Here is a 69,419-nt window from a genome sequence, read left to right on the forward strand (position 1 = left end):
CTACCTGGGTTTTGGATCAGTGTTATGTTCGGGCTATAATGGTTTGAAGGACCTGATGGACGGAGTTGATTTCATCTACACCGTAGATCCACATCAGCGAATGGTCACGCCCTTCGAACCAACATGATTACCGCGCTAGGCGGACGTGGATTGCGTACTGACACTGCCAGTGGCTGGTCGCTATTGGTCGTTGCTCGGTCGATCCACCACGATGTATGTGTTTTGTCTGGGCTGTGCATCCATTTTGCCGCCTGATTTTATGATACGAGAAAAATGAGTCAGACGCAAATTCCAAAATATGGATTGATAAGCCGTTAAAAAAAAAAGAAAAAAGAAAAGAAAAGTACAGTACAATGGGCTTTAAGAAGTTTTTAATAATGAGCCTTCAATCACCGATGTTTTCCAATAGTGTAGCCTACTTTGAATCTTTTTAATTTTTTGGTTTATGCCCCAGTACTCACTTTCATAGTGAGATTATTTTATCTTTGAGTTAAAGACTTTTCTTTCAATAGAGATAGTATATCGAGTTTCTTAGTGAATTAATAATGAATATGTAAAATAAAAAATATGATTGATCACCAATTTTATTAATTTACATGTAAGAATAATACAATCAATGGGAAAAATTAAAAATAATAATAAAAAAAACTTAAGTAACATCCGTTTATACTGGTAAAACTATTATTCCTTTAATTTTGTCAATAACATGAATTAAGGTGTCTTGAGTTAGTTAAGCTTCAATAACAAGATTTTGAAAACTAAATATGTGAAGATTTAAAATATCAAAGTGGAAGATCAGATAAATTATAAGGTATCTTAGTAATCTTAGATCTAAACCCCTTTAGATTTAAAACGACCTATCTTATATGACTTGATCCATTTAAGAAAATTTTTAGTCATTAAATTTTTACCGGCTAGTTCATGTGTAAGGAAAGGTAAACTAAATTTATATCATCAATCAATCCTTCGATTGATTGAGTGAATCCTTGATTGATCGATGGTCGTTCACCGGATCATTTGAAGGTTGCCAAAATTGTCCATTAAGCCTTACTTGACCTGTTTTCAATTGAATGAAAGCCTAGGGTCCACCCTGACTATTAGTTTTTCTTACTCACGTTAGAACGAGAGCCTAAAAACGAAGATAGGCCACGAGAAAAATGTGGGGATGGAAATTTCCATCATTAAAATCATGCTATCAAATCCGATCATAAGGTGATTCTCACCAGATGCCTGATCCTAACTTCTTTGGACTCAATACATTTTCAGTGGTAGGCGTTCAGGCCCATTCATGTTTTGGATCTAATTCATTTTTTAAGCTATTAGTGTAACACGATATGGAGAAACTGATGGACGGAGTCGATTTTCACAAGGACAATGGAGTGGCCCCACAGGTCTCTGTGTAGCAGAGACTCGCTGGAAAAGATGGCCCACAGGTTTCAGTGCTACACTTTGTCTTTTGAATCTGCCTCATTTTTTATTGCATGCACTAAGACGAGCAAGTATGGATTTTTCGCAAACAACACAGTGCGCCCATGTGACATCCAAGCGCAGCAACTTCTTGGAAAAAGCTTAGCACGAAATCAGCATAGATCATCGAATTGGCGGCTCGCATGCGAAAGTTACCCGTGTGTAGCGGGTTTGTAATCGGACGCGGTTTAGCTACCGAAAGGTTTGAGTAGCGAAAGTGGCTACTGAAGTGACGTCACCAAGTTTTGCGGGCCACCATGATGTATGGTTTATGTTTTGTATCCATACCGTCCATCAATTTGGAGACCATTCTAGGGCATGAGCCAAAAAAATAAGTCAGATTCAAATCTCCAATGAACCCCACCACAGAAAAACATTAGAGAGTGACACGCCCACCATTCAAAACTTCTGACGGCAACAAAAGTTTACGATCAAGCTGATATACGTGTTTTTCCTATTTTTAATGTCTTTGTTAACTTATGAATAGGTTGGATCTCAAATAAACATTACAGTGGTGTGTCACTCTCTCCACTGTTTTCTACAGTAGGGTCCGCTACAGATTTGGATATTTTTCATTCTTTAGATCATGCCCTAAAATGATATCTCCAAATGGATGACGGTGGGGGTAAAACACATAACTCATGGTGGGACCCACATAACTCGGTAACCTGAATTGAGGAGCGGAGTCTCGCTACTCAACCTGTCAGTACCTAATCCGCGTCCTGTGTACTCTTGCGCGGAAGCAGGCGAATAAATGCTCTTTCCCCAACAAGCGAGACGGAACGAAATCAGTTCCAACGCCTCAAACTTCCAATCCCTCTTCGGAAATGTCGATGGCAATGATGACAATGAAAGCCGCAACGAACCTACAGTATCATAACAGCCCGACATTTCGGAGAAGAACCCGAAACGCTACCATTTATCCAACGGCAAAGATGCCAACACGCATCGAGCGGTTGATACAGGAGCAGGGCGTGGTCCTGATGCCCGGCTGCTACGATGCGCTCTCAGCTGCCATCGTCCAGAAGTCTGGTTTCAGCGCCGGTTTCATCTCTGGTTACGCCCTTTCCGCCTCTCTGCTTGGCAAACCCGACTTCGGCTTGCTAACGTAAGCCCCTATGCGCATGACACCCCCAAATCCCGGATTCCTTCTATTATCCTTCTTGCTGCATTTGTATATGACTTGTTTTTCTTTTCTTTTTTAATGTATGTGTTGATTTTCAGGCCTCCGGAGATGGCGGAAACTGCTCGCCTTGTCTGTGCCGCAGCTCCTCTCATCCCTATCATTGCCGATGCCGGTTTGTTTCTCTCTTCGAGGGTTTTCTTTTATTTATTTAGGGCCTGTTTGGATGCCTGTAAGTTGGGTAAGTAGGAAGTGACTTCCAGGGAAGTCACTTACGGGTGGTGTTTGGGGGAGAAAAATCACCTGTAAGTCACTTACAGGCAAATCTACCAAAAAACTGCAGGGAGATGGGGTTGAGAAGTCACTTCCCTGTAAGTCACTTATAGGCTCAACGGTCGGATTTTTAAAAAGAGGGGAAGAGGGAGAAACGCACCATTTCCTCGTCTTTCATCAACCAGTCGGGACAGCTCTCCCTCTCTGCAATCCCTCTCCCCCTCCCTCTCTGCAATCTCTCTCCCCCTCCCTCTCTGCAATTACCGCCTTCCGTCTCTTCTCCTCCAAAAACGGTAGGGTTTCATCTACCCTTTTTTTCTCCCCGAAAACGGGAGTGGTTTGACGTTACTCTGTAAGGCACGGCACGCTCACTTACGCACGTGCGCATTTTTTCACACGTGTGGTACATGTGATGCAGCATCCCATGAAACCGTTAGGGACCAATTTTTGCCCTGATTTAAAACTCTGGTGGGCCATAGAAAAGAAAGATGCAAATCAAGGTAGGAAAATGTTTTCTTTTGTCATGGCCTACCAATGTTTTAGATTAAAGTAAAAGTTAGGTCATGGGGGTTTTATGGGGTTCTGCATCACGTGGACCGTTCAGATTTTGGACTCAAATCACGTATGATGAGTTCTCAAAAAAGAACTCTTGCCAACGGCTGAGTATAATGCTGGAAGGGATTGCGTGCCAAGTAATGTGTAAACTCTGTGGATCACTATGATATATGTATTTGATCCACACTGTCCATCCATTTTAATAGTTAATTTTAAGTCCTGATCCCAAAAATTAGCTATATGCAAAGATCAAGTGGACCACACCGCAGGAAATAGTGTGAATTGAGTGTATTCCGTTGAAAATTTCTGGGAGGCCACAAAAGTTATGGATCAAGCTGATTTTATTTTTTTTTCCCTTCATCTATGTGTTTGTGATCTTATGAACATGTTGGATGACAAATAAAGATCACTATGGGCACTAGAAAGGTTTCAACGGTTGAAATCAGTATTCTCACTTTTTCCCGTGGTATGGTCTACTTTAGCTTTAGATATGCTTAAATATACGGTTCAACGTCTACATTTAAATGAAAAAATGTACTTTTAATTTTTAAAGAAGACATTGTTAATATACTTTAATTATTATATTTGCTATTAATGTTTTTAAATTTAATCCCAATGTTTAAATTGAGTTATTGCTTCATATTATATAAAAAATTAGCTCAAATATTCCTCTTGATGGGCTTAATAAAATGATATATTTGATATTATTCATTCTGATATGATCATAACACTTTGGAACAATTCCCTAATTGAAGCTCTGCTCAGTGTGAATATACAACTTTTCACCTGTAAGTAACTTATAGGTTACCCAACAGAAAAACTAACTTACCTGTAAGTGACTTACAACTTATATTCAAACAGGTTATCTGTAAGTGACTTTCACCTGTAAGTGACTTATAGGCATCCAAACAGGTGATCGTTTGATGCCTGTAAGTTTTTAAGTTGTAAGTGAACTTTCAAGTGAAAGTCACTTAGGGCCTATTTGGTTGCCTGTAAGTTGGGTTCGTGGGAAGTGACTTATAGGAAAGTCACTAACAGGTGCTATTTGGGGGAAGAAATTCATCTGTAACTCACTTACAACTTGTAAGTCACTTACAGGAAAAACTGCCAAGAAACTTCAAGGGGCTGGAGGTCACTTCCCTATAAGTGACTTACAGGCCAATGGTCTGATTTTTTAAACAAGGGGAAGAGAGGGAAAACGCACCTCCATTACCGAAAAGCTCTAGCCATTGAAGAAGCTCCACTAAGCTAGCTCTCTCTCTCTCTCTCTCTCTCTCTCTCTCTCTCTGCAATGGCCTTGTGCGCCTCCCTCTCTCCGTCTCTGCAATTAGTGTTGCTATGCGCCCATCTCTCTTCCCCTCTCTCCTTCTTTGCACGCAATTAGGGTTGCGGTTTTTTTTTTCTTTTGTTGGAATTGATGGATTCAATTAGGATGTGACAGTGGGGCCCACCGTAATTTGTGTTTTATTTTGGTATATCTATGCCATCCATCAGTTTTGCCAGCTCATTTTAGGGCCCAAGCCCAAACATGAAGTATATCCAAATCTTCGGTGGGTCACACCATAAGAAACAGTGGTGATTGAATGTCCACCATTAAAGCTCCCCACAGTCTGGTCTATTGACGTGGACCATTTTTATTTATTTTTAAATTTTTTATTTAATTATTTTAATGCACTACACCTTGTACAAGTAAAATATCAAAAATGGCCCACCATGGAATAGCATAAGAATTGGCTTAAATATTCCTCTTGGCAGGCTTAAGAGAATGATATATTTGGTGTCAGGATTTTTTATGTGATTATAACATCTTGAAATGATTCCCTACTCCAAGCTCTGCTTGGCTGTAAATATATAACTTCTTACTTGTAAGTAACTTACAGGCTACCCAAACACAAAAACCAATTTACCTGTAAGTGACTTACAGCTTACATCCAAACAAAATAACCTGTAAGTGACCTTCAACTGTGAGTCACGTACTTATAAGTCACTTACAACTTAAAAACTTACAGGCATCTAAACAGGCCCTTACATGCTGCTTGTTTGGATGTAAGCTGGTTAGTAGTTTTTGAGCAACCTGTAAGTCACATACAAGTAAGATGTTGTGTATTCATGTCAGGCAGAGCTTGGAGTATAGAATCATTACAAAATCTTATAATCACATAAGAAACCTTGGCAGAAAATACACCATTGGGTGGAACCCATTTAAATGAATCTTTGAGTTGATTCTTAGGCTAAACCAATCATCAGCTTGGTCACAAAAGTGAGCCCACATATTTGAGATGCCCGTAATGTGGAGTAGCAACTTAATATAAGCATTAAAGAAATTAAAAATACTAATAACAAATCCAAACATAATTCTTAATTACCACATTCCCTAGAGAACCAGGCTGCTAGCCCCTTGGTACCTCTATTTAGGAGGGCCACACTATGATAACCGTTTTTCACCACCATTTCATTCAACAATGAAAACAATTCGTAGTTTATACAACACTACCATAAGAAGCTTTAAATTCTCATTTCAACACCAACCTATTTCTGAATACATAGAAGCTAAGAGGAGATATCCATCAATAGCTTGTTTCTAGATCCAAATAATGATGAAAAATGCAACTGTACCTTCAGCTCTCTATGGATCTGGTTGTTTGTATGTGTGGTCATTCTATAAATTGTTACACGACAATGGAACGGATGAGGTCATCAAACCCACTATGCATGTTCAGACTTATGGAGATCCACCGAAAGTAGCAGCTTTTGCGTCGCTTGTTGGAAGGGAGAGGTTATTGACTACTGATAGTGGATAACCTTCAAAGACGAATGCTTCCAAATGGATGCATCATTTGCATGGCCAATCTAGAGACGATCAATCATGTATTTCTTCACTGCACATTCGCTAGTAGTTTATGGAACAGCTTGCTACTCAAGTAGTGCTGTAAATGGTCGGGTTGGGGGCAGGTTTAGCCAAAACCACACCCGCCCATTTACTAAACGGGTATGGATCTGGTAGAGGGAGATCCACCCAAACCCATTTATAAATGGGTCAGGTCTAACCAGTCTGGTTAAGGGATATCCAGACCCTGAACCAGACCTACTTATAACGGGTCTAAAGAGTTTGGTCAGGTCTTGATCACCTTGATTTTATATCAAAATTAATAAATGTCAATTAATAATAAAAAATTAAATTTAGCAACTTCTCATAATAAAAAAAATGCAAATAATGACGCAGGTAAAGATCGAAATGATTTGCCTCATTTTTGGTCTCATGTCCTAAACTGAGTTAGCAAAATGGATGGACGGGGCAGATTTCTTACAAGCATCATGGCGGGCCCCACTTAACATCCCAGTGCAGGAACTTCCTGCAAAAGCCTTTCACATGCAATCCACATACATCCTAATTCATTAATCCCACCATCTTCGGTGTGTTGATTTATATTCTATGGTGCCCCGTATTCTTAGCCGACCATGGGGTGGATTTCTCGTTTTCCCATGTTACTTGTCAAGGTATGCAAGTATTTATACCGGGTTTGGACAAGTCCGGGTTTGGATGGGTCCCTTGCAAGATAGACCAGGCCCGCCCATTTACTAAATGGGTTCAGGTCGGGCCTAACATAAAAGTAACCAAATCCAACCCCGTTTAGCAATTGGGCCTGTGTTCTTAGACCTAGATCCGTACCACTTAACAAATGGGTCATGTCTAGGTCGGGTCTAAATGGGTCGGGTTTGGGTACCCCAATGGGTTTGCTGACCCATTTAGAACCCTATACTGAAGTTCAACATGTCCTGGGCCACCTTGAATTCTATGGGTGGCTGGTTGGTTACACATCTTTTTTGTGGGCTAACGAGATTGAAGCTATTAGGAAAGGAAGAGGGGAAGGAGAAGCGACAAATTTACACGGGGAAGAGCTAAAAGGCACAAAAGAGGTCAAGGTAGGCTCATTGGTTATAAAAGAGATGCAAAAGAAGCTTGCTAGGAGTCTAGTGACAATGGTAGGCAGGCATAATGTCTCAATTGAAGAGGTCTTGGCATGGTTGGAGTTCATGTGGGGTGTCAATCTTTAGATTTCTCTATTAGGAGATCAAATACCTTAGAGATGTGTATAGAGTTGCTATTAGAGGAAGAAGAGGCATAACGCGCTAGGCCCCCCCCTTAATCCTATTCCTTTTTGTTACGGTTGTTAGAGCTCTATTTAAGATGTGTAAACACCCCACCCAGGTTAGCAACTTGATAAAGCATGGATGGTCCCTAAGAGCCATGACCCTAACCCTAGCTATACCTTAGCCATTCCCAAGCCAAAACCACACCACAAGCCATTTCTAAGCAAAAAGCCATTCTCAAGCCTTAGCCATACCCAAGACATTACTTAAGTCAAGCCATTTCTTAAGCCAAGTCATACCCAAGCCATTTCCAAGCCAAAGCCTTAAGTCCAAGCCTTAAGCCACTCTTGAGGCACAAACGAGTCAGTTGGCTAAATTATAGAGATGAACAGTAAACGGAGGTAATTCGATTACCGCCTCCTCTTGGAAAATGTGCCTTGAGCTACAGTTGTTGCTCCCCTGGAGAGACAACTGTGCTGGGACCCACTTTACCCCTGGACTTCCACCCATTTACTATTTTACCAACCTTATCAACCTATGGGAGTATGCCATGGGACACCTCCTACCCTTCAACCTACCATAAGCCTCCACCCAACTTTTACCCTTCATAGTCCTAACAATTACCTGAAAACCAGCAATGGGGCTATGAGTACCCCCATCCTCTCTTCATTCTACACCAAGCAACTCTCACCAAGAGAAGGAGAGTGAGAGAGGGAGAGAGAGTAAGTGAGTGAGAGTAAGAGAGAGTGCTTGAGTTCTCAAGCTCCCATTTTCTTCAATCCCCGTTAGCCTTCTCCAACCCTCTCTTAGCCTCCTACACCCACTTATGTCAACCATTCCAAACCATAACATACATACTTTATCCAAGCCACATTCAAGTGCAAGCCAAAGATCGTGCCATCATCACTTGCATTCATAATTCGTCAATCGCATCATTACTTTCCTTCTCAACCTCCTTGCTTCTCTAGGTTGTCATTGAATGTATGCTCCGTGACTTGCCAGAACTCTGGATCATGTTGCATCCGAAATTCATGGTAGCCTAGTCCTCCTACATAACATTCTATCATCATCGCATCTCTTCTTAAACCTCTTTCTAGACATTCTCTGAATATATGCTCTGTGGCTTGCTGGAATTCTGGACCCTACCACATCAGAAATTCAGGTTTGCCTAGTCTCATTTTAATACTTCGCATCTTATCATCTTATCTCTTGAAATTAGCTTACCACACGAAGTATAGACCGTACACCCATACGAGCAAAGAGGGTGCCTAACACCTTTCATCTCTGTAACCGAGGTCCCTTACTCAGAATCCCGAGTTGTAGATTAAGAGTCAACTTAAAGAAAATTCTCTGGCTTTTACAGATTCTGCATGTTCTCGCCGACTGTAGGATTTTGAGCTAATTGGCAATTGACGACTCTAAGTCTACTACATCTTCAATCCAAATCAGCCTATACACCTCAAAAACAATGATAAAAGCGTGGGCGCCGATTTCCAGTGATCTTGATAACTGAAGATTGACTGCGGGATATGTATTTTGTTTTGCAAATGGTCCTATAAGTTTGATGTCAAAGCTTTGAGGAAAGGTAGCATTGTCAACTACGGATGCCGAGTACATGGCAGCAACGAAAGCTTGTAAGGAGGCGGTTTGGCTTTAAGGATTTTTGGGAGAGAAATGTTTTGTTTATAAACCTATGGATTTGTTTTGTGACAATATGAGCATCATTTATTTGGCGAAGAACCTAGTTAATCACAAGAGAAGCAAGTATATTGCAATTCAACACCATTTCATTCGTCAAGTCATTAAAGATGACCAAATTCATTTGTTGAAGGTAGGAATGGAAGATAATGTAGCGGACATGCTTACAAAGATCGTTCAAATAGATGAGTTAGATTGGAGCTTGACTTCTCTAGGCTTCAAGCCAAGGTAATGATGGTGATTGGCAAGGCAAGGAAGTGATTTTGCTATCAAGTTGAAGAATCAGTGGACCATCTTCTATTACACTACTCCTCGTCCGATATCTGGTGGAGCGTCCTCAGACTAGCAAGGGTTTCTTGGGTTATGCCTAACTCGATAGATGATCTTCTTTCTAGGTGGCATGTAGATTCTGGTGGAGCCCTAGGTAAAAGAAAATGGAGGGCAATCCTCCTAGCAGTTTTCTGGACCATTTGGGTTGAGTGCAACAATAGATGCTTCAAGAATATTTCAAGCTTAGCGGCAGGGGTGTTCTCTGGAATGCTAGCCCATTTTAGAGACTGGGCCCCCTAGTTTTTTGTCTTTTTTTTAAAAAAATTATTTTTTGGTGTCAAGCTAATGAGGAGTAGCCCTTTCTCTGTTTGGGTGTTTTTATGTTCTCTGTTGCTTTCGCTTTCCCCTGTTGCTTCGTTTTTTCTATTTTTGTTCGGTTTGTGTTTTGTTGTTGTTCTTTCAATAAAAATATTACCTTAATTTTTTTTTTTAAAAAAAATCACTATGGGTTTAGCCACTTTTTTGAGCCCATACGACCCATGTTTCACATAAGCTAACAAGGCTCAATTGTCAGTGGACCATTGGAGGGGTATATTTGACATTTCCCTCATGAAAGGGTGGCTTTTAGAGCAAGTTATGTGCGGCTAAGGTAGAGTTGCAAATTTTGGATAGGGGTTTCTTTCTTACACAAGAGGGTTTCAAGAAAGGGGTTTTCTTCGTAAAGGCTAGATTCAAGGCTCCAAGGCTTTCCAAGAGGTGCTCCAAGGTTTTCTTCTCAAAGTGTCCACAGTGAGAAGATCTATAACTAGCATTGCAATAGTAGATGGTTTTTCTTTTAAGCTTGGATTCAAGAGGGTTTTGTTGTATTCTTGAAGAAGGTACTCAATTCCTTATTCTTTGTAATCTCTCCTTGCTGTAGTGGATTTTTCTTTGCCGGATTGCTCATGGATGTACTCCTAGTGCTAACCACTTATATCTTGTGTTCTTGTGTGGTTTGTGGTTGGGTTTTTCTTCTTTGGCTTCTTTTTATTTATTGCACACGATCCTTACATATTCCGTGTGCCATTGGAATCAATTTGTGCTTTGATTGTGGTGGCATGTTGCTTGGGCAGTGGTTTTAGTTGCATCAAGTGGTTGACGGTGGTTTTAATCGCTTCACGGGTGTTGTGGCTGCTGGCATTTTGAAGGGATCTTTATGAAGATGAGATTGAGGAACTTCTTATCCTCATGGGCTTCAGAAACAGATGGAAACCATCGTTAAGAGAAAGTGATGTATGGATGCGGAACCTTGAGAGGGTGGGGACTTTCTCAGTAGATTTGTTCTATCTACTACTTTCAGAGGATTGTAGAAGGAAGGATAGGGGGCCCAGATAGATTTGATTTGGGTTATCTGAGTAGTGGGTATTGTCTTTGGCTGGCTTGTTGGGAAGTCTAAGATGCTTACCATTGACCATGGTATTCACAAACAGTTACATGACTCCCTTAATGGCCATTACATAATGGTAACAATGGGACCCATTGTTTAATGCCCATTTTGAAAGAAAGAAAAAAAAAAAGGAGGCCTGTAACAGGCTTATAACAGTCCGATACGGAGCCAATACACTTTCTTAAAAAGTCTGACTATTACAGAGCCGTAATGGGTGTTATGGGGACCGTAAAGGCCATTACAGACTGTATTGTAATGACTGACATGACCATCATTACCATTATTGAATACCTTGCCATTGACCATATGAGGAGTAGAATGATTATCATCACAAACATTTGTATTCTTTGCTTTTGGAATGAGGAATCAGTACACCATTTGTTTATGCATTGAGAATTTCAAGAGCTGTTTGGTGGAGGTATGTTGACGTTTTTTGGGATGGTGTGAGCAATGCATGGGATGATCTTGGTCTTTCTCTAGACCTGGCATGTGTGATGGGGCTGCTTGGAATGAGGAGAAAAATCTTGTGGCCTCTTACGCTGTTAGCTGAGCTTTGGCCTATTTGGAAGGGAAGCGAAAAGAGGAAATTCTGCAACAAAGCTGAAATGTATGATTAGATCTTCCATTAGGCTAAAGAAGGGTTTGTTAATTGGACCATTGGTTTAAACAACTTTATGCCTGCCTTCGAAAGGGATTGATGGTTCCTCATTATATTCTCCCTTGAGCTGTTGCTCTGGTGTCTGTCTTGTTTTGTCTTTTGCTTTAATAAAATCTTAATTTCCTTTCAGAAGAAAAAAGAGGATACTTCTATCCTTGGCTGTTTCATTTTAGTTTAATAGCTTTCATAGATCTTTAGTTCAAGGATCTGGTAATAGTTTTATGCCTGGTGCCCCACCAGCATAGTTCCCCGAAATCTGCGACAGTGATTTTTAACAGTGCCCAGTAAGTTTAAGTTACGAAATCCATTACTTTCATATGCTTACTCAAGTTTCAAGTAATCATGTGGGCTTCTCTCTTTTCCTTTTGTGGATAATCATACGTGTCAAGATGCAAAACATATTGATTCTTTGCATCTAGAATTGTCCTGCTTCTACTGTTGTCAGTTAATGCCAACAGAAGTTATATTATGTTTTTCTTGTTTTGGTCTAAGACAAGATGTTGCATGTGTTAATGTGAGGTTTCTTTTGCTTAAGTTCAAGGTCTTTTCTTTATTATGTTTATTTTAAAAAAACTCAATTTCAGACTTTCTGCAATGTATTTAAATCAATTGTTTCTCTTTAATGTTTGCTAGATACTGGCGGTGGCAACGCTCTCAATGTTCAGAGGACTGTCCGAGATTTGATTGCAGCAGGTGCTGCTGGTTGCTTTCTCGAGGTACAATGTAAATCATAGGTGATTTGAGACATTGGGTTCTTTTTTTCTTTCTTTCTTTTTTCTTTTTTTTGAACTTGGCACTAGTATATTTTAAATCCTCATTATTAAAAATCATGAAGTCCTGTAGCAATAATTCTTTACGTCAATATTTTTCTTCTATTACAGGATCAAGCATGGCCAAAGAAGTGTGGTAAGAGAGCACCTCATCTCTAACGTCTCCCATTTAATGTATTTCGCTTCTAAGGATATTGGCAGGAAAAAGTAATGGTTTCTTTTATTTCATACTTCTTTCTTTTGGACTGCATGATGCTGACAAATTTTCACTGGTGCTTTTATGTGCATTTGACCAGGCCATATGCATGGCAAACAGGTACTTTGTGCTTAGTACTTTTTGTCTTTTCCATTGTAATTGGTCAGTTGAACTTTGGGTGTTATATGTTGCAAGAGAAGTTCTTATAACAGAATGCTACAAATTCATTCATGAATACATTAACATTCAAGTTTAGTTTACTGGTACCGTAGACACATCTATGGGTGTGTGGCTATGCATGCTCACACAGTATGTGTCCATATACGTTCTTGTGTGGTGATTGATTTCAGATCTCCATAAGTATTTTGTCAATGTTATTATTATTTTATTATTATCTCCGTTGTTATTTTTTCTATTTTTTCCAGGTGATAGCTGCTGAGGAGCATGCTGCCAAGATAGCTTCTGCAAGAGATGCCATTGGGGATTCTGACTTCTTCCTTGTAGCTCGGACTGATGCTCGCGCAACATCTGCTAAAACAGGGCTATCAGATGCCATTTCACGGGCTAACCTCTACATGGAGGTATCACATTGAGCCCTTGATAGGATATTACAAACACCAACCACTATATGAAGTCATTTGAACTTTAGATTCACTAATTCATCCTAGTTCATAACACAAGATAAGATGTGATATTTTTGAATGCTATAACTATGCCTGAACTTACTCCTTGAAGCTCTTGTGTGGCAGAAGTATCACTTTTTAAGAGCATGCAATCAATGTCATTACCACTCACAATTACTTGATGCTAATTTCTGTTTGCTTTTCACTTTACTAGAGTAACAGCTAGCAAACTTAAGGACCTGACAATACTATTCTATTTTATGATAAATCATCATGAAATATGTAGCAACAAGTACATTTTGGAAGAAGTATGCTTTTGCCCAAAATCTTTAAAAGGTACGACTTCACCTATTTGCAAAACAAAAGGAATGTTGAAAGTTTTCTTGAAACTGGCACCAGCCATATCATGTAGGTTCACCAAAATGGATGTAATCTTGTTGGAAATATTGGTTATTACTGGATTCACTATTGGACTCTACGTTATGTATGTATGACATAATCTTCTGATCCTTATCCCAACTAATTGGGATAAGCTAAGTGGATCCTTTCCACCATTCTACTCTATCAAGGGCCAAGTTAGACCCTGGGTCTTCAGGTCTTTTCTTCAGGTCTATCAAGGGCCAAGTTACCCATGTCCTTTTGGGCCTTCTGTTTGCCCCTTTAGAGCCTTCAACTTGTACCAACTCACTCCTAACCCTGGAAGTTCTCCGTTGCACATGACCAAACCATGTAAGTCTAGTTTTCCTCGTTTTATTACCTATTGGTGCTACTCCAAAGTTCCCTCGAATGCATTCATTTCTAATTCTATCTTCCTCATCTTGCTTCTCATCCATCTCAACATCCTTATTTCAGCTATACATGCTATGAACCTGTTGTTGTTCCTCAATTGCCCAACATTCTGTCCTATGATGTATGGCTGGTCTTATTCCTATCCTTAATTGGCCAGTTACACTCATCATGTGAATATGTACATATGTAACTATGTGACACTCATCCCATGAACATGTTGTTCCTTAAACACTCCAACATTCTGTCCCATAAAGCTTGGCTGGTCTTATAGCTATCCTTAACTGCCCAGCTACACTTATCCTATGAATATGTGTGTGAGACATTAGCAACGTCCCTTGTGCTTTAACTGACATGTGGAGTGTCCAATCACTGATCTAGGCCATTCATTTAGTCATACAATTGGGAACAAGCAATGGTGAAAGAAATCATGCTGATTGGATGATCCTAAACATACGATTAATAGCGTAGAAAATGGACGGCCAAGATTTGGTGGAGAAACAAAATAGATTCAAACATCATCTTGTAACATCCATTCTGATTGGACAATCCTAAACATACAATTGATAGAGTAGAAAATGGAAAATGGACGGCCAAGATTTGGTGGAGAAATAAAATAGATTCAAACATCATCTTGTAACATCCATTCAATAGATCCAACTTTTTGTTGCCTATGATTCCAAAGTAGTTGATTGTGATGGTTCTAATTGTGTGATTTATGGCTCCTAAAAGTGGACGATTGTAACAAGCTGGCCCAGTTTAAAGGGTTATGATCATCCAATTGGCATGATTTTTTCACCATTGCTTGCTCCCAATTGTATGAATGAATGAACATCCCAGATCAATGATTGGACACTCAACACTTCAAAGCATTGGGGAAGTTGTTAAAACCCTTTATCTATCTATCTATACTTGAATATATATGTATACGCACACATGCGCGCACACACGCATAAATATGAAGCTTTGGCCAGCGTGCAATGCATTCTAGAGCTTCCTAGGAATGTAAACATACCGGTATTGTTTCTCCACTGTCATCGGCATCACCGCCATCCTCATCATAGTCTTGTCCTAGCTATTTGGGGTCAGATTTACATATCTTGTTTCGACAATCATTCCTATCCAAAGGCCCATCCCACTATAAATTAACAAACCTCTCATATCTCTTCTCACCACTTCTATCTGAGTCCTTTTAGGTCTTCCCCTTGTTCTCCTTTCGGGTCTACTCAGTGGCTCCTACACCAATTTTCTTAGCAAACAGTGGTCCCTTCTCTGATTTTTTTGCACACAGGTGAGCTATACACTTGGCTCTACATCGTTTTATCTCCTATCAGCTTGTAGGTTGGTTTGCCTTGCCTGGCCTGATTCTTGGATCTTCCAAGTCTTCTCATACATCCCTATCAACATGATCATATCTGCAATCTTTATCCTCTGCTTTTGTTGCCTCTAAATGCCAAACAATTTGCTCTATGCAGCTGGGTAAGTTGGGATTGAACTCAAACACCTCACTTTTGAAACATGCTTCTACCATTGAGATATGGACTTGAACCATGTAGTAGTTGGTTGGATGGCTGTCTTTTAAAACAATAATAATTAAAAAAATTCCCTCAAGTTTCATCGGCATGTGATGGTCATAAAAATTTCCACTATTGCCTTTGCCTAAATTCCAGAATTGTGCCTGGTAAATGATTCTCATCCTATTAGTAGACTTGGTTGCTATCTTTTTAATATCACCACCGGGTGAAGGTAAAAGGTGGGAAAACTAGACGAATGGGTTTGTTAGAGGTGGTCGTGTGCTTTACTGCATTTTTCTAGATCATGTTGTCGTAGTTAAGGAAACGAATGCCAAGCTGGATAATTCCAACAAAATGAACTAAGGGAAAGCCTACAATGAGTGAGGATTCGGCTGTCCTTTATAGGGATTAAGGGAAGAGAGGTTAGTGTGGCAGTTGGTGTCCTTGGATACAGAATACATTTCAAAAAATCCATTTCTACTCAAATCCTTGTCCTGCCTGCATCTTGGATTGGAAAAACTCTAGAAGAAGCTTTTAAAAGTATATTTTTGCTGACTGAGTTTGATGACTAAAACCAAGTTAATAGACTGAGAAGCGTGATTGAGTCACTAATCATCTCAAACTTATGTAGTATAGCGCAGGCGTTGCCGATGTCATTAAGTACGTTTATGTGTCTATCTGCTGCAGAAACCAGGGCTGTCAGAGGGTCAGGTTCGGATTGGGTCCTAGTCCTAGAGCACCCATAGCCAACTTGATTGGGTTCAGGACTTGCCGGGTCTAGGCTTCATTCTTTGGGACCTGGACCTAGATCCAATCCAGTCCAGGTACTCATTGGGTCTTTGGACCTTAGTTTCGAGTTCTATCCAGGTCAAATAAGGGCATTTACATGGTCGGGACCTCCCGGTGGATGGATTAGGTTGCACACACATGTGCCTCTTTGACACAAGCGTGGTGTGTAAACAGGCTCCCTTACATGCATGTGGCTCATCAAACCTTATTCTGTTGCTAGATTAATATATATTTAATATTTAAAATATTAGTAATAAAATAGAAGAATAAAGGAGTAAATCTTAGGGGCTGTTTGTTTCCTAAATTATGCCAATAATGAAAAGTAAAATCATAATGATTGTAAATTACATTACCTGTCTGACGCCATCAGTGGTAAATATGTGATGGGTACATTGTTTGATAATCTCCTATGCCCTGTCATTTGTAAGGATTAATACCAATTCAGACGTTCAGATGGACAGCTGTAAATGTCAAATCAGCTAGGAAAAAAAAAAATCGGTACCTCTGCTAAGTATGCTCTGGCACAGACATTGCAACATTTGAAATTGGATTGCTTTTCGGCACATATTTGTCCTGCCTTCAGTTTGACTGCCATAGGTCAACATGTATTGTTGTTGACCCATCTCCACACCTGGTCACAGTATTTGTACCCAAATGCATGCTACTCCATACCGTAACGAATACCCATCTCACTCAGACAATACACATACAACTTTGAAAAACAATAACCTATGGTACGATCCTCTAATCCTTTCTTGCGAAGGATGGATGTAAAAACACATGGATCAGCCCTGTATATATCCACCAGTGGGGTCCATATTTGGATGTCAGGGCCTGATGAATTACATGATTATCACGTCTGGTGGTTGGAGTACAAAACACATCTATGCATGTGTTGTACATGTACGCCACTGAACCATGAGTCATTGTGGCAGCCCCAGCAGATTTTTAAATTACAAACCTCTCAAACGATCAATCATCCTAATTCATCGGAAACAGTCAACGTCCAAACAAACATAAGAGATTATGATGTACTCAGTTCTATGCATGTACTACATGAAATTAAATAGGAATGTTGGGATTCATTACTCCCAAGCATGTCCAAAATTATAGTGTACCAATATATGAACAGGCCCTCAGACCTGTTAAATTCTTTTCTTCCAGCACCTCACACAGAGGGGTGCATAAGAAAAGGCAGAATTTCACTGGCTTGACAGACTTTTGGGTAATGGCTAAGGGCCTGTTTGGATGTACCTCAGAATGAGGATGGCAGAAGGGCAGCTATTTGGCACCATCTAGTAAAATGTGGATGGTGGGATGTATTAAACACCTCAGCCTGCAAAATACACCGAAAGTGATAATGCAGTGATACTCAGTCGGACTCGTTATCATCCCATTTTCATTCATTGCAGTAGACTCAAGCTCTGGTCCACATCTGGGAGACATTGCAAGCCTTTAACGAATAGCATCACTGGCCCATGTGATATAAGGTTACAAACCCAAAAAGATTGAGCGGAATTTTTGCTCTCTCTCTCTCTCTCTCTCTCTCTCTCTCTCTCTCTCTCTGTGAAAATTGATGATCTCTGTGTGAGAATTGATGATCTCTATGCTGGAAACAAACGTGCAGGCTGGGGCTGATGCTTGCTTTGTGGAGGCACCGAGGGACGATAATGAGCTCCAGGAAATCGCGCATCAGACTCGTGGCTACCGGGTCTGTAACATGCTTGAAGGTGGGGTTACACCATTGCACACGCTGCAGGAGCTGAAAGAGATTGGCTTCCATCTCATCGTTCACCCACTAACGACCCTCTATGCATCAGCCCGTGCGATGATCGACATTCTGAAGACATTGAAGGAGAATGGAAGCACCAGAGATCAGCTTCACAAGCTGGCCACGTTCGAGGAGTTCAATAAGCTGGTTGGCTTGGAGTCGTGGTTTGAACTCGAAGAACGGTACGCCAAAGTGAAATCCGTCAGTGTCAGGTCATGATTTTTATTTAACCCATTGCTTCTAGTGGTAGAGAATGTCTGTTGCAATTGAACCATGTCAGTTATTAAGGCTGTTAGTTACAACTCATCTGTCGGCTTTAAGGTAGTTTTTGGTTGTTTCAATATCTCATGGCTGGTGGGGCTCTCATAGTCATGCCTACTTAAATGCACCTGGTGTTAAGGGCAGTGTGGAAAAAAGGGGATTGAAGAACCCTTGATCGCTTGTTGAGATGGGGAAGGCTCAAGACACCGGCTAAATAGGGAAGAAAATCGGAATCCTTCCCAAAACCCCTGTACACGTCTAAGGCTTTCCCCACACAAATACTAGGATATATGTAACATGATGAGATGTGTGCGATTGAGCCTTTCTTACATGCTTCTTTTGATCGCAGGATAGTGGGTCCCACTGTAATCAATGGCCCCCCATCAATCCGGTTTTAGTTTGGAGACATGGTCCATGTGATGCACTACCAAAAGCATCCTAGGGATGGAGTTTCTCTTGTGGGAGCTGTGGTTGGAAAGTAGTAGGCTGAGCCATATTCCTGTAATAATATATTCACGCAGCTCTCGGAAAGATGATCTCACGAAGAGAGATTACGAGTAGACTTATCTGCTGTTCTTGGTGTCGATATTTGATACAGAAATCCTCCTTCTGGATTGGATGTGCACTAAAAATACCCCCATATTGGAAGATACCAGCCATTGATGTTGGACTTACTGAAGTGTAGATCTCCCTCCCTCCCTCCTTCCCTCTGAATGTGTGGGTGTGTTTTCTTTGTTAACCCTCTATTTTCTTGTCAACATTTGAATGGTTAGGATTTTCCTGTTGAGAATTTTGGTGAATCAGACTTCAAGTGGAGACCGTCCTACTAACAGTATGTGTGACTGAACCATGAGCCTCACTTGTATAAACAATGCCAACCATAGACATTAGGAGCATTGTATGATGCTTAGTATCTTACCATTCACATGATACTTCTGGAGGCGCATCTCAAGCATATTGACTATATGGATCAATAGGCATTCTAATGCGCAAATGCTATATCCATCTGGTATTTGTAACCATTAATCTGTATGCTTTGTGGACCATTGCTCCAAACCTTCTTTACCATTTGAGAGAGAGAGAGAGAGAGAGAGGATTTCGGCATTTTTAAAGCGAAACCCTCTCTCTCAAAACACCTTAGCACATTGAAAGCTAAGATGTGCTTGGGTCTTGCTGCGTATCATATACACTTCCTCAAAACACCCTGTAAAAAGGCATTTTAATAAGGCATTTTAATACCCAGCTGATGAATAAGAGTGAGAACCATGCAGATGGTTGTGGGTTTCGCTTTTAACGGGGCTGAAAGTCTTGTTGATCATCAAAAGAAAGGCCCATCTCTTTATTAAAATCCTTGGCAAAGCTTTTAAAGGGGCTCAAGATCTCATTGATCATGCCTTGCTCTTTATTGAAACCCTTGGCAACTAGACGTGCTTGATGGATCTGTATTGCGGAATTGACGGATCGTTTATGCATCAATGAAAGAGATTCAACATAATAATCTTAATTCTTAAGGCATACTTGATTGGGAAGACATCCCGATGCCTTGATGTTGCCGATAGGAATCTAGATCTTCTGCGCCTCACACCCTTAGAGAACCTTCAATGAGACTAGGGTTTTCTCGCTTGTGTTGGTGAGGGGACTAATGCATGTATATATAGGAAAGAGGGCTAGAAGCTTACCCAACATACTTCTCACCTCTAGGGTCTCCACACCGTAAGTTTCCATATCCGGCTTAATAGTCGTGTACAGGGACCATGGTTCAAGTGTCCCGCTCCAAACCTATTTACAATGATCATTGATCACCACTGTGTGAGGCCCGCTAAATCGCTCAATCTGAATAATCCAACGGTCTGATCTAAACCGATGATCATGTGTGGCTCACCTGATGGAGTCTTATAGTGATATCTCTTTATCAAAAGCCTTTGGCGACTGGATGTTCTTCTCTTATCTTATGAAATTGTAGCTGACAAGGTTCGTTGGGAAGAGTGTTCAATTGGATATGAGTGTCCCATCACCTATGTGAACCAATCAAGGGGTGGGGTCCACATCATGTCCCATTCTGGAGACTTATTGAAAAATAAGAAGAAAGTGGCCTACTATAGATTCCTAAATCCTAATTGGTTCTTTGTGCTAAACAACTCGCAGTGAAATGAGGGATGCTCAGCGGCATAACAAAGTGGGGAGTGGATAGGCAGTGACATGGTGCTATTTCATTAATTTACCATGTTGTTCAAGTACCCATAATAGCAACAATCAATGTAATAAAAAGTAAAAACCGAATTAAGATTTAACATGGAAATAACAAGTGAAAATGTATCCACTGATTCCTCATCAAAATAAAAAGGATAAGAAAAATGAAGAATCAAAGGAGATGTGGAAGTAGGTCGCTCTTCTGATGATAATTCAAGCCTCATTCTAGAAGTAAAAGATTAATCCAGACTCTCTGTCACGATCGCCTTAGTGATACAACCATTGATCGGATAAAATAACTAATTCCAACATCACAACAGTTTGATGCTCAATATACAATGACAAAAAAAAAAAAAAATAATGATAATTAAAATAAAAACAATAGAGATAATTAGGTTTCTTAAAGAACACAGAGAAGAAAACTTGTTGTTAGGGTTAGAGTTTCTTGCTGTTTTAATCACTTAGGTTTTCTCTCGCTAAGAGAGATTATATAGTAACATCCCATGCTCACATGGCAGCTACCTAGGGCTGAGGTGGTTGCCAACGTTACAATGAATAATTACTACACCGTTGTCGTAATGTATGTCTAGCACCCACAAAACTCAGTCAAAAGCTCAAAACAAAAGGGCAAAAATAAAATTTATCATGTATACAAGATTGAACCCGGCCCGGCATGGTGTGATGGGCTAGAGCGCGTGTGCGTGTGTGGTCTTTGGCATATCATACCCAAGAAGCTATCCACATAAACTCTAATATAAAGGGGGGGAAAAAGCATCATTCCTATTCAATATGAGACTATTCTCACAAGCAACTTTTTCAAAGATAAAAAGTGAACTTTTCTCCATACTCTCTCTCTTAGTTTTTTAAAACAATAACCAAAACTATTAATCCCCTACTATTTAAAAATAAAATAAAAGATACATGAGCATCAAACCTAGCATCCATAAAAAAGGTGTTTTGTAGACTTGAATCTTTGTCTAGTGGGAGGTAATTACATACCATAGACTTAGTGGACAATTGTCACACGTTAAAATTTGACACCTGAGTACGGAGACTCTGGTCCCGAGTTCACAAGTATGTGCTTAAGAAAAACGCATTTGTATTCTCATTCAGGTTTACATTAATTCCATACACAAATAATCAGAGTAAGACATTTCAACTTAGCGGATCCAAAGTAATGTAGAGATATCAAAACCCAAAAATATAAGATTAATATGCAAAGATACAATTCCAAACATGATGATCATCCATATGAGAATTATACAAACCATGATAAATACAATATGTATAAAAAAAATACAATACCAAGTGGGAAGAAGTTACAGAACTACTGGCACACCCCGAGTGCACCACCAACTAGTCTTATACATAAGTTATCTAAATATGTCAAATATAAGGCGTCGAATGCCAACAGAGTGAAGAAATATTCCCAAGAATATACTTGGGACATTTTAGTTATAAGTATGATTGCAATAATTACATATTTCCACATATATTATTTTTAAGCATTTTATCTCTAATGCACAAATATTAAGAAAATTATGCATATTATCAACATCATTAGATATAGGTAATGATAATATAACAAATAAACATTTCTTATCTAGTTTTTTTTTTTTTTTTTAAGTGCATGAATATTATTGATGATGCATGATCCTCACAATCCAACACTTCCTTAACACATAACTTCAATGTTTATTTCGCAGAATGTCAACACTCCCTCAACAAGTGACTTCAATACTTTTCAAAAAATACTTATCCTAGGATATGCATAATTAGCCAATTGATTATTAATTTTAATTCATATATCAAATTGGCAAAGCTAGGATACTGTCGTTATATCATGAGTCATTATCCAGATCGCATGACTCGTTGCGGCACGTAGTAGTTCCTCACTAGTGTCATTTGATCCAAATTAAGATTTATCTTTCGGTATACTTCATAAATCAATAATTCCAAAGGTATGACATGATGTCTTATAATATATAAATCAACACGATAAAGCCGTCACCCAAATATCGAGTATGAATAATCAATTCAGAGGTGTAATCTTATCACTTAAACTAAATTAATACAAAAAATAGCTTGTCACCCAATTCCATTTATGGTCGAGTCCTTTGAAACATACTCTAATACGCAACCATTGGCCGGGTATTTGATGGGGACCATTCAAAAAAAATCTATCACATTCATTAATGCTAATTGGTCACTATGGGGAGGCTCGTCACCCTAATATAAGCGACAGTTCAAACACGGTATCCCATACCACTATACTCAACTCATGAATCGTTATAAAATCATAACGTATTAATGGTTATGGGTAGACTTAAATCAATGGTAATAGTAATATCTCAAATTCTATCAAATATTATAGAATCACTAAGCATAAAAATAATTGAGCCAACTATGGATGACCTTGGGCTAACCAACATTGGGTGCACGATATCCTGTGTAATTTCAACTACTTTCGATTATCCATGTTCAACTTTAGTCGGTCATATAAGTCTAGGATGACCACCTTAAAGTGAGTCATCTGCTTACTTAAATAATTTGCGAAGCTCGATCCACTATAACAACAATTCGGATTTAACAACTATATAGTATAATCACAAGGAAATTCAATATCACACTAGGGTATAGTAATTGAACACATGTATGATTAGTACAATCTAACCAATACCAACATAATCTGACATATAGCAACACATAATAATTGAACACATGTACAATTCAATCTACCTCAACACAATTTGATTTATATCAATGTTTCTCAACATTCAAGATTGAAGAGTTTTATTAGGAATTTCATATCACTCAAGCATTTCATTGAATATGTTATTAACCAAATAGCAAACAGATACATTTAATCATCTAAAATGCCAAGTAAAGATTGAGGGTAAATCGTCACCTTGGAGTAAAAAATTCTTGATTCGGATGCGACCTGATGTTAAAAAATTATGAGAAAATACTCAAAACCTTAATTCATCGGCAATCCCATTGTTAATAACTTAAATTCTAATCTAATTAGACTTTAATCAAGGGTTAAGAGTTTTACCTAACTTAATTTGAGCAAATCCTAACTCAATTCAACAAATCCGAGCCCAAAATTGGCGTACAATGACATTCACACGAGGCCACGACAAAAAATGGCTCCTACAATAACATGAGTCACTCCTAATCGATCGTCGGGACCCCAAGTCCTGGTATGAACAAACTTAAGGGTTAAGGTTTTTGGAGAAAAAATGATTCATAAACAAATTAGAAAGGCTAAGGTAAAATTCATGAAATTGTAACACTAAAGATATTGGAATTGGAAAGTATGATTCATTTCTTACCTCTAACTTTGAATTGGGTGGATCTAGCGGAGAAATCGGTGACTCATATGGCTTGGTTGGAGCACTAACAACTCATAAAAATAGGGAATCCCAAATCCCTCTCTCTCTCTCTCTCTCTCATATTCTCAATCTCATTCTCTTTCTTTTTTCCTCTCTTTCTCTATTTTTCTTTTATATACTAGGAAAAATTTGTATGGGGTACTCAAATGAGGGCCTTTTATAGTGCCAGATGTGTTGCGTTTGGCCATAATCTGGGTTATTGGTTAGGTAATCCTATGGGAGGTTGTTTCTATCTATTGGGGCCCACTAAAAGGTGTATAGATCAATTTATGTCGTATAATAGTTACTATAAATGGTGATCTATACAAGGCTTCAACTACTCCACAAATTAGACACATCGATCGATGGTTATAATAAAAAATTAGTTCAACAGTTACTAATCATCCATTAGGGTTGCGACTATACAGAAATGTATAAGATATAACTCTAGTTTAGCTCTTAAGTTTGGTTGCGATCTAACGACCCAAAAGTCACAACCTTCGGAAAAGATCACTGGTGAACAATTAACTTAAATTCCCGTTGATTTCAACTCAGTCTCACATAGCAATGTGTTTCCCTTCGGCTCCAAATTAAGCGATTCCATGCGCAATCTCGATTCAATATCCATGATGGACATCAAGCCTAATAGGACAAATGTCTTTTTATAGTTTTGGGTTTAGCGGACCACTAACAAGCGGTATAGAGCTAGTTTAGTTAATCTTGGCGTTTCTGGAACATGTTAAAGTAACAAGTTTTCTCGTATAGGGTGGTAAGGGTTTGGATTAAATAAATATATACCTCAGCCTATTTATAATTAGCGAAAACGATTATTTTCTCCTAATCATCCTAATCAAGAGTTCTAATTTGAATAAACTGAAAGTTTCTTGAAATAGTAAGAAACGCTAAAAATAGAAAATCCTAATTTAACCACATGGGATGATTCTTGGCATAATTAGATGCAATTTCTAATACGACATTGAAACTAAAACTCCAAGATAACAAATATGCATCCGGCTCAATAGCAACATGCAGTTGCAGGAATTTTCAGAGTCAATAGGTTTATTGCTTGTACTGTTTTTGAGACTTTTACTAAATGAATTATTTTTATAATTTTTTTAATAATTCATCATAAAGTTGACTGTAGCTTCACTAAATTATATTACATTTTGAGTTTTAGAAAATTTCTTAAACTTTTAAAGGTACAAGTTGCCAGAAACTAATGATTTTTTGTATAGTTTTTAAAACATTTTAAAATCAACCTCGTTTCAATTTTTTATTTTTTATTTTTATAAAACTATACTCATTAAACTTCGTTTTGGCTTTTAAATCACCTCAATCAGATTTGTATCAAATAATATACGTAATTTTGAAGTTAGTGTAATTAAGTTGTCTAAATGAGAGTTGACCCTCAAATTGGGGGTTGACCCACAACTTTTATCCAAATACGGGTCGACCCCCAAGCTTTGGGTTAAGGGTTTTTTTTTTTTTTTTTTTTCACATTTCTCAAATTTCACAGCTTGCATTCAGTTGGACAGTTTTAGTGGATCCAAAATTACTTTAGTCCCAAACACGTGCGAATACATACACATGCACTCAAATCAAGAATTAAAGATAACGCTTAAAGGCATTCAATTCTCAAATTAGTAAAAATCTAGGGCATTATAACAATGCTTTACAAAACTAAACTATTGAACGGTAAGATCAATAAACACACACGCAAGATCACCACTTCGCTGGTGTATAAAATAAAATGCACTTTAAGGTTATGTGCTAATCCCAATTTGATGAGCGCTCTAGAGAACTAGTCAAATTATCATAGAAGACGGACACATCTTCACACTCATATAAGTGAGTCTATTAAGAATACACTCGTGACCATGCGTCCCATCCATAATAACTATAAAATTCATTAAGAGATTTAACCTCATCTTCCAATTTGTCACAAGTAGCACTTGTTGTATTTCAGAATGAGAAAGAAAACCCAGTTTTCAAAGTTCAATGCTTCCAAGAACTACTCTATAACTTGTTTATCTCATTGAACATGTTTCTTGGAATCCTCAATCATTCAGGTTTGGTTACCATCATAGGTAGTTCACTCAATCGACTTAAGTCTCATTCCCTTCGATGTACTATATATATAGGTTTTCCCCTTGCAAGGTCAATTAAAGGATCCCCCCAAGTTCTTTGGCAATCTAATTTCATTTATGGAGACCACTCCTTTAAGTAGTTCTCTTATCTTGTTGTGTTTCCGGTTAATCGGTCCCCTCTTACCATTATATTATGAGTTGTTTGCATGATTGATAAATGCATTACCATCACAATTTAGTTTAACAGTAAGAACTGATCTACTCCAAAATGGTATATCGTACAAGATATTTCTTAACCACTTCGCCTCTTCCGCAACGGAAGTTAAGGTCATAAGCTCGTAGTCCATAGTCGAGTCAAAGATATTAAATTGTTTTTCAAATTACCAAGTTACATCTCCTCCATCTATGAGAAAAAATGTAATCATTAGTTGCTTTACAACTATCAGAAAGAAAATTCCAATATGCATTAAAATAACCTTCCAATGATGTTGGATATTTGTCATAGTGCAAACCATAGTGCTGAATCTTTTTTAAGCACTTGAACACTATATGAATAGGTTCTCCATGCTTTTCATCGTGGTTACTGGTAAACCAACTTAGTTTTCCCATAATATAAACTATGTCTAGTCTAGTGTAATTCATTGTATAGATTAGTCTGGCTATAATACTAGCATATTCATTTTGATCAACGCTTGTCCTTTTATTAGGAAATAGGTGAACACTAGGATCAAAAGGAGTGTATACAAGTTTGTAGTCTACCATGTTGTATTATTTTTTTTTAGAATGCATTCTATATGATGAGAGTGAGTAAGAATTATCTCTTCCATTTTCTTGATAATTTTGATCTCCGGGAGCACATTAGCCATTCCTAAGTCATTCATTTTCAAACTTGGTTGATAAAAATGCCTTGATCTGATTTATAATGTCATTGTTAGACCCAAGTATTCATAGGTCATCAACATATAAACAAATGATGATACTCATTGAGCCATTATTCTTATATTATATACACTTCTCTACTTCCTTAATATCAAAGCCATCATCTATGAATGTTGAGGCCAATGTTTAGGAAACTGTTTAAGACCATACAATGATTTAAGTAACTTTCATACCTTTAAAGGTTGGGTAGGATCTACAAATCCTTTGAGTTGTTCCATATAGATCTCATCGTCAAGATCTCTATATAAAAAGACAGTTTTAACATCCATTTGATGTGTAATCAAACTATGTAAAGAGGTAATAGCTATTAACACTCTAATAGACGCGATCTTAGATACAAGAGAATAGGTATCAAAGAAATCTATTTCTTCCTTTTATCTGAATCCCTTAACTACTAGTTTAGCTTTGCATTTACCTATAGAACCATCAGGTCGTTGCTTCTTTCTAAAACCCCACTTGCATATGAGACCATTGGGTTAGTCAACTAGATTCCATGCATGATTAGCTAGGATGGAATCCATCTTAGTATCTATAGCCTCATTCACCTCATTCCAAAATGAGGTATCATGAGAAGACATGGCCTCTTTAAATCTAACTGATTAAAAAAAAATAGGTTCAAAATCTTTTGCCATTCTAGCCCTCTTACTACTTTTGGATAATGCATTAGGTTCATTGGAACCATAGGATTTAGAAAAATTGACAAATATAGTCTTAGAGTCTAAAGACCCACCTCTATTAATTTTTGACTAATAAGGAAAGGCAACCGATGATTGGGTAAAACAGCTCCAAGACCACAATGGCTTAATGTTCAATATATCATGGCAAAAAAAAAAAAAAAGAATAATAGGAAGAAACAATTAAGCAATAATTAGATTTCTTGAAGAAGACAAAGGGAAGAAAACTTGCGACTAGGGTCAGGGTTTCTTGGTGTTTTAATTATTTAGATTTTTTCTCACTAAAAGGGAATATATAGTAATAACCCATGCCCACGTGGCAGCCACTTAGCACTGAGGTGATTGCCAACGTTACAATGAATGGTCATTACACAATTACTATAATGTATGTCTACCACCCATAAGACTTAGTCGAAAGCCGAAAATAAAAAAAGAAAAAAGAAAAATTTACAGGTAGACAAGTCCAAATCCAATGGGCCAGGTGGGCATGTGCATGTGGTTTTTGGCATACCATACTTAGTGAGATAACAAAAAGTTATCTATATGAACTCCAATATAAAGGAAAAAAAAACATCCTCATTTCTACCCGACATGGGACTATTCCTGCAAGGAATTTTTTTCAAAAACAAAAGGTAAAATTTTCTCCCTTCACTCTCTCTTCCTCCCAAAAAAAAAAAAAAAAAAAAAAACACTAGATATGGTTCGTGGGTCCCTGTCTGAAAAGCGTCTAATGGCCAATAAAATAGCTCTATGTCACAGTGTGATTATACGTGGTGTTACCCTATCTACAAGGAATCCACTCCCAATGCAGTGGGTCTAGGTTCCCAGTAAAGTATCTTTGTAAAATGCTGAAGTGATGGTGGATTCTCGCCGCAGTGATGGTGGATTCTTGCGTAGGAATAACCACTTCACAGAATTCTCTCACGAAGGGACAAATTGGTAATTTTATTTTCTTGTCATTTTTAACCCTCCCAATAAAGGGTAGCAAACGAAATTTCTCAAATGCTGCCGCTGTTTTAGAGGTCTTTTACGAAGTCGCTCACTCGCGCTAGCGTACCTCGCGCTGCATACGTACTGGCTAACTTTCCACAAACCGAGAGCCACATGACTGGAACTTTCATTAGATCCACACCATCCATCTAGCACATTGCGTCATGTTAACCATTTAACCCAAAAGTCACCTTAATCCGAAACTCACGTGGGCCACAGGATAGGAGAAGTTGTGAAGGCACTCCCACCGTTAGTTTTGCATACTGCTCACCTTGGTGTTTATGTGTCCATTCATATAATCCGCTCATCAGGATGAAAGAATTATGAAAAAAATTACAGTATTCCAAAACTCAGATGGAGTATATCACATGAATTAGAGGTTTTAAGTATAATTTATTTGGGATGGCCCGTATGATTGTTGAATCCGCCTGATTTTTTGGGATCAAGGCAAAAGGGGAGTGGTGTACGTGATGGACGGCGTGGATTTCATGAACGTAAGACAAGATACCAGCGATAAGTGCTTAGCGCCAGGAAATGGTTGTATGCAAAGTCAAAGAGAGTGGCCGTAGATATAAACTCCAATTCATTCGGAACTTGTTCCTTTTTTGGGAGATTCGATTGAAGTCTGATTCATCACAATCCGCTAAAATTCGTTGCTTGGGCTTCAAGTTACTTTAACCCGTCCATGATCTACAGGACAGGGAGTATGTGAATTTTGGTAAAGAGCTCCGTCCTTATCGCCAAGGTGTTATGTATACGGGATCATCAGATCCGTGCAACAGATGAGTCACAGCTTGAAGATTGCAGGTCTTGAAAATCAAGCAGATCCGTTCATTGAATGGGCCTCTGCTATATGTAGAATCAGACCATCGGCCGTAGTTTTTTGACGGCGTGGCTCAACTGGATAAGCTTGATTTTATGTTGGCGTCCACCGTGTTTCACCTTTTGGTCGGGTCAGATTTGCTACACGAATGGCAGTTAGCGAGAAAGAGAGAGCTGGACGTAATATTGTCTTGGACCTTTTTTTTTATTTTTTATTTTTTTATTTTATTATTTTATATTTTTTTTAACGAACGCCCTGGGTGAAGCCATCCAGATCTTACTGTCCTCATAACTCGTACGTGCTAAAGTGGCATGTGCGACCATTCATCAATCGGGGCTCATCGTGAGTACGCCATGGCCAGAAAATAAAAGTACTAATCTCATCGGATGAGCCACACGTGCGCAAAAAAGGGGTGGTCGAAAACATCCACCCAGCGTAAATATTCCATGTACATATCATAAAATGGTTAACGATTTCAGATAAACTTTAAGAAAATATATGCTATGGTCCACCTGACGAATGGAACTGATTCTATAAACGCTTCCTAGATTGTCATATATGCCGCGACGAATTATACATATCACACGCGCAAACCCCTTCTGTATTTTCGTTGACTAAACATTTCCAAGCGTCGTGCTAGGTACCCACCAGGGTTGCTTTCAGTAACGAAGGAGAAAAAAATTAACATGAATGAAATCAACGCCGTCCATCACTTATAAGACACCCATTTCTGGGTCCTGATCTAAAAACTAAGATGAAATTCAATACTCAGGTGAGTTTATTCCTAAAACCTTTAAAATCACGTCCTATGTGCCAACTGTGTTTTAGAAAACTGTAATTTTTCAGATAATTCATTCATCCTGTTGAGGAACGTCAGTAAATGCATTGGATGGCATAAAGACACCACGGTGGATCATATATAAAACTAATGGTTAGCGTTCCATCCCAACTATTTCCCATGGTATTACCATTCTTAAGTATCAATGATCATGAAGTTTGGTTTCAACCGTTAAAATACAACCTTATAGCGGATGGACGGATTGGATATTATGAAAGTTACACTAATGCTTTCTTGTTTTGCGAAAGTAACCCCGGAGTGTACACAGCACGAAATACCCAAGCGCGGCTCTTTCCAAGTAACCCGCGTGAGATGTTGCGGCCGGTGAACCAAAACGTAGTAGACCATCTCTACAAAGAACCATTGAAAGAGTAACATATCAATCGGGACCATCCAATTAGGTATATGTACTGTGAATGTATTTATTTTTATTTTTTAAAAATACACATCCAACAGATGATCTTTCTATCTGAACGTTGGAATTCAATTGAACGGTGTTAACGAAATTGTTTAACGGTCAACCTTTAGTGCTGGAAATAAAATAATCCATGATTTTTATACATGAACTTCCCATGTGTACTGTGACGAGATAGTTCTACCTTAGTCCAGTTCTTGCTATTCTACCGTATGATCTCTATGAATGCTATGCTCTTATTGGTCCACCACCCATGCCTGATCAGGCGTGCCAATCGCGTGCGTGCGATGTTTTAAAGTGCATAAGGGGTATTTTCGTCTTTTTCTTGCCCAAAGTCTTTAAACTAACGTCCATCTCCGTTTCGCTCTCTACTCACTGAAATTTCTCAGCATCATTTCTTCTCCTTCTGCAGAAAATTCCGGCGTTCGTCCCATCTCCCATATTTCATCTCTCTCCCATCTGCAGAAAGAAAGAAAGAAAACCCTAACCCTAGAAAAAGGGACACCATGGGAGATAGGACGGCTCCGAAACTCCCAATTCCCGGCCAGAGAAACATCTTGATAACCAGTGCCCTTCCCTACGTCAACAACGTCCCTCATCTCGGCAATATCATCGGATGTATCTCCCTCCCTCGCTCTCTCTATATCTCTGCGAATTCTAGGGTTTTGTCTCTGTCTATTTCTTCGATTGATTAATCTCTCTCTCTCTCTCTCTCTCTCTCTCTCTCTGTGAATTTTAGGTGTTTTGAGTGCCGATGTCTTTGCTCGCTACTGCCGCCTCCGCGGCTATAACACGATATACATGTGTGGGACGGATGAGTACGGGACGGCGACAGAGACGAAGGCCATGGAGGAGAACTGCACACCTCAGCAGATCTGTGATAAGTGAGTCGGGCCTTTCATTGCCTTTCTAATTGAATATGAATTCTCGTAATATTCATGTTGTGGAAATACACATCCATTTTGAGAGTATGGAGTTTTAACTGACAATTGGTATCACAGAGCAGGAAATTTCCGAGAAACAGAGGACAAGGGCTGGTTTTTAGTTAGATTGGGAGACCGGGTTTAGTAATTCATTGAACTACCTGAAATTGTAGTCCTTTGGCCACTATCCGTACATGGGGCCCCTACCTCAGTGATAGGAAGCATTTCTGGTGGATCTTATCATGGATGCATCATGTTGCAAAAATTGTACCAATTGGAAGATCCTCCCCATACACTTAAAAGACCTGTTTCTCTGCTTGAAGAACGTGAACAATGGCCTTTTTAGTTTTAGTATCCATTTGTGGTCTATGGTGAGACCGAATGGGTTGACCAATCAGTTGGACTTTTGTACTGTGGCTGTCTGTGTTGGGGCACACAGGATTAGTGGTTTCTCATCATGGACAGTAGCCCCATGTCTGGTGGACTGCTATTTCAAGCAGTCTCAGGACCATCAATCATTTTCCTATTGATAGAAGTCATAAAAATTGTTATGAAGTTCTAGACAACCTGCCATGGGAATTGAAATTCAATTGCTTTGACAAAGATACTAGATTTGTAAATATCATGATAATGCTCTACATAATTTATCTTATTCCAAATTAACTCAATTCAGTGGAGTGTTAAAATTGTCGATCTAATATTTACCTTCTCCTTATATATTATCAAAGAGGAAATATATCAATAGAAGTTAGAATGAAGAGGCACATATACAAGCCTTAGAATATATAGTGGGAAATTTCTGAACATGGTTATAGATGAAATTATATAATGTATAGGCTGATGGCTGTCATATCAGATTCCCCATGGATAGCCAATAGAGACAGAAAAGTGGATGTTTAAAATCTCTGTAAATATCTTGCAGCGACTTGGTGTTGAAGGAATTATTTGGGATCGCATGGGAGAGGTGAAATCTCCGTAAATATCTTTCTCATATTGAGATTTTGTGTAGGAAAAAAACATTGAAATCTTAAAAGCTGTCTATTTTCCAACATTTGTTTCAACATGCTATTATGTTAATAAAACGATATTTCCATGAGAAATAAAAATAGGGGAGACTGATTAACTCGAATTTAAACATACAGTCTTCTATATGTTTAAACAAGAGTAATATGCGAAAGTTAGCAAGGAAACACATCTACCGGCTGACTACCTTTTGATGGACCCACCACGTGTGCCTTTGAGAGTGGCATGCAGGTGGTAGGTGGAGTGAAGAACGCTGCTCTCTTGCGATGTACCTAGACAATTGTGTAGCTTGATGAGGAAGTGATGAGGTTCTGTACTCACAGAAGGACAATGCTTGGTTTGGAGCCGAATTGCTGGGGAGCCTGCCATGATGGGGACATTAGATGACCTATTCGGGTGTAGCAGAGACAGAAACGACCACCCGTATCAGCGTAACTTTCTTTGTGGATTGGAGACGAGTTCCACATAGGGTCCGCCGAGCCATTTTGAATACTCTACATGCACTGGACGTACATCAGGAAGACTCCACTTTGGGATGATGCATGTCGGCTGCTTAGAAGACCATTTTAGTCATATGATTTTTATTTCGTGTCAATTTGACTATTAGATCTTGTCGATCGGGCCATCGGGCTACTAGATCTTTTAGATCTGGGCCCCTTAGACTATGATCTTACTTTCTTTATATTTTTGGTTATTTTTAGGATTTATTTGATAGTTGAGATTGACAATAAATGTTTTAGTTTTTTTGTATTTTGGAAAAGGGGCCATTTCACTTAAGTGGGTGACATAGTTGTAATTATTTCAAAATTTTAATTATAAAAGCACGGGGGGTGGAGGTTCAACCCTAGTGGTGTTATTGAGAAAGATAAAAGAGACAAGCTCTTTTGTGTGAAGGAATTTTCCTCCTTGTGTTTTAGGGTTTGTGAGAAACACTTCATTCCAATTAAATTGTGGAAGGCTAGAAACTTGTTTGGTGGTGGGTTCCCCAAGATATATCGTTCCTCTTTCTCTTTTTCAAAAGGTATCATTCTTCTTTTCTTGTATTCCTATTTCCCATTCCATTACAACCTTCTAAACCCATCAAAACTCCACTCAATCCTCCCTCTCTTTCTTCTCCTTTACCTAGACACGTGTGGGCCCTCATTTGGGGTTTTCCTCCAAAACTCCATAATCCTTAAATCCTTTGAATCCCTAAAAATCCCATTCTTAAATCTCCATCCATGAATATAAAACCCTAATGAAAATTTAAATTTTGTGAAACATTCTTTCATCAAACCAGAATTTTGCTTGCATCTTTGTCTATCCATGTGGTTGTTGCACTACCCACACTAAATTGAAAGTCCTTACTTCCAAGTGGGTCACTCTTGAATTATTTTATATTTTTGTGCACCGCGTATGTGAAAACCTAGGACCCTTGTGTTATAAATCTGAATTTTTGAATCTATTATGTGGTTATGTTTGATTTTACATGTTGATTGCTGAAATTAATGTGTAAATTGATCTCTCATCTTGTATCTTAAGGTAGTTTCCATCATCCTACGTCATGCCATGTACCCCTTTTTATGTAAGGGAAGATGCAGGCTCGGATGAGGTTTGGGCCATGCATGGGATGATCATGAGCGTGCTGAGAGTAGGTGGCGAGATGGACGGGGATTGCCTGCCCCATAATTTGCTTGTGTTTTATGTCGATGATGGGGTGACAGAAGCTTGGGCCACATGTGGAGCCTTGATCAAGGAGGGTAGTAAATGGTGAATGTGCTCCGAAGAGGAGGGTGTGTGTCCTGGATGGCTGACACATGTATCCCTTCCCACTCATGCAAAATCCCTCTCCCCGGTTGCTTGTGTGACTGATGTCATAAGTCACCTCACATGTGAGAATGCTACCGTTTTATTCAACGGTAGAGTTAAGATCCTATTGCCTAATCTTGTAGCATGTCTAATGAGCAACAGTTAGGAGATACACAAAGGGCCAGAGTAGATCCTCGCACCAACAACTGGTTCCTTTATTCCAATTAATTCAAATGGTGTTCAACTCCTATTAGCGAGATCTTTGATTGACAGGCAGTCAAACTCTAGAGGATTGTGATATGGGTTCCAAGGCAAGAGACAAGGGAGGAAAATACGCTGATCATCGTCAATCTAGAGATCAAGCTCTCAAAGAAGGGGAGTTGCGATGATTTGGCAGCCTGGGAATTACATCTTAGCAGTGGAGCTCTGACAGAGGTGCTGGATAGCTCTTCACTTCAATATCATCAGGTGGGGGAGAGGGATCGAGCAATGGCAAAAGAGATGCAGTTCGTGATTGCTTTTATCTAGTAGAAAAGCATGGGGGTCATGTCTCAATGGCTCGAGGCATCTGGTAGATCAAGGACACTATCGAGCATGTTGGTAAGATGGTCGGAGTCTCCTTCGTGGACTGTGAAGATGATTTCATTGTGCCTTTTCAGTTTGTGGAAGAAAGAGGTAATCTTAAATCCGAGGTAGCTTAGCAGAGTTTTCCATAGAGAACTCATCCGGGGCAAAAGAAATTGGAAAGGTTAGGAAGCTTAGTGAACTATGAGCAGGGACAAGATCCAGAGCAGAGAAGACAAATGCAGGGGCAATGAATGGGGCAAGGGTGGTGGAGTGATGAAGCTGCTCGGCTGAATACGAGGGTTGGGTTGCAGGTAAAAGAGGTTTTAAATCAGAGATCTTTGCAAGCAATTCAAGGCCCAGCTATTTACGCTGCAGGAGACAGAGCCACAACAGATCAATCACGGGATTGTGGACTCTATTTGGGGAGGTATGAGAAGGGATTGGTTGGCTCTTGATGTAGTGGGAATTGTGGGAGGTGTTGTTATGATTTTGGATTCTGAGATTTGGTTGAGGAGTAGCGGGCAGGTAAATTCTCCATTTCGGTGGTGCTATGAGATGTCGGGAGAGGGTTTAGACTGGTGTTTTTTGCTGCATATGGGCCAAACCAAATGGTCAGCGTGCTAGCTTTTGGACTGAGCTGGATTTAGTTCATATGAGATGGCAACAGGCAACTATTGTGGGCTTGGGGAGTGATTTCAACATAGTGTTTGTTTATTTATTTTTGAACACTGACGATTTTATTGATGAGAAGCTGCAACAAAAAAGAATAAAAAAGGAAACAGAAAAAGAACATATAATTTTAAAAAAAAAGAAACAGAAAAAGAAAATTTACAATTCTAGCCAACTATCAAGGAAACAAGCAATGGACTTTGATGCTAACATGCAATTTAGCCTTATTGAGACCTCTGAAACTTGCCCCTTTTCGATTCCTAAAACAATGACTGTTCGTTGCAAGCCAAAGGAACCAAATTCCTGCTAGAAGACATGTGCCAATTTTTTTTCCCAACCTTTCCTAAACCCCCACCGTGCTACATGAAAAAGAACTGATTAATGAACCTTCGAAACTTGGCGCTTGGTGATTATAGTTACAATTACATTCGAGAAATTAAATGGGGGTCAGATAACGCGCAACATGAGGGACTTCTCAGAATGGGCTAGTAGAAATGAGATTATGGATATTCCGATGCGTAATGTTAAATTTAATTGGACAAATGGAAGGAAAGTTGTTTTGGTATTTCAAGATTGGGTGGAGAGGTTTCCTTTAGCGTAATAGATGGGGGGTCTTTAGAGACCATTTCCAACTCGCTGCCTAATAATTCTGGAGGTAGAGGATGAGGATTGGGGCCTGTGGTTGTTCGGATTTGAATTGATGTGGCTAGAGGTGGAGGGATTTCCAAGTTTAGTAAAGGAATGGTGGCCATTCTCTCTCTCTGTTTTTTGTTTTTTGGGGAAGGTCGTGCAAGCTTTAAGCTCTTTCAGAAACTTAGGCTTCTTAAAGGGCATATCATCAAATGGAAGGAGGAGGTTTTAGGGAAGAGGAAGGCTGATGTTCTTTAGGATATTCGAGCTTTTAACCAATGTTGTCAAAATCCTACGATTTACGATATACGATTTTAGTCGAATCTTAAGCAAAATGATTTGAATCCCAACCTTGAATCTCTTTTTATATGAATCCTATGATTCTATGATTTGAATCGTACGATTTACGATTCAAATCCCGATTTACGATTCAAATTATAGTTGGTATCTTATAGTTTAAGCTTCACTTTGCTATCATTTTATGTTTTTAAATTAGTGGGGGCTTTAAGAATCGTTTAGAAAAAAATATTTTATTTGTTCTTTATAAGAGATTAAATGATATATATTCTCTTCAACTTTAAATCAAGTAGCTTTTTTTGTGATTTCTTACTTCTTAACTAGTTGAAGCACCAAATTGATGTATTACTTACCTGTGATGTTTTTTTATATTTTATTTTTATGTTTATGGATGATTATGATCATACTAACTTATATGTATTATGGAATGATGTTTAGAAATCAAAATATCTTTTTTCATTGGTCTACAATATCAAAGGCTGCTTTTCCACCGTGATTCTATATTTAAGAAAGGTAATATGAACATAAATTATTAAAAGACCTTGTATTTTTTAAAGGGGAATCTCTAAAAGACCAAAAAAAAAAAAGAAAAAAAAAAAGAGGGAATAATAATCCTTTAACACTGATAATAATCCTTTAACACTATCATGACATGGTATTACTTGGTGCACATTGATGAACATTATAAAAATCTTACGATTTACGATATGATTTGCGATTCGATATGATTTAACCCCTACTACAATTTGTGATACGATACGATTTTGACAACATTACTTTTAACCTCAGGGAGGGGGCAAGGCTACTGGAGGAGATAGCCACTAGGAATAACTCTCGTTAGACTACATGAATTGGCTAAAAGAGGAGGAGATCAAATGGAGGCAATGCTTTAGAGCTAAGTGACTTAAATAAGATGACAAAATTTACGAAGTTCTTCCATGGAATTGCAAGTCCTCAGGTTAGGGCCAATAGGATTCAAGGTATTTTAATGGACGGAACGAGGGTGGAAGAAAAACTTTAAGTGTGTGATGCCATCATCGTCCAAATCTACTAGAATTTGCTCAAGGGTGAGAGCTGGGTGCGGCCGCAGCTCAACAATTTATCATTTAAAATCTATTTGATGAGGAGGTTAGACCCTTGAAGAAGCTGATATTGGATGAGGAAGTCAAAGCAATGGTGAAAGCATTGGATAGAGATGGGGCCTCAGGGCCTGATGGTTATCCCTTGGCGTTCTTTTATTTATTTATTATTATTATTTTCGGAGTTGGTGAAGGTCAATCTACAAAATTTTATTGTGGTTTTATTTTATTTTTATAGTGGCCGCTTAGCACGGAACTAGATGCTTCCTTCATTGCAATCATCTTGAAAAAGGTGCCAAATGCTTAAGATACTTTAGGCCTATTAGCCTAATGAGGGGGCCTTATAAAATTTTACCAATTAGGTTTGTAGTGGCTCTAGCAAAGGCTATCTCTAGCGTCGAAGGCACATTTATTGCTGGGAGACAAATGTTGTATAATATGCTAATTGCCCATGAGTGTATTGATTAACGGTAAAAAAGGAGTTGTTTGCAAGCTTGTTTTAGAGAAAACATATGACCGTGTTGGTTAGATTTTCTAGATAACATGTTGGGGTGATCGCTGTGGGCAGAGATGGAGGAAGTGGATGCTAGAATGCATTTTGTTGGCCAAATCCTCTGTGTTGGTCAATGGGTCTCTGAGAGGTTTCTATAAGGCTTTTAGAGGTCTTCGACAAGGGGCTCCACTTTCATCCTATTTATTCATGGGTGGTAGCGGAAGCACTTAGTAAGATGTTGGACAAGGGTCTTTCTTTGGGTTTTATAAGTAGATTTTGGGTGGAGAATACGGAGTTCTAGATTTCCCATTTCCAGTTTGTTGATGATATCATACTTTTTTGTGATGCTGATGAAGAGAAGGTGGATAATTTGAGGAAAATAGTGAAATGCTTTGAAGTGGTTTCAGGTTGAAGGTGAACATCTAAAAAGCAAGATGTTGTGGGATATTTTCTTTCCACATATCTTGGCCTTTTGTTATGCATTGGTAAGCTGGTGAAACACCTGCAAGAGAGGGTTATCAGTGGGAGTTATGTTGATGCTTATTAAAGCTACCTTGTTGAACTTGTCACTTCATGTCTCTCTAAGTTTCTGAAGTCTATCTTGGAAAAGTTAGAGAAATTGAAACGGGACTTTATGTGGTAAGGAGCCAAGGTAAAACAAAAGTTTCACTTACTAAGTTGGGAAGATGTGTGTAAATCTTATGAGGAAGGGGGAGCAAGTGTAAGGAAGTAGAAACAAATGAATCTTGCATTGTTAGGCAAGTGGTTGTGGAGGTTTGGCACTGAAGATGGTAGATTATAGAGAGATGTGATTGCTTCGAAATATGGGGTAGAGGAGGGGTGGTGGATGAAATACTCATCTTTATATAGGGCCTTAGTGTTGTGGAAGGGGGTTGCTAGGTAGATCCTTACTCTTGCTCCGGTGGTAGACTCTTAGGAGTTTCAACACCCGGTCAAGGGTTCCAGTATCCATAGGTGGTGAAATTCCACTACAGTGTGAGTGTGTAGGGTGTGTGCGCGTGTGTAAAAAGAAAAAAAAAGGGGGGGTATAGGGTTCTCTCTAGGGCATGGTAGGAGGATCCAATTTTGGGATGGTGCATGGATCAGAGATAGGGTGGTCGTTTGGTTATCTCCGATGCCTGAGGAATTTGAGGGATGAGGAAGTGGGTGAGGCATTTGGCTTTTGGTGCAACTTCATCATCATCGCCCCTCTTTGGATGAGAGAGATGTGTTGGTTTTGAAAAAGGAAGCATCGGGCCAGTTTTCGGTTTGGTCTTTCTATGGCTTGATTCGAGGGTGACATGTGTGCAAAGGTGGCAGCCACTTGGTTGGCATATAAGAAAATGGTGCTTATTATAGATAACCTTTGGAAGAGGAAGATATTGATTCCCAATATTTGTGTGATGTGTATATAAGATGCACAGAGTCTATAGACCATCTATTTATCCATTGTCCTTTTGTTAGAGGGGTGTGGATGAATTTCTTTGAAGCTTTCGAAATTTTGTGGGTGATGCCCATGGTGTGCCGTAAAGGCCGATACGGGGCTGTAAAGGCCGTTACGTAAAAGTAACGGTGCTAATTGTTACACCTTACGGGGTTGTAACGGCCGTAATAGCCGTTATGCAATGAATGACCTGTAATTGCCATTAATGGCTTGTTACCAAGGTATTCAAAATCAGTTACATAACGGTAACGGTCATAACCATTGCGCATTACGGGGTCGAAACAGCCGTAATGGCCATTTAAGAAAAACAGGCCGTAAAGGCTCTGTAATGGTTCCGTAAAGGACTCGTAATGATCCTGTAACTGTTTTTTCAAAAAAGAAAAAAAGAAAAAAAAAAGGGTCGTAATGGCCCTTATCATAACGTTAATGATGGTGGCCGTTACGGCCACCATTACCGCTTTGTAACACCTTGCTTGTTATGCCCCTTGTAAAGGCTATAACAACCCCTTAATGGTCTATTTAGAGGGAGATATAGGTTTTTTAGATTTTTTTTTCAACATTACACGGCAGATATAGGTTTTTGGGATTTTTGCTTTTAATAAACAAAGAGACCATAATGGCCTTTAGTGGGTCCATAACTGCCATTGCGACCCATATAAAAAGGTAACTGTGGTGGCCGCAACGACCACCATTACCATTAGGAATACCTTTGTGATATCAGGGCCTATTGAAGGCTTTCTTCTAGTGTGGCATGGTGGTGGTCTCCGGAAAAAGGGGAGGCCGCTTAGGAGGTTAGCCCGGGCTATGTGGGGGGTGAGAAGTAATTGGTGTTTCTGAAATAGGAGCAGGTAGAAGCTCAGCTCCCCTCCTGTTTAGCCCTGTTTTTCTTCATAGAGTTCCTCTTTGACTTTTGCTTCTATTAAAATTCATCATTTAAAAAAAAAAAAAAAAAAACAAACCTCAAGACAAGTGAAGACACACACACACACAAAAGGTAAGGCAAGTGATACTTTATCCAAACGAAAAAAAGTCGATTGAAGATACAGAGAGCTCCATCAAGCAAGTAGGGGGCGTTGGCAATATTTCATTGCCAATATGAGGCCATTGATCTTCGTGAAATCTGTCATGCATTGAAATACAAGTGTTGCATTTTGTTTTGCTGATAAACAAGGTCTTGCTGATCTTCATTTTAGGATTGCTTTTGTATTCATTTTGCTATCCCAAAGGTGGCCTATTCTTGTTTTTCATATTCACGTTAACATTTTTTCATTCTGTATCTATGCCACTTCTTAAACTTGGGTATGCATCTTTGTAGATACCACACAATTCACAAGGAGGTCTATGATTGGTTTGATATAAGTTTTGATGAGTTCGGACGTACATCAAGTCCCCAGCAGACAGAAGTTTGCCAAGCAATATTCAAGAAACTGCTGGAGAACAATTGGCTTTCCGAAAACACAATGCAGCAGGTGCCTTTTTATTTTTTAGTTTTTATTTTTTATGTGTTCGTGCATGGATTAGGGGAGTCAATGGGCTGGGATCGGGCCTGAAAAATCAGAATTTTGAATAGGCCAGGCCCAACGGCCCAGCCCAAAACAGTTCAAAATCTGGGCCAAGGCCTACCCCAGGCCCCGCCCATTGACAACCCTAGCATGGATGTTGTTTTGGACTTCAGTGCATTACAAGGGCAGAGTGTTAGTTTCATATTTCTCATACTTTTTCCTTATTTGTGGGACTTTTCCACTGCTAACTTGGACTTTGAATGGCATCCTTTATTATGTGCAGTACTGACTTTTAATTTACCTTTATTTCCAACTGTAATGCAGCTTTATTGTGATACATGCAAGCGCTTCCTGGCTGACCGGCTGGTGGAGGGCATTTGCCCAACAAAAGATTGTAATTATGAGTCTGCACGAGGGGACCAGTGTGAACAATGTGGGAAGTTGTTGAATCCTACCGAGCTGAAGGATCCTAGATGCAAGGTATGTAATGTCTTCTTATTCATTGAGATCACACCTTTCATTTTCGTTTTTACTTGATGAGGACATTATTTGTGATGAGCGAGGTTGGTGATTTGCTGTTGGTGCAGAGTCCAAAACTAGAAATGTTTGGTGTTGTAGAGAAGTCTAGAATGAAATATTCTGCTATTCTATTTATGCTTATTTTATTCTTGAGCTTGTTTTTCTTGTAGATGTGTCAGAACACTCCACGTATTCGTGATACAGATCACCTGTTTCTAGAGCTGCCACTTCTGAAGGATAAATTGGAAGAGTATATCTACAATATGTCAGTGGCTGGATCTTGGAGTCAAAATGCTATCCAATCGACACAAGCATGGCTAAAGGAAGGATTGAAACCCCGCTGTATTACCAGGGATCTAAAGTGGGGTGTGCCTGTTCCACATGAGAAGTTTAAAGATAAGGTTAGGTAACATCATTTCAACTGTACATACACACACAGGCACGCGTATCTCATGTTTCTCTACTCTGTTTCTATTTCTTGTTGGGGCACAAACCATGTTGCCTGGGATTTATGAAAGCATGCTAGATATGTGTTATATTATCTTACAGGTCTATTGTTTCATTTCACAATATGATTGCGTTCTCTAATGATGTGTTGTTTAGGTTTTTTATGTATGGTTTGATGCGCCAATTGGATATGTCTCAATCACCTCATGCTATACCCCTGACTGGGAGAAGTGGTGGAAGAATCCTGAAAATGTGGAGTTGTATCAGTTTATGGGCAAGGATAATGTGCCATTCCACACGGTAAGAAAGCATGTAGTTGCTGCCTTCTGACCTTCTCCTTATGACCATAATTTTATTAGTTTTGTCAAACTAATGTTTTTGTTTCTTTACGAGTGTGTGATGATGCTTGGTAAAATTTTGTCCTTCTTCATGGCTCAGGTTTTCTTTATATTCTAACCCAGGTTATGTTTCCTTCAACACTTCTTGGAACTGGTGAAAACTGGACGTTGATGAAGACTATCAGTGTGACAGAATATTTGAACTATGAAACAGGTCTGCTTGCCTATTAATCATTTTTCTTTGTATTGGCAGTCATGCGAAATCATATGTAAGGTTGAAGTGTCTACCATGTTATGTGATGTTTCAGTTCTTTGAGTGTTTTAGCTAGGTTGTATATCTATGGTTGTTGACTAATTGGACTGCTGAGTCTTATTTTGCTTGGCATCCTGCTGTGATCTATGTATGCAGGGAAGTTCTCCAAAAGTAAGGGTGTGGGAGTTTTTGGTAATGATGCAAAGGATACAGAGATTCCTGCAGAAGTATGGCGATACTACTTACTAACTAATAGGCCAGAGGTGAGTTCTGCCAATACCACATGTAGTTTTGCTCGCCTGATTGCCAGTCGATGTTTACTTGATCGCTTTCTCTGCTAGAGTGATTGCAAATTCCTATTGCTTTGTATGAAATCAGGTGTCAGACACATTGTTTACATGGGCGGACTTGCAGGCCAAACTAAACAGCGAGTTGCTGAATAACTTGGGCAATTTTGTTAATCGAGTCTTGAGCTTCGTTGCAAAGCCTCCTGGTTAGTCAGTTATCCACTTTTTGAAAGAGATATCCAAAAATTTAATTGTCTGCAGTTTTCAGACATGTAGTTTAGTAAGTACTGAGTTATATTAGGAAGCTTGGTTCAGTAGATTATGATGTTCATAAGAAACTGAAATACTTCAATTTCATTAAGTTCATGCTGTTGTCTCTGATGACTGATCACTTGTCCATTTCTGCAGGATTAGGATACGATTCCACCATTCCTGATGCTCCAAATGCAGAATCACATCTCTTAACTAAGACATTAGCTGAGAAAGTTAGTAACCATGTTGATCAGTATTTAGAAGCCATGGAGAAGGTGATTTGAATCATTTGATGTATCCTTGGGGTTTTTTATTGCTCTTTTGAAACTGGACATGCAACCTGTAACTTGCTCTTTTGAAACTGGATGTGCAACCTGTAACATGCACTAGCTTGGTTTTGGGAAGCTTTCTGTCAACGATATTATTCAAATCACAAATGTTTGGTTTGTCATTTGTTTTAGGTTAAACTGAAGCAAGGTCTTAGAACTGCAATGAGCATTTCTGGTGAGGGAAATGCATATCTACAAGTAAGCTTGTAAAATTTCCCCCTTTGTCTGGGATTTATCTCTCTGCTGAACTGTAACTGCACTTTTAATATGTAATACAGGAAAGCCAATTCTGGAAGCTTTACAAGGAAGACCCAGCTTCCTGTTCCATTGTAATGAAGACTTCAGTTGGGCTTGTTTATCTGCTTGCCTCTTTGCTAGAGCCTTTTATGCCATCTTTCTCTATTGCGGTAATACATCCAGGCTTTGTTAGAAGAAAATGCTCTTGTAGCCACATTTTTTGCACCGTTCATGCCTGTTTTACTTTCTGGTACTTTAAATAGTTTCAATTTCGTATGGCATTTTGAAGCATTTCTTGTTTGTGGATGCCATTTAGGTACTGAAGCAGCTTAATTTGTCTCCTGAAACACAACTCTCAATTTGTGATGAAAAAGGAGATATCGACAGGGCAAGAAGGCCTTGGGAAATTCTACCTAGCGGTCACAAAATAGGGACACCTGAGCCATTGTTTAAAGAAATGGTATTTTCATAAATTCCTGTTAGTTCTGGATTTTCTCGTGTAATTCACATTCCTTGTACACACATCAGAGTTTCATTTTCTTGCTACAATTACGTAATGCTGTGGTTTATCCGTCCAATGAAACTCACTTTAGTACAGAAGATGAGAAGTTTTTTTTTTTTTTTTTAAAATCGATATACAGAAAGATGAAACTGTAGAATTCTTTAGAGAGAAGTTTGCTGGAAGTCAAGCAGATAGGATTGCGAAAGCAGAAGCTGAAGCACAAAAGATTGCTGAGGAACTGAAGAAAACAAAAGTGTCAGGTATTCAATTCGTTTATTTGTCAATGTGATCTTCTGTTCTCATGATTTCAACGGCACAGTTATTTCTTTATTCTGGTTATGTGAAATAAATTCCCCTAGTCACTGGTAAATACAGATGACATAGTTTTGGGAATTGCCATGCTTTACCAAAAAAAAAAAGGTTATGGGAATTGCCATGTGATCTGTTGTAACTTGTAAGAAAAAAATGTTTCTTGTTTCTTGAGAATTTGTGTTTAATGCCCAGGTAGGAAAACAAATAAAGCCAATGCTAACATGCCTGTGATTATTCCATACTAGACATGTTTATTCCAAGGTGCCCTAGGCTGCACTAGGACAATATTGAGTATGAGAAGCACTTGTGATGTTTGTTTTCTTTACTGATTCGAGATGTTTTTTCATACTGATTTGATCATTTGCAATTCTTCGATCAAAGGATGAGTTGTTAGGACCTTCCCTTTGAGTTCTGAGAGAGAGCAGCATAAATCTCATGATGAGAAAATTCTCTTGAGACTGATGTTTCTTCATTCTGGAGAAAAAGACTGTAGTTCAGCTAAAGTGGGTGGATTTTCATATTACAGATGGATGTAAACAGTTTTTTAGTTCTACTCAAAGAGGATTTATAGACTCCTGTTTTGTCTGAAAGAGGACATTAAACTTCTACATCTTGGTGGTGAACTGGTTGGTAGATATTCTCAGTTTCAAGTTGGCCACTGCTGATGAATTTTATTTTTTACACTTCAAACTTCAACTTTTAACAATCAACTTTCAACATTGCATTTCCCATTTCATATTATGGTTAACAAGTCCTCTTGGAATTTTGTGCCTGAAGGGATGCTTCAATATAAATTTGTCTGGAGGTGCAGGTCATTCATGTTACATCAAACATGTCTACAGACAATGGGGTGGCCATTGAATATAGGAAAAATTATGCACGAGTAAAAAAAGTGAAAAGAAAAGAGGAACAATCGAGAGAGAGATCCCTTGTAACGTTTGTAGAGAGCTTATTCTACAACTCTGTTTGTGTGGTCCACTATGGTTTATATATGGAATCCAACCTATTCAGAAGGGTCGTCACTCCACCAACAAATTGGGATGCCCCAAAAATACGGCTGATCCAAGCATCACGTGGGCTACCATGCAGTTTGGAAGTTTTGGGTGGATGTCTTTCTATTTTGTCGCCTGCTTATTGATTTTATAGACCTGATTTTTCGGGCATCCCATTATCATAGTGGATTCACTTTCTTGGGGAGAACATGAAACCGTTTTTGCTTCTGTAGGGCTCGTACAGAGAACTTGAAGATTCAGATTGTTCTGTTGATGCAAATTCACAGAATCTTGACAATGATCAGGAATCTAGCAAGGAATCTGACAGTGGTAGTAGTCTCTACTCTTAGAAAAAGTGAAAACAATATTAGCACAATAGCACCCATTGAAAGCTTGTTTCTTTCCTGAAGCTGGTTTCACATGTCTGACGCCTTTTCCTATTTTTGATGAAAGTGATTCTTGAAAGGTGGATATGCATAGTAACCTAATGTTGTAAGTTTGTAGAAGTGGGGCCCATAGTTGAGTTATCCGGACCGTTGTTCTGAGATGCACCACAGTGGAAGGACTGTGCCCCAAATATTTCCTTGATGGAATGGTCCTAACCATTCGATTGATGACCCACAAATAGATCATCAGTCAAAGAAATACAGTGATGGTCCACATTCAACCAAAGAAAGTGCCAGTGAATGGATGGCTAGGGTCTTCTAATCTGGGAGATCGTAGTCATGTTCCATCCAGGGAGGGGCCTATCGGACCAACAGTCTAGATCACTGAATCATGGGCCTGACTTGTACAAGCTGAAAATCCAAGGATTCTGCATATTCAGCTTGAGGTTCAGATAATTCCTCTCTTTTATGGTACTGATTTTGGAGATGAATTTTGTGGATTTAAGTGCTACTGGGATCTTTCAATTAATCAGTTTTTGCGGCTCTGGCTTACAAGGTAAGATATTCATCCAATATCTATGTTTTTGAACAGATGGAAATGGGAAGAAGCAACTACAAGCTAAGCCTGCAGTAGAAGCAAAACCAAAGGTGGCTGATGCAGAAGTTTCTATTTCAAGACTCGATATTCGTGTGGGTCTCATCACGAAAGTTCAGAAGCATCCCGATGCTGACTCCCTTTATGTGGAAGAGATCGATGTGGGCGAAGCATCACCACGCACTGTTGTTAGTGGCCTTGTCAAATACATTCCTCTTGAAGAAATGGAGGTTCATTTTGCCCTTTTTTTCTATAAATTCTTTCAGTTTTAAAGTCACTTTCCAACATGCAAGTGTTGTCATTCGATACCATGCTCATGTTCTGTTGGTTAATCCATGGGCAGAATCGGAAAGTTTGCGTTCTTTGTAATCTGAAGCCAGCGACCATGAGGGGAATAAAGTCACATGCGATGGTTCTGGCTGCTTCTAATGATGACCACACCAAAGTAAGCAACTAACATGACCTTTACTTTAGAAGCATCGGATGCTTTAGCAACTCATGATTACTACCCATACTATGATACATAATGCAAATACTTGGGTGGTCATGTCTGCTTTATATCAATTCTGTATTCCCTTTTGGATTTCTTTGCTGGTGAAACTATTGAAACTTCCCTTTTAATAGAGTGACTAAAATGCCCCTTAAGTATTGGAACATGGGTGTGAACAGGCTATGACTAAAGTTTGCTTTTTCTTATTAAAAAGTCAAAAAAGAAAAGAAAAAGAAAAGAAAAAGAAGAAGAAGATTGCCTATGTTTGAATTTCAAAATGAATCAACACACAACTGACCTTGTCAGTGAATGGAATGTCAGAAATGCCCACCCTTGACACCTTTCTCCCTTCCAAAAGACAAATTCTTGCTTTTGATTAACTGGACCTGATGTCCTCATAAAAATAAGATTCCACCCCAGCTCCCTATTTAATATTTTTATATTTGAATAATTTAAATTATTTCAACCTATATATATATATATATATATATATATATATATATATATATATATATATATATATATATAGTGAGCGGAATGTCAGAAATGCCCACCCCTGACACCTTTCTCCCCTCCAAAAGACAAATTCTTGCTTTTGATAAACTGGACCTCATGTCCTCCTAATAATAAGATTCCACCCCAGCTCTGTATTTAATATTTTTACATTTGAATAATTTAAATTATTTAAACTCAAATATATATGTGTGTGTGTGTGTGTGTGTGCGCGTGCGCGCGCATACACACATATAGGCATGCTCACTTGTGCACCTTTGCACGCATGTCATGGGCCCAAAATCCAAACAGTCCATGTGATACGGCACCCCATGAAACCTCTAGGGCCCAACTTTCAACCTGATCCAAAACTCTAGTGGGCCATAGCAAAGAGAAAGGAAAATCAAGGGAGGAAACTGTTTCCTTTTGCCATGACCCACCAAAGTTTTGAAACAGGGTAAAAGTTGGGCCCTAGGGGTTTCATGGGGTGCTGCATCACGTTGACCATTTAGATTTTGGGCTCATATGACGTGAGATGAGTTCTCAAAAAGTTCTCACGAGTTCTCGTGAGAACCGGTGTGTGTTATATATATATAAAAACTATAAGATTACCATGAAGTTTTGAATTTAGCAGGGAACACATGGAAGACCTAACTACCTGGGTTTGAATCTCCAAGAAGGCTAACCTTAAATGACCCTAACAATGACTGAAATGACAAGAATGCCCCTTTACATGTGCATCCTGCCCTTAACCCCCTCTCACTTCCTGATGGAAACATGTTGGAGGGTGTGCTTATATCCATACATGTTCAAAAATGCAAGAGAGAATATATTATCAAGTAATGAATTCTGCTTAGTAAGGATTTATAAAACTAAAAAAGAAAAGTCAGCTGGTTGCGAAACTACTACCATTCTTATCGCTTTTCACTCTAATATAACCAATTTGGAACCTTACTGGTAATATTCAATGTAAGATCAACTGCAGGTGCTGATAAATTCTGGTCATGGATTTCAGGTTGAATTGGTCAATCCGCCTGAGTCTGCTCCTGTGGGAGAGAGGGTCATGTTTTCAGGATTTTCTGGTGAGCCAGATGACGTACTCAACCCGAAGAAAAAGGTCTGGGAAACAGTGCAAACAGATCTGCACACAAACGCAGAGCTCATAGCCTGTTACAAAAATGTGCCTTTCACTACGTCAGCAGGTATTTGCAAGGTTTCATCCATATCTGGTGGGGCAATAAGGTAGATGGTTCATGCACCTGAAGGGAAATTCACCCACCTTCTCTGTTATATATGGATATTGCAGTTTTCTTTGAAAGGAAATTCGGAAATGCCAGTTTTAGTTTTTCGTTTTCTTTTTATCAAGTTCATGCATGTTCGGTGCCCTAATCCAATCGCAAGCACCGGATGAGTTTACACTTCAAGAAAAAGAAAAAAAGCAAGAAAAAAAAGAAGAGAGAATAAGACTGGTATTGGGCTGTGGCATGCCATACCGATTGTTATAGGCCTACTCATAAATTCACTTGGTTTATATTCACAGATCATACCTATTAAAAAAAATTGCAGTTTGTATATTATTACTGCTTTCCACAGAAGCTGAATGTTAGGTCTACGGGATCATTGGAAAATGCATATTTGTGCACTTTGCTTCTATTTTATATTTTTAAAAACAATTTTGAATGCTATAATTGGCTAAAAACCAGCAAAACTGATTGCAAATGATATAATCTTTAAAACTTGAATTAGAGACTCAAGTGGAGAGAGATGGTGCACTTCTAGGCCTGTTGGATTTTTGCCTAAAGTGGTTGAATTTATTGGATGGTACAATAAGGTGGTGGTAGATGGTATTATATTTTTGCCTAAAGTGGTTGATTTTATTCTAAATGTCTAAAACAGGTCCTTAGACCCTTTAGTACGACTGAGGAGAAATGATCACCCAAAACCTTTTGTAGCTAAACTTCTCATACTACACTCTTTTACATGCATTCTCCCCTGAATATAAGCTTGTGGCCCAAAAGTAAGGCCAATCCACTCATATGGTTTGGCTGCACTTGTATCAGTATATTGACAGTCGAAAGGACCTCGCCATTGGCATATATTAAACGTGCCCAAACAAGGCTAGCTTTGGGGAAAGGGCATCCTAACGTGAGCCCACCTGGCACATGGCTTGGATCATTCACAGGTGAGCCAAGTTGGCATTTGCGCCGCTATTCACCTTTTCTGTTTCTCAAGTGAGCAAGTTAGCAGAGTATGCATGTTCATGCGCTTGGAATTACAAATTATATACGTGGAATGAAACTCAAATTAGGCCGTCAGAGGCATTGGGCCGATTCCAGATAGTTCATAACTCCCCAACTCAGAAACTATCATAATCTTTGGTTAATGGATGCTTGTTTGTTGGAAAATGCTACAATGTAACCAAGGTAAAAGCGGAGCGGAAAATGCTTCTGTGGAGCATGCTTCAAGCCTTTTTTTTTTTTTTTTTTTGTTTTTGTTTTTGTTTTTTTTGAGTTAGCTTGTTAGTACACATACTCCATGTTAACCACCCCCACTAGGGATCGTTACCAAGACCTCAAGTGTTGAAACAAGGTATCTCCGCTCAGTCTGCCAGTTGAGCTATGGATCTGGGTGTTTGTTTTGTTTTTTTGGTTGGGAGTTGAAGACCGATGCATGATCCCAACACCACCGATATTCGTGGTGACCGGACTCTGTGGGACCCACTGTGATGTATGTGTTTTATTCGCGTTGTCCATCCGTTTTGCCAGCTCATTTGTGAGCCCGAAATTGAAGCATATCCCAGCTCAAGTGGACCACACCATAGGCAACAGCGGGGTTAATCACGTCCACCGTTGAAGCCTTCCTAGGGCCCACTGTCGCCATCCAACCTGTTCATAAGGTCACACAGACCCTGGATGAAGGAAAAGCACAAATATCAGCTTGATTCAAAACTTGTGGGCCCCAAGAAGTTTTCAACGATAGGCGTTCAATCCCCACTGTTTCCTGTGGTGAGGTCCACCCACTTGTGATTTTGATATGCTTCAATTTTTCGCTCATGCCCTAAGCTGAGCCGGGAAAACGGATGCACATTGGATAAAACAAACACATCACGGTGGGCCCCACAGTCCGGTCACCAGGGATATCGGTGGTGTTGGGGTTGTCACGCAATCCGCTTCCAATGTCATCCTTACGCACGATGAACGGCTGCATATTTGCGCCGTATACGCTGGTTTTCAACCCTCACCATTGGGGCCATGGTTCAGTGATCCAGATCATTGGTTTACTGGGCACCCCCGGACGTGCCATTTCCCAAAAAAAAAAAAAAAAAGTCTCCTCGGTGGGAAAATCTAAATCTTTCTATTTGTGGTTCTTTGTTAGACGGCTGAGAAGAGATACAAATATTCAAAGGTGCAAAAATAATCGCTGAGATATTTTGGGAGATTTTCGAGATAAGGTCCATCCAAGGTGGGACTCGACAGACCAATGGTGACAGAACCATGGCCCCTTGTCAGCATTAAAGCCCATGCATACTCGCATAAATCACAAAAGAAAATTTCTTCAGTGCTCTCAAAGCATTATAGGCTATAGTACTCCCAGTTGCATTGGTCCAATCGGACAGCTTAATTCTATCCAATTCATCGATTCAGATTGTTCATCAGGTCCAACCATGTTTCATGGTGCAAACTTCAGACGAATCCAACAAATATTAATTAGTGGTTTTTAATATGGACGGTCAAGATTTTTTTGCACATAATAAGTCTAATCAACAATCTGATCCATCTATTTGCTAAGAGTCGTCATGGATTGCTAATGCTTCTAAGGGCCCGTTTGGATACCACCAAATAAGTTATCTTTTCTACTAACAGAAGTAGATAAGCAACTTATTTGAGATGAGTAAGTTTGGTTTATGATCAATGATAACTTTTTTTTAAAAAAATTTATTAATATTTAAAGTTAGTTAATCACTTTATTTTAATAGGTAAAAATTAAGATAAGTAACTTGAAGTATAAGTAGCTTACGATCCAAATGCCCCCTCGGAAGAATCACTCTTGTTAGGAGATCGTAATCATTTTAACCATAGTTTTGCAAAAGGGGCAAAAATAAGGATCAATTAGATGATTGGATCAGTGTAATTTTGTATGGTAGTCCATAAAATGTTTTTGGACTTGATAGACAGTTGAAATTAATCCATTGAACCGTGTTAGTGAACCAATTGAACTAGGAGCACTATAACTTTCAGTGCTCTTGAGAACACTGGAGCACTTTTCTTCTCGATGTGGATTGCCCGGTGAGTGACCCGACTCTGTAATGCCCACCGTGATTCATGCGTTTTATCCACGCCGTACATCAGTCTTGCTAGCTCATTTAAGGACATGAGCCCAGAAATGAGGCAGATCCAATGGTCAAGTGGACCACACCACAGGAAAAACATAGGGATAGTGACGGCCACCGTTGAAACTTTCCCAGAGCCCACGTGATGTTTATTTTCCATCCAACCTGTTGATAAGGTCACAAAGACCTGGATGTAGGGAACGTATAAATATCAGCTTGACACAAAACATCTGTGGCCCTAGGAAGTTTTCAACGGTAGGCATTCAATCCCACTGTTTTCTCTGGTGTGATTCACTTGAGCTTTGGATATGCTCCAATTTTGGGTCATGCCCTGAAATAATCTGGAAAAACTACGGACGGCGTGGATAAAACACATACATCACGGTGGGCCCCACAGTCCGGTCACCAGGGATATCGGTGGTGTTGGGTCACCTCCCAATCCGCTTCCAAGAAATGCTGGATCACATAATTAAGGCCTTAAAAATATTCCAGGTGGAATCTAAATAGACTTGCACGTGTGGGGCCCACCACAAAGAAAAGTCCACCACTCGTTTGATTGTGGGAACAGAGAGCAGAGTCCGCTGCCAATAGAGGCTTGAGGCAATCTCACCTTATCCACACTCCAGCCACATCCCTCTATCATTAACCCCCCCCCATCATCCATCCCACACCCACATAAACCCCTTCCAACCATCCCTTTATCTCTCTACTACTGCTACCAGATCTAATCCCCACCCTTCATTTTTCTCCTCTTCTCTTTACTCCAGAGGCAATGGCATCCATGAATTCAAGTGTATTGGCATGCAACTACGCCGTTTCAGGCACCGCAGATGCCAATTGGAAGATCGCATCGATGCCGTCCGTTGTATCGCCTGCGGCATCCCACTCCAAATCGCCAATGATCAAGGCCCAGCAAGTTAGATCCTCTGAATTGAAGGAAGGAAGAGGAAGTGAGGGAAGGAGAGCTGCACTTGTCGGTCTGGCCGCCGCTCTTTTTACTACTGCTGCCGCTACATCGTCTGCGAATGCTGGCGTCATTGAAGAGTACTTGGAGAAGAGCAAAGCCAACAAGGTCTGCCGTTAATTCTACAACTTTTGGGCCCTGCCAACGGTGATTTGATTCAAACCGTTATTCATCAGGTGGGTCCCACCATGTATTTCACTATCCTCCGTTGATCTGATGGGCCACACGTTTAAAAATCAAATGGATATAGCTTAAATTAACTGACCAACTGTTCATGTTCAATCTACGTGTGTGGCTGATCAGATGAGCAGACCAGCATAATTCTTGTTTTGGCCACGGTGGGCCCCACTACGAATGGCTTGGATGTTGAAGTACCCCCATCTAATTTCTTGTTACTTTCATCACTGTCGTTCATCATCATCATCGTTAGTATATATTAGCAGTGGAACCTGCAAAATTCACTTAGTAAAGAACATGCACGTGTGCACAGGAACTGAATGACAAGAAGAGATTAGCCACGAGCGGGGCAAACTTCGCACGTGCGTACACAGTAGAGTTCGGCACGTGCAAATTCCCAGAGAACTTCACCGGATGTCAAGATCTCGCCAAGCAAAAGGTTTGCATCCGACACTGAATTTTTCTTCCTTTTTTTTTTTCAAAAAAAAAATCTTTGGATGTTACTAATTCACGGTTGCATGCACATTTATGTTAATATCCAAAAACTCGCTGGTCAACTCAGAACTCGGCTGGTTTGACTCCGTCTTCCCAGACTCAGTCAAACTCAAGACTTCAAAACTGACAGTGTCCGGCCGCAATGGTCAGGTTAGCCCGTGGGTTAACTGGCCTGACCTGGTTCTAAGGTGGGTTTGGACTAAATGTGTAGTTGGTCCGGCTTGGATAAGAAAGAGGGACCCATTTAAGTAAATGGGTCGGGTCAGGTCTGTTGCATGGGTCAGATCTGATCGGGCTTTTGGTTGATAGATTCCAAATGGGTTGGGTCGGGCAATATGATAATAGGTTGTGGGCCAGGTTCAGGTGGCTAGTTTAGTAAATGGGTTAGCCCGACCTGACCCAAACCTGACCCATTGCTAAGTTTTAATGAGTCTGATTGGGCTAATCCTAATGTTGTTATTGTGGTGATTTGGGTGATGTAGAAAGTGCCATTTATATCTGATGACTTGGCGCTGGAGTGTGAAGGGAAGGACAAATACAAGTGTGGTTCGAATGTTTTCTGGAAATGGTGAACCTGCAGCCAATATCAATCTGTACTTAGTTCAGTAAATGTTCCATTTTTAGAACATCCTGTATCAAATCCGTATTTTTATTAGGACTCTTGTGCTTTTCATCATCAGGGAAATTTTTTACTATCACATTGGCTTATTGTGGGTCCATTTCTTCAAACGCCAAAAATGAGCCCCACGTGTGCCTACCAGGAATGCGTGTGTAAAATATGGGCCGTTCAAAAGGTCTGCACCACCGCAGACATATATGGCCCCAACACCACCAGCACGGTCCATTGATATGGCAAGCCACATATGTATGCTTAATCTGGACCATTTGTTATCCTTTTGGCTATCATATATATGCGGCCGTCCTGATGAATGGAGCGAGCTGGTTTTTAAGATAGGCAATATCTGCCGCGGAGGGGTTTGATGAATTGCTTGAAAAACTTGAATTTGGCACTTGTAGGTACAGCTTATGTTTTTTTAAAAGGGAAATTCTCATTTTTAATCATGGGTCGATTTGTTTCATGGGATAATGTAAGTAAAATAAAGAAAATGTTCAATGATTACAAATTATTTGACTGGTCTCCTGATAACATCTGCATTCAACCACCAATTTTCTTGTTTGGTTTATTGACAATAAAATCATAATGACGAAAATCGTTACCAAAATACATGTCTCTATTTGAATTGGTGATTTTACAATAATAAGAGAAAAAATTACAGTGATTATAAATTTATTTACTTGTCTTTTGATATAACAATTGTAAAATCGTAATAATGACACCTTTTCTTTATATTGTTAAAAAATTTGGCAAAATAAATAAACCCTAAGAGTAAGAGTTTACATTGTTAAAGATAACTTGATGTGACGGTTTCTACTATCTAAGAATTCAAAAGAGAAATGAATTTCCTTTTCATTGCTTTTTCTAAAAAAAGATTAAGACCATTCTAATGATAAAAGAAAAGGGTTGGCTATAGATTTCTATGGATCTCATTGTTTAACCATTGAACTTTTAATACTTTTATTATGGCCAATTCATGTGTATTCACGTATCGAACGCCATCGACGAGCCTGGCAATTTAAGAAAGCACGCACCCTGGTCGCATTGGTGCATGGCATTGGAGCCGCTACAACATTATCACCTACAAAGAGTTGATAATGCCATGTCGTCGGAAGCGAGTATCCCATTGTCATATCCATTATCCATTAAAATGCTCCTTTTGCCTGTCCCACCGTCATCAGACTGTTCACTTAATTCAGTCCTACATGACCTTATCAACAGTCTGGACGGCAAATAAACGTTACAGTGGGCCTCAGGAAGTTTTTAATGGTGGACATTCAACCAACACTGTTTTCCTATGGTGTGGTTCACCTGTAATTTAGATCTGCATCATTTTTGTGCTCATGCCCCGAAATGATCTGGAAAAATAGATGGACGGCGTGGATAAAACGCATACATCACGGTGTGGCATGGAGCTTTGACATCAGCTTGGCTATTGTTGGGATCGCTAGCTAAACTGCGTCCGGAGAAAACTAGTGTACTTTGTTTACTACGAAATGCTCCAAGTGCTCCCAAACTAGTATAAAAAGTTAAACTGCTCCTACTTACATTGGGACATTTATACAGTCCAGTCCATTGACTTCATGGGCCACCTTTCAAAATATTAACAATTTGATTAGCTGCCTTTGAGATGGACGGACAAGATCGTCCAATCAACACTTTGATCCATCTATATCTTAGCAACCATGGATTGCTTATTGATGTAGAGCAGGTCGCAGACAGTTACATGGCCAAGATGGATCAGAAAAGGCCCGGTTGATGACAGAAGTGATCTAGACCATCGAACCTTAAATCGGGTGTATCTTGCAATCCAGAATGAGTTATCTGACGTAAAATATATGATTTTGGGGTAGAACGAGCTACTGAAGCCAACCAACCTCGCTACGCCGGGTTGCGCGCAGCCTGGAATTGCGAAAAACTCCTGGATCGACGGTCGTTTCCCTGTTTTAATTTCGTTTTTACTATAAATAGTAAGTTTTAGTTTGATTATAACTCTTCATCCGTCGGGCTTTAGGAGTTGCGCCCAACGTGAAAAGAGCTTAGAATAATTAGGAGAACGGTTTGGTGAAGCCAAATAGGACACTTACTATTTTTGGCCGAAAACCTTGCGCACTAGTAGACATCACGACCGTCTATAAATAGTAAGTTTACTATTTATAGTAAGTCGCGGATTCTAGGAGTTTGAGTTGTAGTTTGATTATGATTTCTTTCCCATTGCTTGGTAACCCTATTTAAAGGGTTGTGAACTCGTTTTTATTTAGGAATTAATCAATTTCGAATTTATTAGAATTTATTTCTATTTTCTGCTTTCTTTCCTCGTGGATTTGAGAAGTCTCTGTGAGGAGTCTAGAGAAGCTCCGTGGATTCGGAGTAGTTATCCTCATCACGTTCATCCCTGCCTCAATTGGTATCAGAGCGAGGATTCCCCTTGGGCCGATGGCAAATAACGAATGTATAAATCAAAATCGTGTGGACGGTGATCCAGGGATTCGTTATCTTTCGGAAAGAATGAGAGTTTTCCACCGGGAGAGTCAGTTGACTATGCAAGGGCTGCAGGCAACTCTCGACCGTCTTGCGGATGCGCTACTTCCGCCCCGAGCCTTAAGCGATACTCTACCACCCATGGTGGCTCCACCACCCATGGTTGCTGTACGACACAACCCCGATTTTCATAGAGCACTACCAGTGGCAAACCGTAGGGCTACACCAGATGATTCAAGTTCTAGCGACGAGAACCTTAATGAGGGTTTTGCTCGGCGACCAATTCATGGAGGTGATCATCTAGATCGTGCTGAAAGAGACTATCGAGATAAGGCTGAACTTCTTAGTTTTAACGGTTTATTACGTATAGAAGATTTTCTCGATTGGCTATCCAAAGTAGAGACATTTTTTGATTACATGGACGTGCCAGATCATAAAAAGGTAAAATTAGTAGCGTTTAAATTAAAATCTGGTGTTTCTGCATGGTGGGAACAATTACAACTCTCACGAGCCCGCCAGAATAAGGCGCCTATCTCATCATGGCCATGGATGAGACGTCTTCTTCGATCACAATTTCTCCGCAGTGATTATGAGCAGATATTATTCTAACAATATCAAAATTGCAGACAAGGAAATCGAACTGTCACAGATTACACTGAAGAATTCCAACGGTTGGCTACACGAAACGATTTGTCAGAATCTGAGTCATAGAAGGTGGCACGATTTATAGGTGGGTTGCGACCGATAATTCAGGACCGAGTTCAGATGTACCCAGACGGGACTGTGGATGAAGCAGTTCGATTGGCGAGTAGGGCAGAAACACAACTTGCAAGAGCTCCTGCTCGTTCATATCCTTCAAATCGGCCACCCATGACGGGTCCCACGCAGGATCCAGTGCTGCCACGAGGAAAAGATCCAGTACCTCAACTTCCTATAATCGTAAACCGTGATACGGGGAGTGGCTCATCCAGACCTCAACGGCAGCACCCACAACAGCAGGTCCAAGTAGGATTTCAAATCCTTATACTCGGCCAAGGTAGAACAATTATTACCGCTGTGGCCAACCAGACCACTTATCAAACACTTGTCCTCAACGTCCCGCAGCGCACTTGACTATAAACGAAGGGGGCACTGAAGATAAGACCATAAAAGAAGACCATCGCTATGATGAACATGAACAAACCACTGAAGAAATAGCAGGTGGCGATGAAGTGACGGGCGAGGATCGTGGCGAATTTATAGTTGTGAGACGATTACTGTATGCCCCACGAAAGGAATTACATCCACAACGACACAATATATTTCGTACTCGGTGCACCATCAACGGAAAGGTTTGTGATGTGATCATAGATAGTGGTAGTAGCGAAAACATCGTCTCGAGAGTAATGGTGGACAAGTTGCGGCTACCAACGATAAAACATCCTTCCCCATACTCAATTGGCTGGATAAAAAAGGTAAATGAGACCAAGGTAACTGAACAATGCACTATCTCGTTTTCAATTGGCAAAAATTATAAGGATCAAATACTTTGTGACGTGGTCGATATGGAAGCTTGTCATATGTTACTCGTGTCACGCCCCAAATTCGGAAACCGGGCTCACAAAATTTTCGATCGCCGAATCCGGCGCCGACAGCCTCCGTAGAACCCCATTCTCGGCTCCCAGTGCCCATTCGCCAGGTTCCGATCCTGGGATGCTACATGGAGGATTTTCAACATCAGTTTAATTCGTAATAAGCATAACCAAAGGCATAACCCACAAACAACAACCAAAAACTCCATCACATTTCCACTATAATAAAAAACTTTACAAGTACAATGAGCATAAGGGAAATACAATGATGATAGACCAAAAGCTCCAAAAAGATCAGCTACGCGCCCAAGCCTCAGCGCTGCTGCGATCCTACGTCACCTGCACGCAACGGTCGTGCATAAGCTTATGGAAAGCTTAGAGGGTGGTGAAAGTGTATGCTCAAGGTGGTAATGTAGTTATGCAGTATCAGAGTAATGCGGAACATGCTGACAAAGGTTAAGAATACCATAGCCGTACCAAGGCCATACGATGCAAAGCATGAATGATGTCGGCCATACCAAGGCCATGCAATGCGAAATGCAACTCAAGCATACAAATCCTCATCTAAGTCCACATATCGATATAGCTCAAAATCTGGAATAACACCGGGGTCTAGTACACTCCAAGCCAGATTGCCGCCCCATCGCGCGCAATAAGGTGAGTGAAAAAGACCTCACTATCCGCTTGCCAAAATCGGGCTCGGCTCGTTAATAGCGGACCCATTCCTCGAGCTGGTCAGACTCAGCCTAGTATTGCCCCCTACTCTCGGGCGGGTAAGGCCGCACCCCCTTCCAACCGACCACGACACAGTGGAAAGCGCAACCGTCTGGTAATCGGCACTCAGCGCTCATGCATCCACTCGGTCTAGACGTTGGAGCAACCTCCTGGTACCATAAGGGTTTAGGGACTTTCACCCAGGGATATCTATCGCACCCCATGTAGAACAGTATTTTCGGTATCCAATCCTGCCAACCACGATGCGTCTGTGGAGGCTATGGCCCTGATGTCGCTAGGGCGTACAGTAACCCAGATCACACAATGCAAATGCATGAATCACATTATCCAGTCATACAGCAATCCTGTGCGTATCGTGCGCTCATGTAGGGCAACACCCCCTGTACAGGAGCTCCTAAGCAATCTGCCCAAAGGCATATGCTATGATCAGTCATTTCTCATATCAAGCATACGTATGATGCATATGATCATGAATCATGGAACTAAACATGTTATATGGGATAGATGATGTTCATAACGAAGATGGGCCTAGACGGCCTACACATTACACGCATGGGCCCAACAATGGGCCCTAGGGAAAGGCATAATGCGGACATTTAACCAACATTATACTTGCAATGTGGATGTCAAACCAACATTGCTCCCAAGGCACGACTGTTATAAATCATGTTGGGATTGCACATTGCAATGGATGTCAAACCAACATTGCTTGCAATGTGGACATTTAACCAACATTATACTTGCAATGTGGATGTCAAACCAACATTGCTCCCAAGGCACGACTGTCATAAATCATGTTGGGATTGCACATTGCAATGGACCTTTGGTATATCCCATTGGGCCTTCAATACATCAAATGGGCCGTATCATATGGGCCTATATTCATTAAGTGGGCCACATCAATGGGCCGCACCAATGGGCCTTATGTACATTGCAATGGGCTATAACCCGTGGGCCTAAGAGTGCACACACGCACACACCCACACACGCACGCATCACACACGCACGCAATCCACAGGCCCACCGTCCCTGGACGGTGGGGATAAAACACTTACATCACCGCTGGCCCCACCGTCCGCCTGGACGGTGGCCACATAACACATACATCACTGTGGGCTCCATGTGGGGCCCACCAAAATGTTGATATGCCATCCAACCCGTTGACAAGGCCAAGTGGGCCTAGATGGAGGGTGGGAGCAATTTTCACCCTGATCCAAAACTTCTGTGGACCCCAAATGGGTTTCAAAGGTAGAGGTTCAATCCCACTGTTCCATACGGTGTGGGCCACCTGAGTCTTGGATCACGCTGATTTTTGGGGTGGGCCCATGTCAGGGGGTGGCCCACCCTATGAACGGTTTAGATGGTATATAAACATCAAGGTGGGGCCCACGGCCACAGCCGTGGGTGGCTGTTGGTACGTCCGTCCGCCTGGACGCTGGCGTGCACAGGCAGCGCTGCTAGTAGCAACTGCTGTGTTTATTATTATTATTTTTATATCTCTGATTTCCCATGGTTTTCGCAGGTGGGGTCCACACTTTGATAATCTACACCGTCCAATGGCCTTCCATGGCTCAACACGTTCAAAACAAGTCCAATATCGGACATATTTTGGTGTATAGGAAATCAGGGAAGGTTTCAATGGTGAAAACCACCATTTGGTATGGTATGGCCCGCCCGAAGGTCTGATTAACCCCATCTTTTGGCTCAACGCCTAAAACAAACTTAGGAAAAGAATGGACGACATGGATTTAATACATACATCAAGGTGGGACCCATAAGAGTGGACCATTCCAAGCTTGGGAAGAAGCTTATATTTGTGTTCCTTCCAACAGACGTCCAGCGTCCCTGGACGCTGGACTTGGCATAAACGTTGGAGGTGGGCCCAGCTTAGGTGGGCCACCAAGTGATGGATGGCATGAGTACTACACATATAAGATGTGCCTCACTTATAAATGGTTTGGATAAAGTACCTACCTCATGGTGGGGTCCATTCAAGTGGGCCACGTAACCTCATTATCATCATAAAAATAAAATAAAATAAAATAAAAGAGAGAGGGATAGAGAGTGAGACCCGCGTGATGGAGGGACCCCGGCACTATGGGCCCTCCCTTACATTAAATCATACATCAAGTGGGTCCCATTACATGTGGGTCCATGAAATCGAAATCCAACGGTGGAGATCCCTTCTCCACTAAAAGGGACGGTCTAGATGACCCTAAGCATGCAAAGAAATAAACATCATGATGGGGTCCATGGAGAATGGCTCCATCATGGAATGATCATGATGATCCAAGTGGGCCATCGGCCACATCTTAGGGTCCAAAGTGAGATCCAAACCATTGATCGGTTGGCCTCACTTGGCCCATCTTAAAAACCTCAAAATCTACCCTATCAAAACACCCACCGCTTGATCTTCTTGCTCCCTTGGCTTCCTTAGCTCCTTGAGCTTCTCTTTGATGGAGAAAGATGAAAAATAGATGGTTGAGATGAGAGATGAAGGGGTAGGAAAGGTGAGCCTCACAAATGCAATTTTCTCACCATGGGAGAACTCATACGTATGAATTTTTTTTTGCTTAAGGGAGAGTTGAAAATGAGAGAGACTTGTAAGGGAGAGAGAGAGAGAGGGAGTGATGGGTGATGGAGTGATGGATGGGAGAGAGGGATGAGAGTGTAAGAACTTTTTGACTTTTTTGGCAAAAGTTGTAAGAAAGGGTATGGGTGGTGTAAGAACTTTTTGACTTTGGGGGTTGCTTGGGAAATGGTGAAAGTTGATATGTACTTGACATGATGGGATTGATGGGATTGATTGATTGATGTGACACCTTGTAGAGATTCCCTCGAAATTCGCACGCGCGGCGTTTCCTCGCACCGAACGCTGGCCCACATCTCCCAACCAGAGCATCGCATCAGCGCGCGAGTCGCGGCATCAGAACCGCGGCGACGACGCGGTCGCTAAGGTACGAGTCCTGGGTTGGGTTGACTTGGGTTGACGGCACGAGAATCCAGGTCGCGCGTAATTACCGGTTAAAGGTCGAAGGTTGCCGGAATTCGACCGGGAAGACCGCGGAAGCCTATGAAACGGTACGGTCTAGGATACGGGGCTTACAGCTCTCCCCTCCTAATAGAAATTTCGTCCTCAAAATTTACACAATCATCGCAATTAGGCAGAATTCAAGAGGGAGAAAAAACATAACATCACTATATAAAATCAGAGATAACATACAACATACAACACATAATCAATCATCAAAAAGTTGGGGATAACGCTCTCGAATCTCAGCCTCGCCCTCCCAAGAAGCCTCCTCAACAGAATGGTGACCCCACTGAACCTTCACCAACGGGATGATCTTGGTCCGGAGGACCTGCTCCTTCCGATTAAGGATACTGACTGGCTGCTCAATATAGGAAGCGTCCTCACGAACCTCTAACGGCTGCCAATCGATAACAGGAACGATGTCTGACCCACACTTCCTCAACATGGAGACATGAAAAACGTTGTGGACACCAGACAACTGAGATGGTAAGGCAAGCCGATAGGCCATGGCGCCAATGCGCCCAGTGATCTCAAAAGGTCCTATGAATCTCGGGGCAAGCTTGCCCTTCGCTCCAAATCGAACTACGCCCTTCATGGGCAAGACCTTGAGATACACATGGTCCCCTACATCAAACTCCAAGGGACAACGCCGACGATCAGCAAAACTCTTCTGCCGGCTCTGAGTTGTGCGCATCCTCTGCCTGATGATATCAATAGCCTCTGACGTCTCCTACACAAGCTCGGGACCTAAGAGACGACGGTCTCCAACCTCGATCCAACAACTCGGTGATCTGCATGGTTTGCCATATAGTGCCTCGAAAGGAGCCATGCCGATGGTCGCCTGATAGCTGTTATTGTATGAAAACTCAGCCAATCGCAGATGCTCATCCCAGCTACCTCTAAAATCAATCGCGCAGGCCCAAAGCATATCCTCAAGGATCTGGTTGACCCTCTCGGTCTGGCCATCGGTCTGCAGATGGTACGCGGTGCTGAGCTGCAAATCAGAACCCATCGTTCTCTGGAAGCTCCCCCAAAACTGAGACGTGAACCTCAGGTCTCGGTCAAAAACGATCGAGACTGGAACGCCATGCAGTCTCACAATATCCTCAATGAATAATCTCGTAAGCCGGTCCAAAGGCCAAGTCGCACGTATCGCAATAAAATGTGCTGACTTCTTCAGTCGATCAACGACAACCCAGATGACGTCATGACCGCGCTGAGTCCTTGGCAAGCCCATAATGAAATCTGTCGACACGTGCTCCCACTTCCACATCGGAACACTCAACGGCTGCAATAGACCAGGGGGTCTCTGATGATCGGCCTTGACACGCTGGCACGTGTCACACTTGGCCACAAAGCTGGCGACCTGGCGCTTTATCCCCGCCCAAAAATACTGTCGCCTTATATCGCGGTACATCTTCGTCGAGCCAGGATGGATAGAAAACCGCGATCGATGTGCCTCGGTCATAAGATCTCTACATAGCTCAATAATATCCGGGACACATAATCGGCCTCTGAAGCGAAGTCCACCATCTGTACCAATCTGCCATCCACCGATGATGCCTCTGCTCGGTAATCCTGTAACGATCTGTCCACTGAGCCTCGATCACCCTTGCGACAAGAGAGGGTTGAATCGACAGGCTCGATAACTGCACAATAGAAGACTGCAAGCCAAACTCAAAGTCGTACTCTGCTATATCCTCGAGCATCCGCCACTCCTGAATCATCATATGCGCCACCAGGCCTCGTGGCTGACGGCTAAGGGCATCCGCCACCACGTTCGCCTTACCCGGGTGGTACTGGAGATCGAAATCATAGTCCTTCAGGAGTTCCATCCAACGCCTCTGCCTCATATTCAACTCAGACTGTGAGAAGAGGTACTTCAAGCTCTTATGGGTAGAAAAGAGCTCGAACCTAACCCCATAGAGATAGTGTCTCCACACCTTCAGTGCGAAGACAACTGCAGCCAACTCTAAATCATGCGTGGGGTAGTTCAGCTCATGGACCTTGAGCTAGCGAGACGCAAAGGCCACTGGTCTCCCGTGCTGCATCAGGACAGCACCCAAACCAATATGCGAGGCATCGGTGAATACAATAAATCCGTCACTCCCAGAGGGAAGAGTGAGGACAGGAGCGGACGTCAGACGGTCCTTTAACTCCATAAATGCTCGCTCGCAGGTGTCAGTCCAAATAAACTTTGCGCCCTTCCGGGTCAACCTGGTCAACGGGGCTGCAATACGAGAGAAGCCCTCAATGAAACGCCGATAGTAGCCCGCTAAACCAAGGAAACTACGGATCTCGGACGCAGTCATGGGCTGGTCCCACTGACGCACTGCCTCAACTTTCGAGGGGTCCACTGCGACACCCTCCCTCATCACCACGTGACCGAGGAACTTTACCTCCTCCTGCCAAAACTCGCACTTCTCCAGCTTCGCATACAACTGGTGTGCGCGGAGGGTCTGCAACGTAACCTCCAAATGCTGCTCATGCTCCTCACGAGTCCTCGAATAAATCAGAATGTCGTCGATGAAGACTACAACAAACTGATCGAGATACGGACGGAAGACCTCGTTCATCAGCTGCATGAACACTGCTGGCGCATTGGTCAGTCCAAAGGACATGACCTGAAACTCGAAATGACCATAACGCGTCCTGAATGCTTTCGTAATGTCCTCCTCTCGGACCCGAATCGGATGAAACCGTAACGCAAGTCAATCTTCGAAAAGAACTGTGCCTCCTGCAGCTGATCAAACAAATCATCTATCCTCGGGAGCGGGTACTTGTTCTTGATCGTGACCTTGTTGAGCTTGCGGTAGTCTATGTAAAGCCTCAACGACCCATCCTTCTTCTTCACGAAGAGTACAAGTGCTCCCCATGGCGAATCGCTTGTACGGAGAAAGCCTAGCTCGTGTAACTTGTCCAACTGCTTCAGTAGTTCCTACAACTCTAATGGTGCCATATGATATGGGGCCTTTCGAAATAGGCGCGGTACCAGGTACGAGATCAATCAAACTCGGTGAGTCGACGAGGCGGTAATCCCAAATTTTCTCAAACATTATTAAAATTTCAAACCACAGGCAACGGGTCGATGCTCACCGCTATGGGCTCTCTATGGCACAAGACATCAAACAAGACAACGGCTCTCCTCAGGGCTCTACAACGAATTGAAACCAAGCCTGGTATACAAAACGTGACTGCCCTCGCGAACAATTCAATATGGCGTGGTACTCGGCAAACCAATCCATGCCCAAGATGACATCGAACTCGGACATCGGCAAAGCAAACAGGTCGGCAGGTAAAAACATATCCCCGACTAAAACGGGCAAGACGAGCAAAATCGGCCCAACATCGCAGCTCTTTCCCAAGGGAGTTGATCATCGCAACCCTCATGAGCGATTCCAATGGCAAACCAATCGATCGGTAAAAACTCTCACCACAAAAGAATGCGATGCACTAATCAAACAACACACGTGCAATGCATGCGAAATGGAAGTATACCTTCAATGACTCCTCTAGATGATTGAGGCTGTGCGGCATATACTCGGCCCTAGGTCTGCGTGGGAGGTGCCTGTCCCCTCTAAGCGTGCTGGTCGCCGAGGCGCCGAAATCGCCGCTGCCGCGCCTCGGAGGCCGTGCCGCCGCCGAGGTGGCCTCGGTGGTGGGGCCTGTTGTCACTGCTGCTGTGGGGCCCTCTGAGGTCTCTGCTTCTGCTGCGGTGGTGGAGGCTGTTGTGAACCTCTGCTGCTTGGGGCGAGGACACTCCCACATACGGTGTCTGCCGCACCGCACCTAAAACAAGTGCCGGTGAACTGCCTCGAGGTGGTACTGGAGGTGCTGGGGGTGCTGCTCGGAAGGTTGGGCGACCTGTGCGCCTCTGGTGAGGTCGACCTGCTGGGTATCACCGGAAGAAGCTCGCCTCTTCCTGGCCTCTCCTCGACCCGATCGACCGAGAACCGTCCCCACTCACCAAAAATCTGGGCCTTCCGCACCACTTCCTTGAAAGTAGGGAGCTCATGCCCAATAACACGGCCTCGAAGACCGTAACGCAAGCCGCCCTCAAATCGGCGGGCTCTCCGCTCCTCATCATCCACTAAGTATGGTGCAAATCTGGACAGTGCTACAAAACGAGCGGCATACTGAGCCACTGTCATATCGCCCTGCACCAAGGCCTCAAACTCCAACGCTCGCTGACGTCGGATGTGATCAGGAAAATACTGTCGGTCAAACCAATCTACAAAATCCTCCCAAGTCCATACAAAATCAGCTCTCGCTGCTCGGGAGACTGACGCCCACCAGTGCTCAGCCTCACCATGAAGAAGAAATACGGCTAATCGGACTCGCCGCTCAGTCGCGCATCCCATCGTCTCAAATATCTTCTCCACATCGGCGCGCCATCTCTCAGCCACGGTCGGGTCTGGCTCACCCTGAAAATGCGGGGGATCGAGGCGTCGGAACTCTCGAAGGAGGGCACTCGAGCGCTCCTGCTCGCTGCCGGTGAAACGAGGGGTCTGCCTCGCCTCGAAGTGCGGCCACACGACTGCGGCATCTGTAACTGGGAAGCACTCACAGATACGGTCGACTCCGCACCGGTCTCTGGTGGAGGGGCTGCACCCATAGGCTGGGCAGCATGAATCCCTGGTAGAGGAGCGACATCCTCAGGCTGGGCAGCAGGAATCTCGGGTGGTAGAGCAGGAATCATAGGTGGTAGTGCGGGAGCCGCAGGTGGTGGAGTCGGAGTCTCAGGTGGTGGTGCGGGAGTCGATCGGGTCACTCTCCTGCACGCCATGTCCTACAGGAAAGAGCGAAGGTGCCTAATCAACCTTGAAACTCTCGGAGGCACGCTCGTTAAGGGTCGGTAATAAAAGATCGCTAGGCTATCCGAACTTAGGACTTAAATCATTCATAGCAGACATGTAATGTTATTTTTGGTTCTTCCCGAGTTATGCTCTGATACCAACTTCTGTCACGCCCCAAATTCAGAAATCGGGCTCATAAAATTTTCGATCGCCGAATCCGGCGCTGACAGCCTCCGTAGAACCCCATTCTCGGCTCCCAGCGCCCATTCGCCAGGTTCCGATCCTGGGATGCTATATGGAGGATTTTCAACATCAGTTTAATTCGTAATAAGCATAACCAAAGGCATAACACACAAACAACAACCAAAAACTCCATCACATTTCCACTATAATAAAAAACTTTACAAGTACAATGAGCATAAGGGAAATACAATGATGATAGACCAAAAGCTCCAAAAAGATCAGCTACGCACCCAAGCCTCAGCGCTGCTGCGATCCTACGTCACCTGCACGCAACGGTCGTGCATAAGCTTATGGAAAGCTTAGAGGGTGGTGAAAGTGTATGCTCAAGGTGGTAATGTAGTTATGCAGTATCAGAGTAATGCGGAACATGCTGACGAAGGCTAAGAATACCATAGCCGTACCAAGGCCATGCGATGCAAAGCATGAATGATGTCGGCCATACCAAGGCCATGCAATGCGAAATGCAACTCAAGCATACAAATCCTCATCTAAGTCCACATATTGATATAGCTCAAAATCTGGAATAGCACCGGGGTCTAGTACACTCCAAGCCAGATTACCGCCCCATCGCGCGCAATAAGGTGAGTGAAAAAGACCTCACTATCCGCTTGCCAAAATCGGGCTCGGCTCGTTAATAGCGGACCCATTCCTCGAGCTGGTCAGACTCAGCCTAGTATTGCCCCCTACTCTCGGGCGGGTAAGGCCGCACCCCCTTCCAACCGACCACGACACAGTGGAAAGCGCAACCGTCTGGTAATCGGCACTCAGCGCTCATGCATCCACTCGGTCTAGACGTTGGAGCAACCTCCTGGTACCATAAGGGTTTAGGGACTTTCACCCAGGGATATCTATCGCACCCCATGTAGAACAGTATTTTCGGTATCCAATCCTGCCAACCACGATGCGTCTGTGGAGGCTATGGCCCTGATGTCGCTAGGGCGTACAGTAACCCAGATCACACAATGCAAATGCATGAATCACATTATCCAGTCATACAGCAATCCTGTGCGTATCGTGCGCTCATGTAGGGCAACACCCCCTGTACAGGAGCTCCTAAGCAATCTGCCCAAAGGCATATGCTATGATCAGTCATTTCTCATATCAAGCATACGTATGATGCATATGATCATGAATCATGGAACTAAACATGTTATATGGGATAGATGATGTTCATAACGAAGATGGGCCTAGACGGCCTACACATTACACGCATGGGCCCAACAATGGGCCCTAGGGAAAGGCATAATGCGGACATTTAACCAACATTATACTTGCAATGTGGATGTCAAACCAACATTGCTCCCAAGGCACGACTGTCATAAATCATGTTGGGATTGCACATTGCAATGGACCTTTGGTATATCCCATTGGGCCTTCAATACATCAAATGGGCCGTATCATATGGGCCTATATTCATTAAGTGGGCCACATCAATGGGCCGCACCAATGGGCCTTATGTATATTGCAATGGGCTATAACCCGTGGGCCTAAGAGTGCACACACGCACACACCCACACACGCACGCATCACACACGCACGCAATCCACGGGCCCACCGTCCCTGGACGGTGGGGATAAAACACTTACATCACCGCTGGCCCCACCGTCCGCCTGGACGGTGGCCACATAACACATACATCACTGTGGGCTCCATGTGGGGCCCACCAAAATGTTGATATGCCATCCAACCCGTTGACAAGGCCAAGTGGGCCTAGATGGAGGGTGGGAGCAATTTTCACCCTGATCCAAAACTTCTGTGGACCCCAAATGGGTTTCAAAGGTAGAGGTTCAATCCCACTGTTCCATACGGTGTGGGCCACCTGAGTCTTGGATCACGCTGATTTTTTGGGTGGGCCCATGTCAGGGGGTGGCCCACCCTATGAACGGTTTAGATGGTATATAAACATCAAGGTGGGGCCCACGGCTACAGCCGTGGGTGGCTGTACATATGCCCATCCGTCCGCTGGGCGCTGGCGCAGGCAGCGCTGCTGCCTTCTGACACAGCAGTAGCAACTGCTGTGTTTATTATTATTATTTTTATATCTCTGATTTCCCATGGTTTTCGTAGGTGGGGTCCACACTTTGATAATCTACACCGTCCAATGGCCTTCCATGGCTCAACACGTTCAAAACAAGTCCAATATCGGACATATTTTGGCGTATAGGAAATCAGGGAAGGTTTCAATGGTGAAAACCACCATTTGGTATGGTATGGCCCGCCCGAAGGTCTGATTAACCCCATCTTTTGGCTCAACGCCTAAAACAAACTTAGGAAAAGAATGGACGGCATGGATTTAATACATACATCAAGGTGGGACCCATAAGAGTGGACCATTCCAAGCTTGGGAAGAAGCTTATATTTGTGTTCCTTCTAACAGACGTCCAGCGTCCCTGGACGCTGGACTTGGCATAAACGTTGGAGGTGGGCCTAGCTTAGGTGGGCCACTAAGTGATGGATGGCATGGGTACTACACATATAAGATGGGCCCCACTTATAAATGGTTTGGATAAAGTACCTACCTCATGGTGG

General features: G+C 41.3%; 3 protein-coding genes across 3 annotated transcripts; all 3 read left to right on the forward strand.

Annotated features, from left to right (window-relative positions):
* Window positions 1-2,214: 2,214 nt before the first annotated feature.
* Window positions 2,215-18,354, forward strand: LOC131242623 (carboxyvinyl-carboxyphosphonate phosphorylmutase, chloroplastic-like). Its single transcript, XM_058241382.1, has 7 exons — window positions 2,215-2,575; window positions 2,692-2,765; window positions 12,196-12,278; window positions 12,444-12,468; window positions 12,629-12,648; window positions 12,954-13,109; window positions 17,868-18,354. Exons 1-7 carry the CDS (start codon window positions 2,295-2,297, stop codon window positions 18,228-18,230), a joined length of 1,002 nt encoding a protein of 333 aa, XP_058097365.1. The 5' UTR covers window positions 2,215-2,294; the 3' UTR covers window positions 18,231-18,354.
* Window positions 18,355-30,958: 12,604 nt separating this feature from the next.
* On the forward strand, window positions 30,959-48,796 carry LOC131242624 (probable methionine--tRNA ligase). The gene is made up of 17 exons (XM_058241383.1): window positions 30,959-31,220; window positions 31,342-31,486; window positions 40,831-40,984; window positions 41,342-41,497; window positions 41,707-41,937; window positions 42,140-42,283; window positions 42,445-42,535; window positions 42,731-42,837; window positions 42,953-43,067; window positions 43,270-43,388; window positions 43,575-43,640; window positions 43,721-43,849; window positions 43,996-44,139; window positions 44,321-44,441; window positions 46,464-46,696; window positions 46,810-46,911; window positions 48,464-48,796. The coding sequence occupies exons 1-17, from the start codon at window positions 31,109-31,111 to the stop codon at window positions 48,692-48,694; spliced, it is 2,400 nt and encodes a 799-aa protein (XP_058097366.1). The 5' UTR covers window positions 30,959-31,108; the 3' UTR covers window positions 48,695-48,796.
* A 3,642-nt stretch (window positions 48,797-52,438) lies between these two features.
* On the forward strand, window positions 52,439-54,112 carry LOC131242625 (photosystem I reaction center subunit N, chloroplastic). Its single transcript, XM_058241384.1, has 3 exons — window positions 52,439-52,850; window positions 53,233-53,358; window positions 53,897-54,112. The coding sequence occupies exons 1-3, from the start codon at window positions 52,551-52,553 to the stop codon at window positions 53,984-53,986; spliced, it is 516 nt and encodes a 171-aa protein (XP_058097367.1). The 5' UTR covers window positions 52,439-52,550; the 3' UTR covers window positions 53,987-54,112.
* Window positions 54,113-69,419: the final 15,307 nt, after the last annotated feature.

This window comes from Magnolia sinica, chromosome 4 (assembly GCF_029962835.1).
Source record: "Magnolia sinica isolate HGM2019 chromosome 4, MsV1, whole genome shotgun sequence".
Lineage (NCBI taxonomy): Eukaryota > Viridiplantae > Streptophyta > Magnoliopsida > Magnoliales > Magnoliaceae > Magnolia > Magnolia sinica.

Bases quoted from the DNA above. Each gene is read 5' to 3' on its own strand.
- LOC131242623 (XM_058241382.1), top strand. From the start codon at position 2,295: ATGTCGATGGCAATGATGACAATGAAAGCCGCAACGAACCTACAGTAT. The intron at 12,469-12,628 runs GTAAGAGAGCAC...GCATTTGACCAG, and splicing joins AGCATGGCCAAAGAAGTGTG to GCCATATGCATGGCAAACAG. The intron at 12,649-12,953 runs GTACTTTGTGCT...TATTTTTTCCAG, and splicing joins GCCATATGCATGGCAAACAG to GTGATAGCTGCTGAGGAGCA.
- LOC131242625 (XM_058241384.1), top strand. From the start codon at position 52,551: ATGGCATCCATGAATTCAAGTGTATTGGCATGCAACTACGCCGTTTCA. The intron at 52,851-53,232 runs GTCTGCCGTTAA...ACGTGTGCACAG, and splicing joins AGAAGAGCAAAGCCAACAAG to GAACTGAATGACAAGAAGAG. The intron at 53,359-53,896 runs GTTTGCATCCGA...TGGGTGATGTAG, and splicing joins AAGATCTCGCCAAGCAAAAG to AAAGTGCCATTTATATCTGA.
- LOC131242624 (XM_058241383.1), top strand. From the start codon at position 31,109: ATGGGAGATAGGACGGCTCCGAAACTCCCAATTCCCGGCCAGAGAAAC. The intron at 42,536-42,730 runs GTCTGCTTGCCT...CTATGTATGCAG, and splicing joins ATATTTGAACTATGAAACAG to GGAAGTTCTCCAAAAGTAAG. The intron at 43,068-43,269 runs GTTAGTCAGTTA...CCATTTCTGCAG, and splicing joins CTTCGTTGCAAAGCCTCCTG to GATTAGGATACGATTCCACC.